A 71156-nucleotide genomic window follows, 5' to 3' on the forward strand; every position below is an offset into this window, starting at 1 on the left:
AGTTGGGTGTCCCAGGATGAACATTCTTGTAAATGTCTTCTGATGATCATGTGTATGTATTTCTGTTGGGTATGTTTAGCTTATGTTTAGCCTTTGCAGACATTGCCCAAAAGGTTTCCAAATGGCTGTAGCAATTTACATTCCCACCAGAAGTATGTGAATGTTTTAGTTGTCCCACAGCTCATCAGTGGTTGGTATTCTACCTCTTCATTTTAGCCATTCTGATGGATGTGAGAAGACCCATTCTTTTCAACCACACGTGAAATATTTACAAAAGTTGACCAACTGTTAGGTTTCACATATTTCACAGGATTGGTACCATACAGACCAGTCTCTCTGACCACACTACAATTAAGTTAGAAATCAGTGACAAAATATAGAAAGATAAACTGGAAAAAATGCATACACTTGGAAGTAATCAGAACTGAAAGCTGACACAAACTGACATCAGTATATAGAAACAATGTTTAATCTTTGCTATGTATGTTGGAAAAGAAGAAAATCTCAAAATAAATGAACCAAGCACTCAATTTCAGAATTTAAAAAGTTTGGAAAGGAAAGAATAAGAGTAGAAATTTCTGAAAAGCTAGGAAAACATAAAATAGAAAGTATTATCTGGGCGCTTGGGTGGCTCAGTCAGTTAAGCTTTTGACTTGGGTTCAGGTCATGATCTCAGGGTCCTGAGATCAAGCCCCGCATTGGGCTCCATCCATGCTGGGCAAGGAGCCTGCTTAAGACTCTCTCTCTCCTTTTCCTCTGCCCCTCCCCACCCCTCTATCCCTCCTAAAAAATATATATATATATATATTATTAAAGCTAATATCAACATTTATGCCAATACATTTGAAAACTTAGATAAAGTAGTAGATACCTTCCTGGAAAAAACACAATTACTGAAACCATCTCAGGAAGAAATAAAGAACTCGAATAATCCTGTTACCTGAAAAGAATTTTTTTTTTAAATATGGAATGCTTCAGGAATTTGTGTGTCATCCTTGTGCAGGGGCCCTGCTCATCTTCTCTGTATCATTCCAATTTTAGTACATGTTCTGCCAAAGCTACTTGAAAAGAATTTGAATGGTGGTGTCTCAAAAAGCTAAACAGAGAATTACCATAGGATCCAGCAATTCCCCTCTTAGGTGTGCATACAAAAGAAGTGAAAATAGGTACTCAAAACAAATGGTTGTACATGAATATTCACAGCAGCACTATTCACAACTGCCAGAAGGTGGAAACAACCCAAATGACTATCAATGGATGAATGGATGAACGAAATATGGCAGACCCATACAACAGGATCTCATTCAAGCTTAAAAATGAAATTCTGACACATGCTGCAATGTTGATGAACCTTGAAACATTCTGCTAAGTGAAAGAAGCCAGACTCAAAAGGTCACACACAGCATAATCCCATTTATGTCAAATATCCAGAATAGGTAAATCCATAGAGACAGAATGTGGAGGAGAGACTACCAGGGCCTTGGGGAGGGGAAGTAGTGACTGCTAATGGGGACAGTCTCCTTAGGGAACGCTGAAATGTTTTGGAATTGGATAGAGGTGATGGTTGCACAACACTGTGAATTTCTAAATGCCACTGAACTGTATGCTTTAAAGTGGATAATTTTATGTTCTATGAATTTTAGCTCAATTAAAACAAAAATCTCACCACAAAGAAAACACCAGACCCAGATAGATTCAGAGGCAAATTGCATTAAATATTCAAATAAATAAACATGCATATATTTATGAATGATTAAAATTATGTACATATATAATTTTAATCATTCACAAATGTTTCTGTAGAAAAGAAGAAGGACTCTTCCCACTCAAGGTATGACTTTAGCATAACCTTGACACGAAAAATCATACAAGAAAGGAAAATACCAGTTCAACCTCCACATGAGATGCAAAAAATCCTAGATTAAATACTTGCCTAACAGAATTTAGTAACATATAAAAAAGATAAAACATTATAAACCAAGTTGGTTTATCTCAGGCATGTAAGAGTAGTTCACTAGAAAATGTACTAACATAATTCATGACATTAATGGATTAAAGAAGAAAAACCGTATGATCTTAACTGAGAAACTTAGGACAGTCATTTAATAAATTTCAACATCTACTTATGACAACAACTTAGCAATCAAAGAATGGAAGTGCATTTCCCTAACCTAATAAATAATATTATGATAGTCGTGAGATGGGGAAACTAAAGGGACCCCATGAAAATGCTTTTTTTGCTCCTTTTCCTGCTTCTGTTCTTGCTAGGATCTGCCCCCACCTTACACAGGTCTTATAGAACAGTTAATGTATGTCCTCTTTTTGGAGGTCAAGGACTTAACAATTCTTTTCAGGCTTCCAGCACAATAGATAATATCCAAGGAGTGACTGGGAGGGGTTGTCATGAGCGTTTTCTAGACCACTGGCTCACCAAGACCCCTGGCTCCAGGGCATAAGTGAATTATGGAGAACACCTAAACACTCACCTTTGTTTTAACCAGTTCCTGGGTGGTGGAGAAAACACATCACCAGATTACAATCCTCAATAAAAACCCCAAAGCCCGAGCAAAGATAAGTTTCACTCTCCTTTCCTTCCCAAGTCTCCCGGATGCTGTGTCCTTATCTGCACACTCTGTCTTCAATAAACTCTGCTCTCACTTTGTCTCGGCTCACATTTGATTTCCATCCTGTGCAAGGCCAGGGACTCTCTTGGCTGGTCTTTGTGGGACTCCCTCTGGGTCCTCAGACCCAGCCAGCCTACATGGGTTGGAATAATGCCCCCTGCAACCCGCCCCCTCTAAAGATGGCCCATTCTTATCTCCAAAACCTATACATTACCATTCATGGCAAAAAGGACTCTGAAGACATGATTAGGGTTCAGGACCTTGAAATGGGAGATTATCTTGGATTATCCAGGTGGTCCAGTCTGATCACATGAATCCTTTAATGTGGAGCACCTTTTCTGGCTGCAGTAGGTCAGAGGGAGATGTGGCTATGGAAGGATCATTGATGCAACATCACTGACTTTGAAGTTGGAGGGCGGAGTCACAACCAAGGAATGTGGGTGCCTCTAGAAGCTGGAGAAGTCAAGGAAGTGAATACTTCTTTAGTGTCTCCAGAAGGAAGCACAATCCTGTCCACACCTTGATTTTTGCCCAGTGAGACCCTGTCAGATGTCTACCCTCCAGAACTGTAAAATAATATATTTGTGTTGTTAAACCACTAAAATCATAGTATTTTGTAACAATAACAATAAAGATGGAATACGAGTATATACCAAAAATGACAACTCTACAACAAATGTTATATTTAATTCCCTTTAAAATCCAATGCGACCTACGTTGCCCATTTTGATCACTTGAATTTAGCATTGCACTGAAGATCCTAACCAGGATAGAATGGCAAGAAAAATAAATAAAACATTTAAGGATTGGAAAGAGAGAAATAAATTGTCATTCTTTGCTGATGATATGAATAGATATATGAAAATTTTAAAAATAATTTATGGCTACATTATATTAGAATAAGAGAATTTGTAAAGGTTGGATACACGATCAATATATAAAAGTACATATCTGCATTTCTATATACCAGCAACAATCAGAAAACAATTTTTAAAAGGTCTTTATAATATCAGAAATAAAAAAAGAACTGAAAGGTGGGAAGGAAGGAAGAGCTAATAATAAATCTAACAAAAGATGTACAAGCCTTTGCTGGAGAAATTAACAAGATTTTATTGAAAAGACATTAGATGTTAAAGGACACCTAAATGAATGGAAAGCAGATTATATTCTTGGATAAGACTCAGTAACAGAAAGATGTCAACTTTCCACAAGTTGCTCTACAAATTCAATGCAATCCCAATTAAGAATTCCACGAGTTATTTTTTGTGAGATTTGGCAAGCCGATTCTAACATTTCTCTGGAAGAGCTGAGGCTGCCAATAGCCAGGGTACGCCTGAAGAAAATGAGAGACTTGCCTCCACCAGGTAAAGAAATTGGATAGAGCCCAGAAACAAAGCACTTATGGAAGTTTGCTTTCAGACAGAACTGGAACTGCAGATTAGTGGGGAATAAATGGATTCACCAATTGGTGCTGGGACAACTAATTAACCATGTGGGAAAATAATGAAATCAGATCCCTACCTCAACATACATAAAATTAATTCCAGGTAGATTGAAGACTTACATGTGAAATACAAATCTGTAAATAATTTAGAAAACAATAAAAGTGGAAGTCTTCATGATCTTTTTTTTATTAACATATAATGTAATGTATTATTTGTTTCAGGGGTACAGCTCTGTGATTCATCACCTTACACAATACACAGCACTTACCCCAACACATACCCTCCCCAATGTCCATCACCCAGCCACCCCATCCCTCCCACCCATTCATGATCTAGAAATAGAAAAGAATTTAGCACAAACTATAAAGACAAAAATTGATAGATTCTACTATATTAAAATTAAGAATTTCCGTTTTATCACGGATACCATGAAGAATAAAAAGGGCAAGCCACAATCCAGAAGAATATACTTGAAACATATATAAATAATAGGTTTTTTTGTTTTTCTTTATTATTTATTTAAACAAAAGCAAAAACACTTCATCCATTTCTCCGCCATTTCTTCTCATAGGGAGAATTCCTACAAATCAGAAAGAAAAAACCAAAAACCCAACAGAAAAATAAGCAAAAGACAGTCATTACAGAGAAGGAAAAAAACACATGGAAAGATGCTTCATGAATAATCAGGAAAATGCAAATTAAAGTCTCAAGTAGATACTATTTCACACCCACCATATTGGCACTAATTTGAAAGCCTGACTATAGCTAGTGCTGTCCGGAAGTGAGACAGGAATCATTCGCTGTGCTCGAAGTATAAAGCACCATAACCATGTGGGAGATGGGTTAGCATTTCTTAGTGTGGGGATTCTTAACCTGGGGTAGACAAATGGAACTTGGGGCTCTGTAAACTTCAATGAGGAAAAAAAAAGAAAAACTATGTATTTTTGCTAACTTTTAACTGAAACTTGGTATTTTCTTCTATTAGCAATCAAACCAAAGTAGTATTAGTCATGCCTATGACTTCCACCAAAAGAATATAGATTATCACATTACCACATTAAACTTGTTGCTGATATCTCAAACTATCATTTATGTTCATCACAACTTCAAAATTAGGGTATGTATGGGGCACCTGGGTGGCTCAGTCGGTTAAGTGTCTCAGTCTCAGCTCAGGTCTGGATCTCAGAGTTGTGACTTCAAGCCCTGCACTGCACTCCCTGCTGGGTGTGGAGCCTACTTAGAAAAAAAAAAATTAGGGTGGGTATGAGACTGATGACTAAATATTACCATTTAATGGTAGGAGGACATATATTTTATCATGAATTTGCTTTCTTAATATTTTGAAAACTATATTCCAATATAATTGGTTTTCTTTGTAATCCTATGTATTCTATTTTACATATTTTTAAATGTTATTCTAAGAAAGTGTCCAATGGTTTCACTAGTGTGCAAAAGGGGTCCATGAAACATAAGCAGTTAAGAACCCCTGTCAGGGGGCACCTGGGTGGCTCAGTCGTTAAGCATCTGCCTTCGGCTCAGGTCATGATCCCAGGGTCCTGGGATCGAGCCCCGCATCGGGCTCCCTGCTCGGCGGGAAGCCTGCTTCTCCCTCTCCCACTCCCCCTGCTTGTGTTCCCTCTCTCGCCGTGTCTCTCTCTGTCAAATAAATAAAATCTTTAAAAAAAAAAAAGAACCCGTCAGTCCTACAATAAAGCATGAGCAGTCCACAGCAAAGTGTTGCCCTGGAAAAGCTCCTGCACGTGGGTATCAGGAGACATGTGCACAGCATTGGAAGTGACCCAAATGTTCATCAGTGTACAATGGACAAATTGTGGGATATTCATGCAGTGAATTCATGAAAGTGGTTACCTTTGGGTCTTAGGTTGTGGGTTATGACTGGGAAGAATCATGCAGTAAAACACTGGTAAAGTTCCTTTTCTTAATTTGGGTGGTGAGTAAACAACCATTCATTTAAAACTGTACCTCTGCATTTTCCTTTTTTATTATTTTTAATTTTTAATTTTAATTTTAATTTTTTTGAGAGAGAGAGAGAGCATGTGCATGCGGTGGTGGGATTGGTGGGGGGAGAGGTAGAGAGAGAGAGAGAATCCCAAGCAGGCTCCATGCCCAAAGCAGAGCCCAATGCAGGGCTTGATCCCAAGACCCTGAGATCATGACCTGAGCCGAAATCAAGCCCAACTGACTGAGCCACCCAGGTGTCCCATGACATCTGCATTTTCATCCACTCTTTGTATGTAAGCTATTTCACAAAGAATATTTTTAAATAAAAAGATGGATATGGAAGCAACCCACATGCCCATCAACAGATGAATGGATAAAGAAGAGGTGGCATGTATACACAATGGAATATTACTCAGCCTTAAAAAAGAATGAAATCTTGCCATTTGCAACAACATGGATGGATCTAGAGTGTATGATGCTAAGTGAAGTAAGTCAATCAGAGAAAGACAAATACCATATGGTTTCACTGATATGAAGAATTTAAGAAACAAAACAAACAGAGGCACCTGGCTGGCTTAGTCAATAGACCATGTGACTCTTGATCTTGGGGCTGTGAGTTCAAGCCCCGTGTTGGGCATGGAGCCTACTTAATTAAAAAAAAAGAAAAGAAAAAAGAAAACAAACCAACAAAGAAAAAAAGAGATAAACCAAAAAACACACTCAACTATGGAGAACAAACTGATGGTCACCAGAGGGGAGGTAGGTGGGGGGAGGGTGGAAATACATAAAGGGGATTAAAGATTACACTTGTCATGATGAGCACTGAGTAATGTATAGAGTTGTTGACTTACTTTATTTGCACCCGGAAGTAATGTAACACTGTATGTAAATATATTGGAATTAAAATTTAGAAAAAAAGGGTGGATAATAACAAGCATTGTTGAGGACGGGGGAAGCAGGCAAATTGGAGAACAACTTGGCCATATCTATCAAAATTAATGTGCCTGCTTTTTGATCTTAAAAACTCTAATTTTTAGAGTTCACACTTGCACAAAGATGTACACACAAATTTGTCCCTAAAATGTTTTCTTAAATATTGAATAACTGTAAAAAAAAAACTTAAAAATCCTTTAATATCACCAACAAAAAAACTAAAGAACCTGATTCAAAAATGGGCAAGAGCCTAAACAGACATTTCTCCAAAGCAGACATACAGATGTCTAAGAAGCACATGAAAAGGCGCTCAGCATCACTAATCATTAGGGAAGTGTAAATCAAAACCACAGCGAGCTATCACCTCACACACATTAGGATGGCTACTATCATTTTTTCTAAAAGAAGAAAAGCATACATGTTGGGGAGGATGCAGAGACACTGGAACCCTTGTGCATTGTTGGTGGAAATGTAAAAATGGTGCAGCCGCTGTGGAAAACAACTTAGTGGCTTCTCAAAAAATTAGAAATGGAATTACCATTTCTAGAAGATCCAGAAGTCCACTTCTGGGTGTGTACCCAAAAGAATTGAAAGCAACCTCTCCAAGAGATATATGTACACCCGTGTTCCCAGCAGCATTATTCACAGTAGCTAAAATGTGGAAGCAGCCTGTCCATCAATAGATGCATGGATGAACAAAACACAGTCCGTCCACACAGTGGAATCTTACTCAACCTTAAAAAAGAAGGAAATTCTGACACGTGCTACAACATGGATGAACCTTGAGGACATTGAGCTAAATGACATAAGGCAGTCGCAAAAAGACAAATACTATATGATTTATAGTCATAATTCATAGATTTATTCATAGATTCAGAATATAGTCAAATTCATAGAAACAGAAAATAGAACGATGGTTTCCAGGGGCTGGGAGAGGGAGGGAATGGGGAGTTCATATTTAATGGGGACAGAGTTTCAGTGTGGCAAGATGAGAAAAGTTCTGGAGATGGAGTTTTGCACAATATGAATGTGCTTAATGCTACTCAACTGTATAGTTTTAAATGGCTAAGATGAGGGGTGCCTGGCTGGCTCAGTCAGTAGAACATGCAACTCTTAATCTTGGGGTTGTAGGTTTAAGCCCCATGTTGGGTGTAGAGATTACTTAAAAAAATAAAATCCCTTTTTAAATAGAAAGGGAAAAGGAAAAACAAGGTGTAGAACTTCCTTTGGTGTTTAAAAAATTATTTAAAAAATGGCTAAGATGACAAATTTTATGCGATGTGTATTTTACCACATTTTTAAAAATTGGAGGAAAAAGTCCATCAGTAGAGGATTGGTTACAATACATCTGTGCTGTTCAACTGTCACATAGACAACCCACCTGGTATGGGCAGATCTCTAAGACATTTTAAGTTTTTTTTTTTTAAATCGAATCTGCGGGTGCCTGGGTGGCTCAGTTGGTTAAGCGACTGCCTTCGGCTCAGGTCATGATCCTGGAGTCCCGGGATCGAGTCCCACATCGGGCTCCCTGCTCAGCGGGGGGTCTGCTTCTCCCTCTGCCCTCTTTCCTCTCAGACTCTCTGTCTCTCATTCTCTCTCTCTCAAATAAATAAATAAAATCTTTAAAAAAAAAAATCGAATCTGCAAAACAATGCACACAATAGGATCCTATTTTATTTATCCCAGAATAATTTTTAAAACTCTAATGTGCATATCTATGTGTATGTGCAACCTATTAGAATGTGTGTGGGTGTGGATGTGTATTATTAGACATTGGGAAGTTCACAGAAACTAGACTGGAAGAGAGACCCCAAAGTGGGACTTTGGGGCAAGACTGGGGCGAGCGAGGGCAGGAAGGTACACTTCTGAGTCCTGCATTGTGTATTCATGTATCATCTGAGTCTTTTCCAATGAGCAGGTATTGACGTATCCATTGCATAATTAAAATTTTTAAAAAGTGTTTTAAGACTCAGGTGGCACTGAGCTAGATGCCTCATGGAATAATGACATAGTATTATCCACAATCCAGAGATAATTTGCTCTGCCCTAAGTACACTGAGTGGCTGTCATTCTCGGATAAGGGACGGAGATGCATAACCAAGTATTAGAAAAGAAGGTGATCTCATTCTTGCTCGTGAACGTGCACGTTTTATTCCTGCATTGATTCACCATGTAAAACGAATGCGAAGGGACGGTCTCAGGCTCTAGGGTGCGGCTATCAGCTTATGTACCTTCTACCTGCCTCTCACCTGGTTAAGTCATCTTCACAGGGCTGGCACCTTACAACCCCCCATCCCCAGGGCCAGTCATTCAGCAACGGGAATGGAGAGAATTGGGCTTTTTGTGAAACTGACCACACACCGCACCATGTTGGGGCCCCGAGGCTCGGGGCAGGCAGGGCCCAAGGCCTCCACCCAATGGCCGGGCTGGAAGGACAGATCCTCGGAACACAGGAATTCAGGACTGACACTGGCTACATTCCATCTGGTTGTAAAAACAAAGCACCACTTTCTCTTCAGTAAACTTGGTGAAATTATTCTCCCTTTGAAAGAAGAAACCTCAGCCAAGCATACTTTTTATGGCTTTTTTTTTTTTTTTTTAATACTGAAACAGAGATGTGGATCCATCGAGGCCCAGCGCCCTGATCCTGGTTGCTCTCTTGTAAGGTAGCTCCCCAGATTCTATTGTCCCCAACCCAAGGGTTGCATCTGTAGATGGCTACTGCATTACCTAGTTTTGTTCTTGTCTTTGTTTTTTAAGACAACGAACTTATCATTCGAATGTTTCTTTTTTAAAGACTTTTGTCTTTTTATTATTATTTTTTAAAGATTTTATTTATTTATTTTGACAGAGAGACAGAGAGACAGCGAGAGAGGGAACACAAGCAGGGGGAGAGGGAGAGAGAAAAGCAGGCTTCCTGCCGGGCGGGGAGCCTGATGCGGGGCTTGATCCCAGGACCCTGGGATCATGACCTGAGCCAAAGGCAGACGCTTAACGACTGAGCCACCCAGGCACCCCTGTGGTTTTTTTTTTTTTTAAAGTAATCTCTACCCCCAACATAGGGCTCAAACGCACGACCTCAAGATCAAAAGTCGCATGCTCGGGGCCCCTGGGTGGCTCAGTCGTTAAGCGTCTGCCTTCGGCTCAGGTCATGATCCCAGAGTCCTGGGATCGAGCCCCACATCAGGCTCCCTGCTCGGCGGGAGGCCTGCTTTTCCCTCTCCCACTCCCCCTGCTTGTGTTCCCTCTCTCGCTGTGTCTCTCTCTGTCAAATAAATAAATAAAATCTTTAAAAAAAAAAAGTCGCATGCTCCACTGACTGAGCCAGCCAGGTGCCCCTCTCATGTTATTTTTAAGCCAAGTAAAAATTTCCAAGAGCAGGCTGAACTCAAAAACAGAGTACTTTTTAAAAAGAAAAGACCCTTGGGCGCCTGGGTGGCTCAGTCGTTGGGCATCTGCCTTCGGCTCAGGTCATGATCCCAGGGTCCTGGGATCGAGTTCCGCATCAGACTCCCTGCTCAGCGGGAGGCCTGCTTCTCCCTCTCCCACTCCCCCTGCTTGTGTTTCCTCTCGCTGTGTCTCTGTCAGATAAATAAATAAAATCTTAAAAATAAAAAGTGATGACATGGTCACACACAGAACTGAAAAAGCAAAAGAAAGCAGCAGAGCCATGAGGCCCGATGGGGAGACCTCATCTGGTTTGACAATTGTTGCGGCTGGCCCAGGACTGGTTTGGGAACCTGGAACAGCCCCTTCGGGTTGCAGGAAGCAGAGGATGGCGGTGATGAAGATGATAGTGATGGTGGAAATGGTGAGCAGGTGAAGCCTTCCTCCAGGCCCCATGGGAGCCCCCAGGCCTGGGGCCTCAGGTCAGAGCTGGGACAGGGCCAAGGGCCAGCTCCAGAAGGACCCCATGCTAGGAGCAAACAGGATGTGTCCCGGCCAGATGCAGACAGGATTTCCTGCAGCCCCTTCCTGCACACCTCACTGCTGATGACTTTGCAGGCAGGTGTGACTTAGGAAGGTCCCCTAACTAAGGGCAAAGATAGGGAATTTCCTTAAAAAAAAAAAAAAAAAAAAGCTGAGATTATTCTGCAGGAAAATTTAATGTTCTCCTCATTCCTTAGGGAACCAACACCCTAGAATAGAGAACACATAACCAGACTCTAAGATGAGACAGTTGGTCACACTAAAAATACATTTCATGTTTCACAGTTTAAGAAAAGGTACTTCCCTTTTACTGTGGTCTTCGATCCTTCCGGCAATCCTGTACAGCACAGGACAGACAAGTTCTCAACCTCTAAAGAGATGAGGTTTTTCTCCTTTTTGCAACGGATGGCAACTCCAGCCACGTTATAAGGCTGCCAGCATTGAAGATTGGGTTGAAAGGGGCAGCACGCGAATCTCTCCGTACACATTTTCTCTACGACAGAATCAGTGCCCGAACAGGGGGCAGAACGGGGTGACATGCGCTATGATCCCTCTTGTGTAGAGTGTGAAGGAAATGAGTCACCTAGCTCAGTGCTCGGTACCCAGTAGGTGCTCAACAAGCTGTCCTACTATTCAGCCCTGGGGACCCAATCAAAGCCTTTCACCTTAATATCCTACATCACACCGAAAGACAGTCACTGACTTCCCCTTCCGAAGAGCAGTCTGGCCGTCACTTCCCTGGACAGGCCCCAGGAATGGAGCCTGGCCGCCTCCTGCCCAGCGCTGGGCTGTGTCCCGCCAGGGCATGTTCTCCTTTCTCGGGAGGACTGAGCTCCGGGCTAGAGCTTGATTTCTGGACCCACTCTCCTCCATAACCATCCGGGCGATCTGGGCAGACTGAGGGAGCTCCCAAAGCTGTGGCTCGTGTCCCTAAGGTTGAGTGGACAAAGTGGGGGCCAAAGTCCCTCTAACTTTGACCTTCGGTGACCCCGGGCCTAGGAGGGGTCATCCAGTCAAGCTGGACGGGCCACACCCCTAAACTCCAACTCCAGGTACTTCCAAATGTTCCCAGGTTTTGTCTGCCTCCCCCTCTCCCCCTAGAAGGAGGGCAGCAGGTGTGTTTAGCACAGAAAAGCAGTAGCTGGAGAGAGGGTGGAGGCTCCTGCCTGTTATCAATGTGCCTAAAGCCAGTAATTCTTGACCTAGCCAGAAACGGCCCTAGGTTTAGATAAGGCAGTCCTGCGGCCCCTGCCCCAAAAACTGTCAGGAAAAAACCCTTCCCGACAACACCTGAGCTCTGATAAAGGATCCTCTCAGAAATGCTCTTTCATTGTCAGCCATTCTGGAACTACCTTTTCTGGCTGCCCCAAGGGCACAAAAATTCAAATTATCTACTTCGCTGGTTCCCTTCCTGTCGATCCCTCTAAAATTCCAGGGAGCTTATTCAGAGCTAGGGGCTGCTAGTAAAAAACCCTGGTTAACTTGGGAGAGTTTACAAATGCTCACTGTTCTCAGGTCAGTAATTTGTGACATTCTGGTTTCGCGTTCCATAGCGAAAGTCGATTTTATAGACACCTCAAATTTGTCCATCTGATCTCTACATTCGCCCCACCCACCCTCAACCACTTCCTCCAGCTCCAGACACAGAAGCTCCATTTGACCTTGTGTTCGAGTCGGAGATGCGGCAAAATGCCCTAGACGCCTCTTCTCCCACCCACGCACGGGCGCCCCACCACTGCCATCCCCCCCATGCCTCAAGCTTCCCACCCTGGGGCCTGCAGCAGCCCTTCTCAGCAGGGCCTTTGAGCCAAGTAGGACGGTCCCTCCTCGATGGTTCTCTAAGTTCCAAGCCTTGGCTCAGGCTGCCTCCCCAACTTCACCTCCCTGAGTTTCCCCTCAACTGGCCCCCTTGCTGTCCCTCCATACCTCAGGCCCTGCCTCAGGCCCTTTGCACTTCCGGCTTCTCCTTCCTGGAATGCTACCAGACCTGCCTCATTCACACCCAAGTGCCCAGTTTCCGAGGTCCCTTTCCAGAGAGGCCTTCTCTGACCAGCTGCAGTGACCCCATCACTGCCTCCTTACCCTACTTGCCTCTCAGAACACAGTCTCTCCTGTCCTCTCTCCCTTAGCAGTCTCTTTATAGCTTCATAGTTTATCAAAATGTGCAGTTAGATGCCTGCATTTAAAAAAAATTATCTGCCTTGCTTCCCAGTCCAGGGGTCAGCAAAGCGCAGCCTGAGGGCCAAAGCCCCACAGCTGCCTGGTTTTGTAAATTTTGTTGGAACACAACCATGATTATTGCCTAACGTGTGTCTTGTCTGCTGCTTTGGTGCTACAAGGCCCGTCGAGTAGGTATGACAGATACTTGATGGCCCACATGTTTAAAATAGTTACCGGCCCCCAGCCGGCCTTTCCACAGTTTGCTGACATTTGTTCTTTGCCAGAGGAGGGAAGGTGGAAAAGGAACAGGAGAAAGAAAGCAAAGAACATGCGATGAGGTTGTTCAGCTGAGAGCTTTACTTAGTAGCTCAGCTCCGTGTTCTGAAGCCTTAACCCTATTCCACCCCTTTGGAGATGTAGCAGTCACTCGTCAGGAGATAAAAAGAAGCCCAGGGACTCTGCTGGCTTCTGTGACCAACCAGGAGTCGTTCTTGCTCAGGTCCAGCTGGATCCCAGGTCAAGTACCGTTCTCAGCGTTCTTGGGCAGGCTCTCCTCAGTGACAGGTTGGCGGCCAGTGGCTCCAGGCTCCCTGCCATTCCTCTCAGCCACTCAGCAGACAGAACGCCCCCAGCAGGCACAGCAGAGGCTCCAGGATGGAGTCGCACGCGCTGGCAGGTCTCACCCAGGTCACGAGTTGCATGCGCTGGCAGGTCTCACCCAGGTCACGTGGGCAGGGACAGAGGGGGGCTCTGGCTGGTGGGTTCGGGCAGCGTGTGCGGCAGCCCCTAGTGTCTGTTACCCAAAGAAGGGGAAACAGAGGCTGGGCCAGCCTCGAAAGGCTTTCCCTTCCATCTGAGGACCCTTTCTGCAATGGGAAAAGGAACTGGTCTACAAAAATTCACTATGACAGCCAACTTCATTGGTATTTTATTTTAAAGATTTTATTTATTTGACAGAGAGACAGCGAGAGAGGAAACACAAGCGGGGGGAGTGGGAGAGGGAGAAGCAGGCCTCTCGTGGAGCAGGGAGCCTGACGTGGGGCTTGATCCCAGGACCCTGGGACCATGACCTGAGCCGAAGGCAGACGCTCAACGACTGAGCCACCCAGGCGCCCCTTCATCGGTATTTTTAATAGCACATTAACGATACACAGTTAACATGGGAGAAAATCACAAGCTGCTTAAATCTTTGCTTTTGCGCTTTTCCTCCTTGCTGTGTCAAATGTGTTCACTGCTTGTGTATCTCAGTAGCTCTATCAACAGTTAACAGATGCAAGTGAGGCTGATCATGAATTTGGTTTCACACACACCAATAAGGGGAAACCAGCAATAAACAAAGTAACAATTGGTAGTTTGCTAAATGCCATTTGCTCTGCCATCAAGGGTCAGGACCGTGGGGACCCGGGCGCAGGCGGGGAAACTCTGCACGGGAAGCGCGCGTTTTGCTTCAAGCGAACGCGGTGAGAATGATTACGAACGGCCTGTTTGTCTACTTCTGATCAAAGATGTCTGTTCTAATCTTTAAGAACGAGCGGGGCCTTCACTTGGTCAGCCACGTCCTTGCCGTTCAGTGCCTCGACGATCGCGAGCGCGAACTCAAAGCTGGTTCCAGGCCCGCGGCTCGTGAGGATCAGGCCGTCCCTCTCCACCCGGTTCTCGGAGTAGCTGTAATGACCTTCGAAGTCAGAACGAGAAAGGGTTACATCCCAGTGTGCTCTGCCGGACACCAGCGGGTACCACTCAGCCACTCCATGCCCTGATACAGCAGAGGACTGGTCTCACGTAAATTCAAACAAACCCAAACCCCAAACCGCCACACTATGGCTGGCCACCGGGAAACCACCAGGAGGCAGAGCGCGGGCAGCCTGGGGGCGAGGACGCCCAGCTGCTGACGTGACACACAGCAATACGCGCGGGGTAAATGCACCTGCGAAAGACCTCCTCCGTGTGAGGCTGAGTGGGAGGGAAGGCCGACCGGTCACATTTCTGTCTCCCACAAGGGCTCCAGAGGCCGCCCATACGCTGACACACGGACGGGTAAGCAGAACGTGCCCCCCAAAACGTGCCGCCTCGCTAGGGGGATTACTTTGAGCTGAAGACATCTGCGAAACAGCCAACGCTGGGAGAGGCTTTCTTTGAACCCCCTCTCCGGCCCGAACACAGGTCCTCCTTGGCTGCCGTGTGCCCTCGGGAGTCCATCAACCAGGGAGGACGGACTCGTGTCCCGGGAGAGGAGACCACAAGTGAACACCACACCCACTGTCACAAACGATCACACCTCCCATCTGTTCTCCCAAGGGCCCCTTCATCTTTCTTGAAAATCAGTTATTCTCTCCTGAGAGGCCTACCTTCCCTTCCCCTTCTCTACAGACTGCCTGTCATGCAGACTCCCTGTCACAGACCGCCTGTCACACAGACTCCCTCACAGACTACCTGTCACACAGACTCCTGTCACAGACTGCCTGTCACAGACCCCCCGTCACAGACCGCCTGTTATACAGACTCCTGTCACAGACTGCGGGTCATACAGACTCTTGTCATAGACTGCCTGTCATACAGACTACCTGTCACATAGACTCCGTCACAGGACCGCCTGTCACAGACTCCCTGTCACACAGATTCTATGTCATACAGACTACCTGTCACAGAGTCCCTATCACAGACTGCCCGTTATCTCTCTTTCTCTCTCTCTCTCACACACACACACACACACACACACACTCTGTTGTCTCAAAAACAAACAAGCAAAAATTACACAGGACACACAGGGAGGGGGAGAGGGAGATAGGTGGAGGGAGAAACCACATTCATTTCTTGGGGACCCCTTTCCTTCTGTGTTCCCCAACTGGCTTTTTGGAGACAAATACAATAAAACAAGAATGTGCTTCTCCTATATTCGAATTCAGTGAATGATATGACATCTGGGCAAATCACAGCCACAAAGCTGGGCTTCCTCGGCATCAGCTCCCCAAGGCCTCACCCTCCGCACAGTCATCAAACCCTGCCCGTGCACAGACCGACCAGGCCCGAACTCTTCAGGAGCAGCAGTGCCCCCACGACCTGGCCCCCCATCTTCCCCAACCTGTCCCCACCAGGCTCCCACCTGGCGCTCCCCAGCCCCCTGCTTCCACTGTGCAGAAAGCTCTTCTCACCTCCTCCCACCACCCCTCAGAGGAGGGGTATGGGATCCCTCCCCAGAGCAGGCCCCCTGAGTTGCTCCACCAGCGCCTCCCAGCACTGACACGATATGAAAACAGTCTTCTTGTTTACTGTCTGCTCTTTAAAAGACCGGGCCTCCGCCGGCCTCCTGTGGCCTAGAACACTAACAGTACAGTGGAGGTGCCCCCAAGTATCAGGTGAACCTATGAACAACACATCTGTTCTCTCCTCCCCGCACCTGCCCCTTCACGCAGGCTCTCCGCCTGCCAGCCCTCTGTCTGGCTGCTTCCCTCTACTCGCTGCTCAGCACCACAGAAAAGCTCACCCTTCCAAAGTGCACATCAGAGCATATCCTGTTCTGCCCCCAGGAGAAGGCTTTGCCAACTTCCTCCAGCACCTAAAGGTGACCCTGTACTCCACATCCTGGTGGGCATACCCTCTGAGTCAGACCTGCACAAAGACTTGCCTGGAAGGAACCAAACGGGAAGACAGAAAAGAACTGCCATCTGGTGGGAGCTTATGGTGACCTGGGTGCGGAGAGCGTTGACAGGGGAGAAACGATGGTTTGAGAAACCTCTTAAGAGCCAAAATGCAGGACTGAACGTGGGGAGGTGGTGACGATGACTCCCGGCTGCCTGTCCTGGGCAATGGAGTGGGTGCTGGGGCCACACTGATACCACTCTGCTTCTGCTGTATTCACGAGCTTTAGAAACCACGCATTGACGTTCACGTCCTTTCCAAGTGATCAAGAACCCCTAGAGTAGTTTATACTTTACTATCCTCATTAGAAATCAAGTCACCCACTAAAATAACGGAATACAGCACATCGCAAGTTTCCTAGTTACCCTACCATAGAAAAAAGAGGGTCTGGTTTGAAGGGAAAAGGTTTTCAGAATCTAACCCATTTACTGATGGTTAAACCGGGCCAAGGCAATTTTAGATGCTAAACCAGAAAAAACTGGCTGGGTCGAGTCTTCCAGAGCTAAGAGATGAACTGCCCAGACTGCAGCAGTGAGGCAATTTCTAAATGGCTCACCGAACAATCTCTTTGTGGGCAAAATACGACAAACACAGCTTAAACTGGTTAAAGACCTTTCAAGGTTCCACAGTTCTTTCCACAATTTCAACCAGGAAGAGCACAAAGACTACACTAACCAACCACCTCCACCTAGTGGCAGTGACGGACCAGGACAACGCGCATGCGCGGCGACCCGCGAGTGCTGATTTGATTTGGGAGCTCTGCAAATTTACACCCCACAGCCAACTGGCATAAAGCATTAATTATAAATTTCTTTTTAAAGATTTTTTTTTTAAAGATTTTATTTATTTATTTGACAGAGACAGAGATAGCGAGAGCAGGAACATAAGCAGCGGGAGTGGCAGAGGGAGAAGCAGGCTTCCCCCCGAGGAGGGAGCCCGATGTGGGACTCGATCCCAGGATCCTGGGATCATGACCTGAGCCGAAGGCAGACGCTTAATGACTGAGCCACCCAGGCGCCTATAAATTTCTTTTTAGCTTTAAGCAAGCACCCCAAATCCAGAAGTCTCTTCAGAGAAAAGGCAACTGGACCCAAGGGGTCAGCACCAAACAGTGGCTTTTACCGGGACACCTCTCACCCACTTGGTCAGTGGCTCTGCGACAGCAGAGTAGTTGCCGTCCAGACCCGAAGTCCCCGAAAGCCCAAAATATTTACTCTGGCCCTTTATGGAAAAGTCACTGACCGCTGAGCCCAGCAGCTCTGGGTTCAAATCCCAGGGCTGACATTAAGTAGCTGTCTGATGGCTCTGAGCCTCACTTTTCTGTAAAACGGGGAGGGCACAACCCTCCCAGGACTGCTGTGGGAGTCCAGTCCCGTGGAATAGCAGGGCCAAGGGGTGGTGCCATTACAACAGATGGCAGCCGGGTGAGGGCAGCCTGTTCACTGCCGGGCTCCCAGCACTTGGCCCAGAGCTGGGCACTTACCAGCTCTCCCTTCCCCCGCGTGGGCTCGTGACAGGCAACATTCTGTGGGCATCACACATAGTAAGTGACTCACGGGGCCTGTCAACAGCCCTGTGAAGCAGGGGCCACCGGTATCCTCAGAGGATAGGCGAGAAACTGAGGCTCGGCGGTGGGGGAAGGAGACCGCCCACAGCGGGAGCCACACCCACATTGCCAGGCCCCAGGGACGCAGCTCCTCCCAGCTCAGCCACTCGACGGGGCCTCCAGATGCTTACTAGCACAACGGGCAGGGAGGAACTGAAAAGGCTACTAAAGTCACAGTTTCTTCGTTTAAAAACTGAGAAGTAGAAAGACTGTGTCCTTCCAACTGGATTGCTTATCTGAGCAAAAATTTCACACTTATCTACTAGGTACGTGATGAGGACAAGGAGGACCAGACAAGCCACCCAGGAGGTGACGAGCTCCGCCTCTCGGAGCAATCTGAAGGGGCACATGTTTCAAGCATTTTTTCCCTCACAGTAGGACTTAATGGCTGAACTCAATACCTTGGAGCTTAAGCGGGTGTGGGAGCCTCCCTGAAGACAGAGGTGGGGCCTGAGTTCCAGCCTGACTCTGGGCAAGTCGCCTGGCCTCTCGAGCCAGAGCCGGTTTCCTCACTTGTGAAGTCAGTAACCTGCCTTGCTGGGCACCAGGGCCTGGGAGGCTCCAGGGAGATAATGCTTGTGAATGTACTTTATAAACCCTGAGAGTTAACAATCTAATCTGCTTCTATTCCTAATCAACCTCAGTGTTCTTGAGGCATTACAAGACAACAGACACAACAGATCTACCTTCAGATAAAGGAGGAACGTAGCCTACTACTTGACCCTTCCCCCAATATGTCGTAATGACTAAAGGAAGCCTGATTCCGATCTTTCCAACTCTCCAAAACCTCTCCGTTAGCTCCAAGTAAATTCTATTACTTTTTTTTTTTTTTAAGATTTTAGATGTAAAGATTTTATTTATGTATTTGACAGAAAAAGATATATAGAGAGTGAGAGAGTGAGCGAGCAAGCGCGGGCGCACGCACAAGCAGGGAGCTGGGGTAGAGGGAGAGGGAGAAGCAGACTCCCTGTTGACCAGGGAGCCCGATGTGGAACTCGATCCCTGGACCCTGGGATCACGACCCGAGCCGAAGGCAGGTACTTAACTGACTGAGCCACCCAGGAGCCCCAAGTAAATTCTATTTCTACATTAAAAAATGCCCAGTAGCCAGAGCCTTTAAAAAAAAAAAAAAATCACTTTTCACACAGATGGTTTTATTGACAACTTAGTATCTTTCTAGCAACTAAAATAAAGTTATAGGTTTTCAAGAAAATACTACTTTGGACCAAATTTAAGAATATTCAGAATGTCCAACAGCAAGAGCGAACCCTAATATCAACGGCGGATCTGGGGCGACGATGCCGTGTCAGGGCAGGTTCACGGACTGTAACACGGGTACTGCTGAGGCGCAGGAGAGGAAAATGAGGAAGACGGTGGTGCGCACCCGGGCAGGGCATGTGTGCGAACTCTGCACTCTCTGCGTCCTTTTGTTGTGCACCTAACACTGCTCTAAAAAGCAAGGTCTGTTACTTAGAAGGAAAAACACAGTGAAAATGCACAACTCGACTTGGCTGTAAAGCCAGCGTAAGCGATGCTACCCTGCCCTCCTTTTTGTTTGAGTTCAGTATCAGCCTCTAGCAGGACTGAGGCAGGGAAGAAAATGCAGCCCCAGCAGAGCGGTTCCCAAATCAGCTGCTGATGTTACTGTGTTGTCTTTTTGTTTGTTCACTGAAATTAGGCTGATGTTTTACCCAGAGCCAGCCACTTCGTCTCTTTGCTGGCTGAATGCCAACCGAACCACTTCTGGCTTCTAACTGGAAATTTCAGATGCTCACACTAGTGTGAGCTTTCTTTCTCTTTACAAGTTCCTGGGTCTCCGCCTCTCTGTTACGGGCACTCCAGGGAGAGATGGCAAAGGAAGACGCCACCTGACAAAAGACACTACCTGGTTGGTGTTCTGAATCTCATGCTGAGAAGTGGTAGCTCTTATGAGGAAGGATCAGTCAGTACGTAGTTGTACATTCAGATGCTTGGTTATACAGCTTTGGGTGAATTATACATTGCCTTCTATTTAAAGATATGCTTGATAAATGACCCCCCCACACACACCAGAGGATACAATCTTAGGTTTAAAAAGCAAGCTGCAGAACAATATATTTAGCAGATCTCATTTGAGTAAAAACATTAAAATACAAAGGATAATGAGTATGTGCAGAGAAAACTCTAGAATTACACAGGGAACTTTCTAACAGAAGTTACCTCTGAAAAGCAGAAAGGGGGTGAGGAAGTGAGAAAAGGCATATTTATGTTTTGACTTCATCCTCCTTTTGTACTGTTTGCACTCTGTACCACAAATAGAAATTGTTTTTATAAAATTAAAGTTAGCGGTCTAGCTGGTATTTATAAAAGAAACATGCCACCTAAGGGAGCAGGTGGGTGGCTCAATCGGCTGAGTGACTGACTCTTGGTTTTGGCTCAGGTCATGACCTCAGGGTCCTGGGATCAAGCCTGGCATTGGGCTCCCTGCTCAGCGGGGAGTCTGCTTGTTCCCCTCCTTCTGCTCCTCCTCCCTCCCCTTGTGCTCTCTCTAAAAATAAATAAATAAATCTAAAACAAAACAAAACAAGACCATGTCACCCAAGGAAACAGACCCGCCACCCAGGAAGAGAGCAATATTCACTTTACTTTGGACTGCGGGCAAAAGGGCACTTTCTGAAATTGCTGTTGAGGTTTAAAGTTTACCCTCAGGCCACTGGCAAAGTGTTTAGTAAAATATCCTAGTTAACCTGGCATTTCATAATCACTCCCATCTAGGACAACTGGGCCCCTGGCTGGCCTTTGCTTAGCCCCTGAGCCCCCGTCAGGGCGCACACAGAGACAGGTACGCACCACCTCTGCCCCACTGCTCGCTCCCCCTCTCTGCCCTCTGTCTAGCTGGAACACTTGAGAAGAAAGCAAGGAACAGCCTGCATCTCAACCCAGAGTCTCTCTGCAAAGGGTTATCCTGGGTGGGAAACAATGCTAAATAGCAGCTTTCTGAGGAGATCTTTCTGTACATTAAAATAGAAGCATATACTTACTTCCATTCATCATTTTGTCTTTAGCAAGTGGGTGTGTTGTAACTTTGCTTCCAAAACCTATTTCATGAGCCAAAAGAGCCGTCGGACCTATAAAGAAGATTAATAAAAAGACTTAAGGATGGATACAGAAAAACCAATGGTTTAAAAATTGCAACAGCAGAAGTATTCTTCAAAACCAGGAGGCTCTTACCTAAAATATACTTATGATTCTGAAATTAAACACTTTTTCATATGAGAGGTAAAGTATGTTTGTAATAAACCATCTGCTGAGCACATCAGGCAAAAGTGTACAAACTCAAAATACTTCAACGCCCATCTAATCAAATCACACTGAGGAGCATCTAGATAAACAGTGTGTGACCCCCCGCTCAAGGAACGGTAAGCAAGGGTCCCAGGGGTCCAAGGAGGGGAGACCACCAATGCCTTCCTCTTAGCACGTGAAAGGCAGCTGGTGCTCTCCCAACTTCTGGACTTGACTACTACCTCACAGACTAATTTTTTCTATTTGAAAATGAAAGATGAGCACACATTCCACCATCTACCCACCCAAACATCCCAGGTGGTAGGATTAGTACAATCAACAGGACATTGTCCAGCCCTGCGAAATGCCCAGAAGTGTGAGATATAAGAACACTAATATTTCTTTATTAAAAATCACTTAAGACTATGCACAAATGTCAGTTTCTGATCCTCTAAAATATGCAGTTGCTAACTTGAGACTTTTATCCAAATGTATTCACTGAAAATGACCAATTTCATTGATAATCACAAGCATATTTCATATGTAATGGTCCTCAAATAAGGTCTAAGACAAAAAATATCTTATAAACTTTGTTACCTTAAAACTTTAAAAAGGTAGTTACTCTAACTTTTTTCCTCCAAGCCTCACACCACACGTAGAAAAACATGCTTTGGAACAGCAATGTAACCTTCAGAATGGGTTGGGGTGCCGTGGCTAAGACCTGAGGACAGAGCCTGTGCTTCAGCCAACGCATGCACCTGCTCTCACTGACCTTTCATTTATCAACACAGTTCCAAGGAAAAGGGAGTTATAGACTATACCTACCGACTAGATCACAGCTGCTATTCACAGGAAGATCAACAAATAATACTTAATTATGTAAGCCTTCCGCCTGACATCAAGCCAAGTCCCAATTTATAGCTCCTAAATCAAAAGCCTTAAATAGATTTGATGTCTCTCACTACCTTACTTTCATGCTACACACCAGACAGCCATGTATAGTGGCAAATTTTAAGTCTGTAAAGTCTGAATAATTACCACTCAAGTTTTATTTGAATTGACTCATCAGTTACCCTGAATTCTTACTTTGTAAGATTTTTAAGAGATAAGAAATAATTCCCTACATGATCTTGTAGTTGAAAGCAAACCTCAAGAGGTGATCGTACAGTGAGTTAGGAATTTTTAGGCTGCTCCCTTGAGCTGATAAAATTGCTACCTACAATAACATTAATAAATCTGTTTCGGTTGAATGCAGGAATTCCATGATGCCTTACTCGTCATGGTAAGCCCATAATTACTGCTTTCTGGGGCTTAAGAATCCTATTTGGAGAATTCGAGAAGAGATATTTATCTGCCATCACTTGAAATTCTGGTGGATGAAAATGTTGCGGAGTCTGCAACAGGGACCCAGCGAGCTGAGAGCAGAGGGCACCGCAGGCGGGAGCCCCCTGGGCCGCCACAACACGGAAGCCAACAGCGCCACCGTGTGGTGATGTGCAGAGAGAACATCACAGTCATCCACCCCGCCCCACAACCATGTCCTGGAGCTGGTACCCAGAGCCAGGCATCTGACAACTCCTGGACCTTTCACCTCCAGGCTCCTTTTCCTCTCCCACCCAGAGTGAATGTCATTTTATTTTATCAAGATAGTCTCCCTTCCAGTTTCTGTCCCAGTGACTCCATACCATCCCTCAATACGAGGGGCTAAGAATAAGAAGTCTTTCAGTCTAGTACGCAGTTCCCAGTTCCTAACTGCAACACTTAGGAAGCATCTTATTTTTCATTACACTTCCTATTTTTGGCCGCACACAGAGGAGCAGTACAGGATGTTCCACAACACAAACACAAGGCGAGAGTGCTGTTTACGGCTAACATCGATTTAAGGGATTACGAGGTCTGAGCTCCTTAGCATGACATTCAAGCTGCCTGAGCTCGCAACAGTGAACCAGATGTGGCTAATTCTGCCACCTTAGTGACACAGAAGGACAAACTGACACGTGGTTTTTTCCTTTCAGCAGAGTCTTAAGGGAACAAATCCACCCCAAACCCTTCCTTTCTTCCTTTGGTTAGAGAACCTAAGAATGAGGCTGTGGCCACAGTGACTGCAGTATTCTTCAGCGAGGAGAAAGCCCTGTGCTCAGAGGGCAGGTCAAGAGGCTACTGCTGACTGGAACCTGAGGACAGGGCCCGCCAGGGTGGCCACCTCTGAGGTCCTCAAACGTCCGGGTCTTAGGACCCCTGAGCTTTTACGTGGGTTACATCAATCAATAACTGCTGTGTTAGAAATTAAAACTGGGAAATTTTTACAACAAACAATACTTGAGCATACGTGTCACGCCCAAATGATGGCATTGTCCCACTCTCATGTCACTCCTGTGAGAATGCGACGGAAAAGGGCAAATAATGTCTTAGTATCTGCTTTCACCTTATGACCCCCTTGAAAGAACTCTTGAGAATCTCTGCTGTAATTATGCAAAGTCCCCAGGCTCCCTGGCTTATAACTTCTTAAATAAATCCATCGTACTGAACAAAACATCATGTCATTTTATCTAACCATCCATCTATTCATTTATTTATTTGCTCTTTTGACAAAGATTTCTTAAAGACCAATAACAAAGAAGGCACTGGCCAAAATTATACTATGGAAAAAATGCAAGACGCCAGAATATCATGACACTGGAGCATGAAGACTGGATTTTACAATGGTATCAGAAAACAAAATATTAAGTTTCAAAGATGTGGGGACATCTATGAAGTACCGACGACCTTCTTCTAAGTTACGTGACAGATAACACAGTGCCTAAGATCTAAATTTTAACACTGAGGGTCAGGCAGAAAACACCCCGAGGCCTCTGAATCCGCAGGGCAAGCACAGGACAGAGCTGTTATGTTTATGTCTGACCAATTCTTGCTGACTGGGTGCTGGCAGATACACTTTCTGGCACAGAGATTTGCTGTAACAAGCTGTTTACTGAATTCCAGAGGGCCTTATTTTCCTCAGAGGTCAACCAAACACGGAAACCATTAAGTTTCACAGAACACAGACCAAAAGCACAGAGAGGTAGAAAATAGAACAACTGTACTCATTTCTGAAATGACACCAACTTCATGCCACCCAAACTAAATATGCCAATATGGATGCCCTTCATGCTTTGTGAAGGTAAAGAAGTATTTGGAACAAAATCTTCTAATTTTTGAAGAAAACCCAACAACACATTTTAACACAGGATGGGTCTGCACGTTACCTGCACAGATGGCAGCTATGAGGCCCTTCCTTCTTTCTTGTTCCTTCAGTATCTCCTTCACAGCAGCAGACTATTCAAAGAAAGCCCAAACATATCAAGTTATCATGAAACCACAAGTTCAATCTCCAGCTGGAAACTCTGGGTGAAGATCTCGCAGTTAAACTAAAAGCAGATTCTACCTATTTTATAACAATATTTCTAAATCATAATTAGAAAGATTATCAAATTCATACTGTTTCTACATTGTTAGACCTAAGCAAAGCATTTATTTTAAGAGAAAGGCATCCTTTTTTAAAAGATATTTAAAGATGAGATGAGAAAAGCAACTGCCCCTGGGCAAATTGACCCTTGCCATTTTGTGCTTCTGGGAGAAAGAAGGAGGAAGGAAGGGTATGTGGTGTTTTGGGTGTTTTCAGATGGCAGAGTAAGGAACAGTCCAGCAGAGTCCCATACATCAGATTCGACCTGCTTTGTAAGCTTCTGTCTGCCGTGCCCCTCCCTCCTCTCCCGCTATTCCTGCAGGCTGACTCCTCACAGAGGACTTCAGTGAAGAAGCAGTGGCCTCTTCCGATGCCATTTTTCACCCCCACTGTCAGCTCCCGGCCACCAGCCCCATGGTCTCTTAGCTTTTTACACTTAAACCTTCATGAAACGCAAAATTAGATTCATTCTTCTCCCGCGGACTGCAGACACAGAATCTGTTCACGAGTAATTGTTCCACCAATGCCACTTACTCACGTGGTAAATGTCACTAGAGATGTTTTTCTTAATTAAGCCAGAACACCATTTTGTTCATTTCACCTGCTCCTAGTTTATTCCCAGCCTCCTTCCTGAAATATTTTAGTAACAAAACCAACACAACACAGGCAGATGCTGAAATACTTCCTCTATACGGTTTTTACCTCAGATAAATTCTGCGCACCCAGATTGCCTCCTGGCAGAACCACTACGTCATAAGGTCCCTGTAGTTAAGAAAAAAAAAAAGGTAAAAACATTTCACTGGAAATGTGCACTACAGTGATAGTCCAACAACACTTTCCTATTTTAAATGTGGGTCAGAGCAAAAAACTGTTCACAGAAGAGCAGTTAAATAAAGGAACGTATATCTCTATGATGCAATGTTGTTGTAACTAGCAAAAAATCTGAATATAGTAACACGAAAGGACATCCATGTTGCAGAATTACAGGTGTAGCATGATCTCATTCTTAAAAAAAAAAAAAATGGGGCATCTGGCTGGCTCAGTCGCTGGAGCATGTGACTCAATCTCAGGGGCTGTGAGTTGAGGCCCCATGTTGGGTACAGAGCTTACTTAAAAAATTTTTTTAAAAAGGTATGTAGTTGTGTGTATATGTCCCCAACATACATGTGACACACATGTATGGTCTGCAGGTAATCACGGACAAAAGAGGCAGCCCAGCTGCTTCTGGAGTGTGGTATGGGACGGTGGCGAGGAGACAATGAGAAAGGGACATTTCACATTTGGACTTGGTCTACACTGTATAGGAGTTATTTTTTTCAACAAGAATGTACACGGTCATAAAAATAATTAAAAGAAAAACAAATTTTAAGTGAAAGGCACAGAAAAAAGTTTTTACCTCTATGAAAAGTAGAACTTAGGGGAGAAAAACAATGGCAGTATTTTAGTGTCCCAAACACCCAACATCCCAAAAACCTACTGAGTCCAAACTTGCTGAAATTATGAAATGGAAATTGGTTTAACAATACTTTAAGATGTGAAAAAAGATTTTTTAAAAATGTAGTCACTCAGCAGATCACGAAGTGACAATCTGGTACATAGGGCAACACATACTGCTTAGAATTACTCTTAAAGACAATGAACATTCTACTGCTGTTTTAAAACCAAGCAGAACTACAGACTAAATAGAAAGTGTGTGTAGTACAGAATTTCTTTCACTCCTTTTAGAATCTGAATAAACAGACACAAAAGGTGACCACTGTTCTAAAATACCCAGACACCACAAGATGAAACAGAACAGAGAAGAGGGACTATTTACCTCTACTCAGCCACTGTGAGGCTATTTATAACATTTCAACAATTCCTACATAAATACCAATACTCCTATACTCCACAATCTGGCACTGAAATACGTGAGCTTATCAGATAGAAATAAACTGTTCTCTGTGTGAGGACCGCCGAGCATGGGAATCACACTCTGGGCTCCTTGGCAGGGGACAAACGGCCGTCCACAAGCTGCCTCTGCTCATTTTCCTGCCCCACTGACACTCCAAGAGCATACAGCCCACAGCCCTATCACACTGGCCATTAAGCAGTGAACTCCACGGAAGGGTAGGCAAAAGCGCCTGCGCACTTTGGGGTGGGCTTACTTCCGAGGAAAGGGACCTCAGCTCTTGACAGATTCCCAAGTGTCAGGTGCCATCAAAGATGACGGTCAAGAAAAAGTGGCACAATTTAACTAGAATTCTTACTCCCCCCCTAATCCCACCACTGATCAATTACGAGCTGTTCCACATAAAATGAATCACACAACTACGTCTGTGTCACTGAAAACGAAAGACAAAAAGCAGCTTTCGAATAAAGAATAAGAAATGAACGGGAAATGTGGCAGTTGATTCCTTGTATCAGGTGATGAAGTTGATGTAACGGGAGGCAAAGTGGCCTTTGAGGCCAGAGGAACACTGATGAAAGTGTCCTACCCACCCACTGAGCACAGGCAGCAGGGAACTGCCAGTTTCCATGGAAACAGAGTGGAAAACGGCAGAGTCCTCGACTTCCCAGGGCTTATTATAGTGGGGAAGACATCCCAGCAAAGTTGACTTTCTTAAAATAAGTCTGTGCTAACAGCCTGAAATGTAATCAAAAGACATTTGAAGAACCTGATAAAGAAGTCATAGGAAGGAATAATTCCAGGTCTGGAGAACAAACCTCTTTTTTTGCATCTTCCAGACTGGCATCAGGACAAATGACGACGTCTCGGCTACACTGTACCGGGTCTTTCCCAGCCAGACCCGCGATGGTGACTTTAATCTAAGAGAAAGATGTCATCACATTTAACATTGAAACATAAATTTAGAGTAACATTTTCACAGCTGCTGTTTTAAAATAACTTGGCAGGAAATACTGCAACAAAACCATGCTGACTTTAAGCTAGTAAGTTAGCTAAATATAATTAATAACTAGGTCTATCCCAGTTCGCCTGGGACAGTCCTGATTTATAGATGCTGTCTTGGTACCCTGCCTGGTCAGTGTCCTTTCTCCCACAAGTGTTCTGCTTTGGGCGATCATCCTGTTAATAATCCATCTTGCAAAGTTACTGTCGCTATTTAGATCTCATGGCATTTCCTTAAGATAGAAAGACAAGTTAAAACAACAAAATACTACTTTAGCTTGCAAAAATTTACAAAGTTAATAAAACCAAGAGCTGGTACTGGGAAAATGGGAATTTTCCTATACTGCTGGTGGGCCCACATTGGTACTTTGGGGAGCCATTTGCCAAAATCTGGTAATGCTGTCCTTTGGCCAAGCAATTCCACTTTCAGGCATAAAATCAGGAAAAACTTCCACACGTTTGCATAAGGAAACCTGTACAAGAATATTCGAGTATTATAATGTCCTGAAACAGCGGAACAGAAGCATGGATAGACTGCAGCACATTCATATAACATAATAATAGGCAGCAATTTTAAATAAACAAACCGGATCTAGATGTGTCTTCATTCACGAGAACCAGAGAAATGAAGGGTTAAAAGACTTTGGGGTCAGACTGCCAGGGTCGATGTACTGACTCTTTTCCTTACTAAGTTTACAAACTTAGCTAGTGTCTCTGTGCCTCAGTTTCTTCAACTGTACAATGAGGACGGCAATAACTCATAGGGTTGTTATAGGATTTAAGCAAGTTTATGTAAATGCTTAGAATGACACCTAACATCAGTAAACGCTATTTAAGTGTTCACTACGGATATATATACATAGAGAGAAAGAGACACATGCAAAATACAACTGCAGTCTAATGCTATTTTGAAGACATGCATGGGATGGATACACATCAATGAGAGGACAGTTATCTCTGGGGCCAGAAGGGGAATAGTACTGGGGAAATTTACAAAGAGTGCTCTGCAATGCTTTATTTCTTTAAAGCACCTGTTCCTCAAGAAGTGGGTCTACAAGAAATATGGCAAAATGTTAACAAGTATTAAATGTGGACAGTGAATAAACAGGTAATTATTATACACTGTGTTTTTGTGTGTTTGAAATATTTTATAAAGTACACTGAATATTATTTTATTAAGAATGACTGCAAAACCGTGGCACGGGTGGCCCAGTCGTTAAGCATCTGCCTTCGGCTCAGGTCATGATCCCAGGGTCCTGGGATCGAGCCCCGCATCGGGCTCCCCGCTCGGTGGGAAGCTCGCTTCTCCCTCTCCCACTCCCCCTGCTTGTGTTCCCTCTCTCGCTGTCTCTCTGTGTCAAATAAATAAATAAAATCTTAAAAAAAAAAAGACTTCAAAACCCAAAAATGTTTGAAAAAGGGGAGGGCTAGAAAACGTTGGGGGACTTACTCCAGCTCGCCTCATGACATCTACAGGGATGACTGTCTCCATCTCCTCTGCTCCTTTGGCCAGGATGACCAGAGCTCTTTTCGAAGCCATTTTTATGTTGTATTTTTTAAAGACTTACTTAAAAAAAGAAGAAGAAGAAGAATTTCAAAGAACTTTGCATTGCAACCTTAAAATAGCCCAAAACTTCAAGTTTAGGAACATTTTTAAGCAAAGTAAGTAAGTGCCTCCTACGGAAAACGTTCTGATAAACAGAACGCGAAAAAAGCACTTTAGGGTAATACTGGTTTACACATTCAACTGCTGTTATTTTGAGATGCGAACACAGTAAGGTTGCTAACACGTGTTAGCACTGTTTGGATTTTCTTTTACCATGTCTGTTCGTTTGTTTGTTTTTTAAACAAACCCAATATACAATAACTTATTGCAACCAAAATTTCCTACAACACAAATACACGGGTCTTGCATTTCACAGAATGCGGGGAGAGTCTTATTTTGGAAATACTGTTTCAGAGAAACGACTAAACTTAATTTCATGGGCAAAAAGCTACAGACACAGTCTTTAGCAATGAGCCGGTGAGATTTTTGGAGGGGATTTTCTTTTAAGTTCCAATAACTGCACTAAAAATTCTGGAACGTTAACAGTGCTAAATAGTTCACCTTTTTTTTTAATGATGTAGAAAGATGGGAATTCCCCCACTAAACTCAACCCAACTGGACCCGCTCTTTACACTTCGCTCTCTCGTTGTAGAGGGCAGCTGCCAAGCGGGGGTCCGAACAGTTTTTAGCCCGTTCTTTTTGTGGAGTTTGCTGTCCATGCAAAACATACGCTAATGAAACCACTTCAGCAAACACAGCACTGACCAGTTTGCCAGTTGCAAACTGGTGGGATGCCATGCACACAACCCCGGGGAATACGAGGCCGTTCCGTTTGTTCCTGCCGGAAGGCCGCACACCCCGCAGCCGCGGCGGGACCCCGTCTCCGGCGCCCCCTTCCAAGCCCGCCCCGGGCTGCCCGTGGCCCCCTCACCACCCGCAGCGCTCCCCATACCGCGACCCGAACCTCGACTCTGTGCCCACAGACAAGGAACCTCGGCCCCTTCGGCAGCAATTCCGCGCCGGGGACGACCGAATCACAACCGGACTGAACGGGGACGCACACGAGCACGCACGCACGTCGCCCGCGCTCGGGCCCTCAGAAGCGCACTGCGCAGACGCACGCCGCTAGGCTTCTCGTTCTGCCCCACCCGTCGGTACTACGCAGACGCCCGCCGCGCAGGCCCCTCCATGTTCTCCCCCCTCGCCCCGCCCCCGGCCCTGCACTGCGCAGACGCACGCCGCCTGGCTTCTCATTCGGCCCGCCCCCCCGGTATTACGCAGACGCCCGCCGCGCAGGCCCCTCCATGTTCTCCTCCTCGCCCCGCCCCCGGCCCTGCACTGCGCAGACGCACGCCGCCTGGCTTCTCATTCGGCCCGCCCCCCCGGTACTGCGCAGACGCACGCCGCCCAGGCCCCACCTCCTCCTGCACTGCACTGCAGACTGGCGCCGCTCGCTCGCTTACGTTACATCCGGCTGAACCCACCTAGGACAGCCGCGGGGGACGGCCGGCCTTTCCGAGCCCTCACTGTGAGCCCCGGGATGTTTCCATTTGGAACACCCAGCACCACGAGAATCCCGCTGGCTCACGCACCCCCCCGAAATCTCCCCCGCCCCGAATGGCGCGGTCCGGCCCGCTGCCGGCGCCCGCTGGAGTTAACCCGCTTGTCGCCGCAGCCTGGAGGCGCGCAGTGCCCTCGGGAGCTGCGGCGTTTTGCTGTGAAGGGGCGTTTTCATGGAGTGGCCTTGTGCCTTCACGCTTCTTCCGCGCACTCGGTTCCCCTTCCCTGGAGCACTTTCCCGTGTCCCCTCCGACCTGTTATGACTTAAAGGTGTTCCCGATCTTGTGTCCCCCCACGGTGGGTCACCGGTCCCCCGAGCCTGTGCGACTCTTAGCATTTGTGTGCGTGCGTTAATTTCACGTGTGTTAGTTTCTCAAGGGTGTTTTATCCCAAAGATCCCAGTGCTGCTTCTGCACCCACAGGATTAGAGCACTGCTGAGCACATGGACCTGATAGTTACATTGAACAGTCACCTTGTCCCCATCCAGTTCCATCCCTGCCCCCAGGCTCCTTGCGGGTAACGTTATCTTAGTTTCCTGAGCATCTTTCCAGGATTTCCTTACGCAAGCACAAGAAAATACATTGTTTTACTTCTTTCTCATAGAAATGTAGCAGACTATATACATTGTACTGTCCTTCTCTCCCTGCCACCACCTTATTAAGTGAATATGTTGGAGATCTTTCCTTATCAAAAGGAACTTCCTTTTTTACAGATAGTATGCCATTGTGACATGTCTCATAGTTTATTTATCGGTGCCCTACTGATAACAGTTATTTCCAGCTGTTTTTTTTTTTTTTAAGTAGGTTGTCCGCCCAGCATGGAGCCCAACCTACAGCTTGAACTCTCAACCCTGAGATGAGGAAGACCTGAGCTGAGATCAACAGTCAGATGCTTAACCAACTCAGCCACCCAGGCGCCCCTGCAGTCATTTTATTGTACAGACAGCATTGCATTGAATCACCTTATTCACATGTCCTGCTTGTGTAGGTAAAACTGGAGGGCAAATTCCCAGAAGTGGTAAATACATTGGAGCAACTCCATACAAGTTGAGTCACTTATCACTCTTGCCAGTAATGTGAGGTCAAACAGTATTTTAAATATGTCGGTGTTTTTGAAATTTCAGTTTAGCTATTAAAAACATTTATTTTCAGGGAATAACTTACATTCCTTTGTTAGTTTACAGAGCGCTTTAATATATTTCATGAGATCCTTACAATGACGGTTAGAGTGGTTTTTAATAATTTTAAGAATTGTAAATGTATAAATTGCAACACTGCATTGTGCAAAATTTTTAAGTGTCTTTAATCATTTGGCATTTTAAGGAAACATTTTGGGAGTTCTGGAATAACTTCATCTTCGGTTATTTGCAAAGGAAGCAGGCAAAAGCCACCCCCTTTCAGTTTTGAAGTATGGTGGGAAGTAGGCAAGTGGTCAGACATGTGTTTCAAAGACCAAGGAGGGATTTAGGTAGATGAAGGAAAACCAAGCGAAGATGGGCTGTTGTGTTCCAGGGCCCGGAGTAAACTCTTGTAAGGAGACAAGCATGCTGGTGGCCTGCTGCAGCATGAGATAGCCAGCACAAAACAAAAATGGCAAGACCGTCTTAGTGGTGAAAGGGAGAGAGAGAATGAACCTGACGTAACACGCCTGAGACATCTGGATCACCATCAAGATCTGAAATGGACCTGGGTCAGCATCGATTTTATCAAAGAATACATTGCATGCGGTGTTTACAACTCAAGTATTGCTTGTGGTGGATTATCTTTTAGAAATATTCACCCTTTCCTCTTTCACCTTCTGAGTGGAGGATATTCCCTGCCCTTTGACTTTGGGTTTGGCCTTGTTTTATTTATTGTCTAAGGTTTTTACTTTATTTATTTGAGAGAGAGAGAGAGCAGGGGGAGGGGGCAGAGGGAGAAGCAGACTCCCTGCCAAGCAGGGAGCCCGATGTGGGGCTCGATCCCAGGACTCCGGGATCATGATCTCCGCTGAAGGCAGACGCTTAACCAACTGAGCCACCCAGGCATCCTAGATTTGGCCTTGTTTTAGCTAGTAGAATATTAACAGATGAGGCCTGAGCAAAGCCTTGAAAAGCAGTGACCTGGTGACCAGGCTTGCTCTCTTGTACTTTCGCACTGTTATATGAAGAGCTTTCCCCCAGGGCTGCTGCTGCTGCCCATTCCGCCTGGGTTTCAGAATGAACACCTGTGGAGCCTGTACCTGTGCCCGAGGCACGCACCACAGCCAAATGGCAGACCGTAGTACTCAGATTTTGTTATGCCACGATAGCTCAGTGATAAGGCTTTAAAAGGCTCATAATGAAAAACAGCAGTCTTCTGACTCAGTCCTTTCTACCCCTCAACCCTGCTTTCCAGAGGCAAATATTTTCAACTCTTTAAATTATTTCTTGTAATTGTCTCAATACAGTTGACCCTTGAACAGCATAGGCTTGAACTACATGGGTCTGCACAGACATTTTTCGATGAACACAGTTCAGTACTCTAAATGTATTTCCTGTTACGATTTTTCTTTTATTTGAGAGAAAGAACGAGCACAAGTAGGCGGAGGAGCAGAGGGAGAAGCAGACTCCACGCTGAGCAGGGAGTCCGACAAGGGGCTCAATCCTGGGACTCCGGGATCATGACCTGAGCCAACGGCAGACACCCAACCAACTGAGCCACCCAGGTGTCCCTCTTACGATTTTCTTAACATTTTCTATTTTCTGGCTTACTTTATTATAATAATACAGTATATATAAAATATAATGAACAAAAAATGTGTTAATTGACTGTTTATGTTATTGGTATGGTGTCCAGTCAGCAGTGGACTATTAATAGTTAAGTTTTGGGGGAGTCAAAAGTTATATGCAAATTTCTGACTGCACAGGCTTGGGGGATAGGGGGTGTTTGGTAGCCCTAACCCTTACATTGTTCAAGAGTCAACTGTATTTTTAAACAATATGCTAGTACTGTTATTTTTCCTTATTGGTTTAGACATTATATATTAACTTCCTGGAAAACATACTTTTCATCTCAGCTGCAGAGGTTGGAGTTTGGAAGGGTGAAATGACTATAAAAGGTCCTGCAGAGTCTTGGTCAAATGCAGATATTCTGATACCAAAGTTCACACTCTACCCACCATAAACTCTATCAGTATTACTTAATAAGTCCACAACACCCATGACACTCTCTTAACTTTCTAGTTCATACCTATTTCTCATCACACATTTGCAGAATAAAACAAAACGTTAAACCATCCACCAAAAAATGTTGCTCTATTACTGGCGGTGAAGACACCTCCTAATTCAGTCCCTGATTTCCAGGCAGAAAAACCTCATCCTATTCACTATTTTTTTTATTCAACATTTGACAAGTCTTTATGCATTGTAAGAAGTGCAAACTAAAAGTCTCTGGCTGTTTTCAGGGAGCCTAAAATCTCCTTTTTCTTGCAGCACTTGCAACATTTAATTAAAAGATCCTGTTCTGCCTTGGTGAGCTCCTAATCCAGCAATGGAGAAATGATATTGATAATGTGAGTGAAGGAGTTTGGGACATGCTACCTCCAAACATGTCACCTTGGCATATTGATTATTTTGAGCTAAAGGCATTTTTTTAAACAACAGGTGCAAGAAAGGCACTCAGATTCCCATTTTTTCATCCTGAAAGCAGAAGATGAAACTCTCAGGTGAGAACTGCGCTTCCAGTGCCGAGAGGAAAGAAACAGCACCAGAGAAGCACTTGAGTCTGGAAGAATTTGCACATGGAGACCTTGTTAAAGTAACTCATATTCCTTTAGTCTCCCTGTTTTACTTTACTTTTCCACGGTTGCCACTCTTTGTTCAACCCAGTATGTAAACATTAGCTTTGCCACCTCTTTGGGTCTTCATCTTCTTATGAAGGCTCCTGGGTCTCGTAAAATTTGCGTTAAATAAATTTGTATGCTTTTGTTCTGTTAACCTTTTATGTCCATTTAATTCTCAGGCCCTGCCCACCAGAGACCCTAAGGAGGTAGAGGTGAAATTTTTGCCTGCCCTACGTTAACAACAGCCACCAGTGGCCATTCTGATCCTGGTTCCAAAAAACAACCCTCCCCCAAAGTAGACTGGTCACAATAAATATTAAAGAAACTGCTGCTGGGTTACTTATCTTTCCACGCATCCCTTACATTTCGCATCTCATCTCACTACTCATTTTCTATGAATGCGGATGTGTCTTTTATCTTTTATCTAAGTACTTAGCATCTTGTCTTTTGTTTACTCCTGTTTCCCTCTAATCCTGTGAACTCAGTAGGACCTTCCTGTCTTCGTCACTACTGAATCCCTACCATCTACTACAGTCCCTGGCACATAGCAGGTCCTCAATAAATACTTGCTAAGCATTATCTTAGTTTCACCCTAAAGATGTTCCCTCCTTTGACTATCGCTGTAGAGTAATAGTTTATATTTGTAGAACACTAGAGTTTACAATGGGGCTCCAACCAATTTCTTATTCCTGTTTTAATCTTTTCCACAACAAATTCATTTCGCCAGACAGCGAATGGGAAATTTTGTGTGCAGCGGATAGGGTCACTTTATTTTCACCCTTTCCTGGGTTCGCTAAAAAGGGCGAGGGGCTAAACTGCAGTTACTGGGTATAAGGAAGGCATTTGCGGCATTGAGTAAAGTATTTTTCAACATCCTCTAAAGGCTGGTTCGGGGCAAGCTCCAGAGAGGTCCGGCAGAAACGGCGAATTTCCCCTCCGAGCCCCCGAAAGGTTAGGTCTGCGAGACAGGAGAAGAGTGGGCGAGCCCTGACATTTGAGGCAGCGCTGGCGCAAGGGGGAAATTCTGACACCGAGGTCTGTGAGGGGCCCTGGGGGGGCGGCTTCGCCTCTGCTCCCAGCGGTGTGAAAGCCCACCGAGCGTGGGCCCCCCGGCACCACTCCTACCCCCGGACGGGCGGCCAGAGGCCGGCTGCCGACCCGCAGTGACGTCAGGCCCGCGCCGCGCCGCAGGGGGCGGGGCGGCGCGCGTTCCCAGCAGCCCGTGCGGCGCGCTCGAGCCTGCGGCTGCCGGCCGGAAGTATCCAAACGACTTCCGGACCGCGGTGGGGGCGCCGTCGCACCTCAGCGACCCCGCGAACTTCCGGGGGAGGTTGCGGCCGGCGTAGGCGAGGCCGGAAGTCGACCCTTCCCACCTCCGCATCCCAGATTGGTTCCGGTGGCGGACGCCTAAGGGCGCGCGGGCTCTGGCGCCCGGGAGCGCCGCTACGTGCAGGCTGCTGATCGCCCAGCGGTGGTTTTCTGGAGAAGCCGCAGAGCCCTGCGTCGGAACAGGGCGGTGCCGTGGGCCCCGTCCGTTCCCGTTTCTCCCTGGCCCTTTGTGGACGACACCGTCCTGCTCTGCTGTTACTGCGCTCTTCTCGGATCAGGATCTGGTTAGGGTTTCGATGTAGGAGTATCAAGAGCGTTAAAGACACCTTTCATTTGTGAAATGGGAATAGTAACGCCTGCCCATAGTTTGGTGAGGACCTAGTGAGAGCCCACGTAAAACAAGAGCTCAGAGGAACTGAAATGTGGGGTCCCACCTGGCTCTGTCCTGTGGTGGTCCTTTATTCCAAATCTGCTGCAGTGTTTCCAGGTTCCAGGGGTCTTGGGAACACGGTGATCCACGAGCCACAGCGACATTTCTCTCAGTGGTCGAAGTGATCAGTATTCCACCCAGCAGCACACGTTGGAATCTGGCAGAACTTTCTGGGTCCTTGCTTCTGCCCCTTGATTGTGTCCTGTGTCCCTTTCTTTTCTCAAGCCAACTTACTGCACGTGGTGTCAAGCCGGGGCTGCACCCACGGTGAAAACAGAGTATTCTGGCAACCTCTGGCATGCCTGCATGGTGCTGTGGATCTGCTGGCTTGGGCAGTGCACACCTACGCAGGGGGTCACAATCAAAAGAAGGTATGTGACGGTGTTCAAATCCCTCCACACTGTGGTTCCTTATCTTCCACATTCTTATTTTTTTTATTTTTTTTTAAGATTTTATTTTATTTATTCATGAGAGACAGAGAGAGAAGCAGAGGGAGAAGCAGGCTCCCAAGGAGCAGGGAGCCCGATGTGGGACTCGATCCCAGGACCCTGGGATCATGACCTGAGCCGAAGGCAGACGCTTAACCATCTGAGCCACCCAGGCGCCCTATCTTCCACATTCTTAACCTCTTACTCTCCCTCACTCATTTTTTCTGTTCCTTGAACACACCCTGTACTTTGCCTCCTCCATGCTTTGGCACAAAGCAGTTCCCTCCACCTGGAATGCCATCTACTTCCCTACCGGCCTTTCAAGGTATTTTCCATTTTGCAAAACCCAGTTGCAGTGCAAAGACCATATATTCCCATAGCACTTTGTTCTCCTATTACAGAATCTGTAAGGCTGGGTGGCCTTATCATAGTTATTTGGGTAAACTTCCTTCCTCTCTAGGGTGTGAAGGCTGTTGGCATGGTGTCTTACCTAGATATGCCTCACAAGACAGCAAAACTCATTCAAGAAGCTTTGAGTGCCTGTCATGTGCCCAGCGCTGCTCTGGGTGCTGGGGATACAGCAGTGAAAAAAACGCTCCCCTCCGATGGCGCTCACGTCCCTGAGAGTGGGAGAAGACAAACAGTAAACAAATGCACGAAAAGCACTACGTGCCAGGTGGTAGTATGTACAGTCGAGGAAAGTAGAGGGGGAAAGGAGATGGAAAACAACAGGGAGAGGAGGAAACCTTGGTGAGACGAGGACACAGTCATCTAGAAAGTGAGAGGACGAGATTTTAGATGAGAGAGCAGCAAAGAAGGGCCCTGAAGCGGATGTGTGTTCCCTCCGCCCAAGAACAGCAGGGCAGGCCGGCTTGAGGGGCGTGGAAGGACTTAAAGTGGGTGAAGTGGCGGGTCAGATCATGTGCACGCTTGCATCAGACATTCAGTAAATGCTCGTGAATCAGATTTATTGAATTGATCAGGGATTAGAGAATAATGACAGTCACAATGAAACTTAGAAATTGTTAGAATGGGATAGACCTCGTGGGCATATATTAGGTGTTCGCAACTTACATGTGTGTCCATTGGAACTCTATTTAGTGCGGCAGCATTTAATTGAAAAAAATCTCAATGAATACCGATGGTTTATGCAGTGGTCTTCCATTAAAATGGAAATCTGGAAGAAAAGGACACAGATTCTGTAGAGGACGAAATGGACTGACATGTGACTGGAGTTATTTGGTAGATAATACAGATCACCATTAAAAAGTTCAGAAGGAGGGGACACCAGTAGGTTGAGTGTCTGCCTTTGGCTCAGGTCATGATCCCAGGGTCCTGGAGTCTGGATCCCTGCTCTGCAGGGAGCCTGCCTCTCCTTCTCCCTCTCCCTCTGCCTGCTGCTCCCCCTTTGTGCTCTCTTTCTGTCAAATAAATAAAATCTTTTAAAAAAGAGTTCAGAAGGAAACAAAATCTATCTTCTGATGTCTTGCTTTTGATTTGGAGGAAAAAAAAAAACCTTGTATGTTGACAAAAGTTGAGTTTGTGAAATAATTGGATATATTTGTGTATTTGTTCGTTATAAAAGCACTTTCCTTCCCCAGGGCTAAGGTGAATGCTAGGGAGAGGGGCCACAGGCAGAAGGTGGCTTTCAGCAGAAAGTCATAAGCTTCAGGACAACTTTGCTTGTTGGAGTGATCTTTCTTTGATCACAGTTGTCACTTGCAGCCCAAAGAACATTTCCCCTTAAGTGACCTGTGGCAACTATCTTCAGTGGAATTTTAAAATATAGAACACTTGGGGGTGCCTGGGTGGCTCAGTTGGTTAAGCGACTGCCTTCGGCTCAGGTCATGATCCTGGAGTCCCGGGATCGAGTCCCGCATCGGGCTCCCTGCTCGGCAGGGAGTCTGCTTCTCCCTCTCATGCTCTCTGTCTCTCATTCTCTCTGTCTCAAATAAATAAATAAAATCTTTAAAAAAATAAAAATAAAATAAAATATAGAACACTTGTTTACTTAATAGTTTTTGGTTACGTGCTCTTAAATTCTTAAAAGTCAATCTAACTTCCTTCAGAAAGTGGCTACTATTGATTGCACTCTTCATCACATTTCTCAAAGTTGAAATCGGCTGTCAGTTAATTGGCAATCATTCACATAGATGAGCTCAAATGTGGTTTCCGATTCAGCTCAAACCACTGCATCGGCAGTCTCAGGCTCCGCTGCTGAGTCAACAGATCTTTTTATTCATTCACAGGAATGAGTAGCTCCTGAGTTAGTCATAACTAATGTTAAGGTAGCCTTGGAGTGAGAACAGCAGGGCTCCGGCCCTGGCTTCTTTCCCTAACTGTGGCTGTCCGGTGTGCCGAGAAAATACGCTGTCCTGGTTCCAGCCTGTCAGTGTTTAAGCCCACCTCTGCCACGTGATAGCTGGATGATCCTGAGCAAATTAGCTGACCCTCATGCCTTGGCCCCCGTCTATACAACAGGGATAACTTCACAGGATTATTCTGAGGATTAAAGGAGTTAACAGAGATGAAGCTAGAACAGTGGCCTGTAGTAGACACTCTAATACTGTCATTAACACTTGGCTTGGTCACTTGAATTCTTTCAGCTTCTGTTTCTTAAACACTAGAAGAGTAACAATAGTTCTTGCCTCGTAGAATTGCTAAGAGGCTAAATAGTATGCTGAGTACAACATCTGCAATGCAGGAAGCAACCAGTAAGTGTTAGCTATTATTAAGTATTAGGAAACATTCATCAATAGTTGCAATCTGTTTAAATTCATTAGTGAAGGGCCCATAGGAGAGGAACATAGAAAGTGATAGACCATAAAAACATGCCATCTTGATGGGGGTGGGGAGGGATACAAATTACGCAGACAGAGCTTTTGCCTGAAGGTGCGGTGACAGGATCCACATAAAGATTCAAAAGAAGAACGAATCAAAGACTAAGCAAGTTCCCGGAGCTAAAACTAAGTATTGAGTATATCTGTCTCAACACAAGACCTGAAAGGTAGCAAGGAGGCTAGGTACAGGGCTTGTGATCCTGGGGTCGGCAGAAGACCAAGGGGCACGGATAAAATTCAGGAGTCTGTGAATGTGGATGGGGAAGATTGCATCTTTTATTTTCACTAACCTCTGGCAGAAATCTAGTATTTCCTTCTATCTTGAATTTAAAAATCGACAGAGCATAGCCAGAAGCACAGTACCTATGATATCACACCAGTGGAGATCAGTTATTTTCTTTTTTTTTTAAGATTTATTTATTTATTTGTCAGAGACAGAGTGAGAGAGCACAAGCAAGGGGAGCGGCAGGCAGAGAAGCAGTTTCCCCACTGAGCAAGGAGCCCGACTAGGGACTCGATCCCAGGACTCTGGGATCACAGCTCGAGCTGAAGGCAGACGCTTAACTCACTGAGCCACGCAAGTGTCCCGGAAATCAGTTATTTTCATATCATGTTACAGTTATTGCAGATATCTCCAAATACCATTTACACTCATGATTAATTTGAAATTATGACTCATGGTTAATTTGAAATTATGACAGGTATCTGTTAATGACAAAGTCCATATAGTACCACATTGCAAGCTGGCCTTTTAAATATTTGGTGAGTATATTTCAAAACAATTAGTTTCCTCTGTAATCCTTTGTATTTTATTTTACAAACTTAAGAATATTATTCTGTGAGGGGTAAGCATAGAGATCACAGGATGAAAGGGCCCTGTGCACAGAAAGGTTAGGAGTCCTTGTCAAGTGCATAGGGTCTGGAGCCAGCCAGCCAGGCGAACCCTTTCTCTGCTCCTTACCTTGACACTGGACAGGCTACCCAGGTTCTCTGCGCTCCAGTTTTCTCATCTGTAAAGTAAGGACAAAGGCTGTTGGAAGGTATACTTGGGGAAACCATGTAAACACGTAGAACAGTGCCTTGCAGGGAGTAAGCCCTCAGTAAATGTTAGCCATCAGCAGGAAAGCATCTTACGTGAGACCCAAGGAAGGGAAGGGTAAACCGTAGGCGGGGATACACACACCAGAATGATTTCCCAAGGGAGAGAGAGAAAGCAAAGGTTAGGGCATGAGGAGGTAGGCAGGCTATGAGACTGGAGTTAGCAAACTCATCCATTCATTTACTCATTCATTCATTCAATAAAGGTTTCTTGAATGCCTGCTACGTGCCTCTCAACACTTTCACTAACACTTGTGGGGTCTGGAGCAGGTGTAGAAATGGAACTCACATACCGTATGTCTGAATATTTAAAAGTGGCAAATCAAGCTAACGATGTGTTCTGTTTTTCTACTCCCAACAGAGATGTCTTCAAAATAACACTAGTAATTGTTTTTATGCCACAAAGGTGGGAAAATATCAACGGTAACCAAATTTAATTATTGCAGGTATCTGAATGTACTTGGATGGTCTGGGAATGTTTAAATGGGTGGTAAAGACACACAATTCATAAATTATTATGTATTTGCTCCATAAAATTTCTTTTTCCCTGCCTTTATTTCATTTGTCATAACTGAGAACTTCACATAAATTGTGTTTTGTTGACAGTGCTGACAAAGGAGTAAAAAAACATATGTAATTGTACTCAAAGCATACAGAATTTATATGCATTTAATGTAAAATGTAAATAGAATTTTTTTCAATTAAAATTATTTTTGTGTTTGTTTTTAAAAAGTTACTCTACCAAAAGCTTTAAAACTATCTATTAAAATAAAAAATGATAATTGATAAATATCAAATATCTAAAATTATTTCAATATATCTGAGACTTTTTATTTTTGAAATGTAATTAAATTTCATTAATTTTTTTTTTTTTTGAGAGAAAACATGCGAGTGGGGTGGGGGTCGGTAGGGAGCAGAGGGAGAGAGAATCTCAAGCAGGCTCCACACTCAGCGTGGATCCCAATGCGGGGCTCATTCTCACGACCCTGAGATCATGACCTGAGCCGAAATCAAGAGTCAGACGCTCAACTGACTGAGCAACCTAGGTGCCCCTGTTTGTTTATTTATTTAAGTCATCTCTACACCCAACGTGGGGCTTGAACTCACGACCCCAAGATCAAGAGTCACATGCTCTCCTGACCGAGCCAGCCAGGTGCCCCCAACCTTGCAGTTTTCATGTTATTTACTATGCATATGCATATTTAAAAGTAATGTAAATTAATATTGCAAAGAGTTCCTCAGACTTCATTTGCAACTGTTATGAATTCCATGCTAATTCACAAGGACTCCCAGAACCACAAACAGGAACATTAATAGGATCAAGAAGATGGACACTTGGGACTTCTGGAAACTATACTTGCCATAATATTCTTGCAAAATAATAGATTATATGAGAATCTGTTACATCTCAGGTATTGCCAAATAATAGACTATACAAGAATCTATTACATTCCAAGGATTTGGCTAATTAATTTGCCTTTCCCAGCCGCAGTACTCTGGGGCTCACGCTGTGCCTGCCACTCAGTACAGAGAGGCTGTCACCATGTATTTCCAGGTCATAGACCAAGAGCTGTGGGGTAGTGTTTTCCTTTGGTTAGCCTGGATGGTACGTGCATCAGGTTAACTACAGAATTTGCCTTAGCTTCCTGTGATGGTTTTATCAAACAAGAATGTGTTAAATGAACCGTATACAACTCCTTAAACACTCGAATCGAGCTGTGCATAGCCTTCAGTAGACTAATTGTGAAGTGGTTGATTTTGGGTAACACAGGCTGGTGAAGCTAATCTTGAGAATCTTTCCTCTCAGTAGAGACTTCTATGTCACTCGCCCAGCCTGAAAAAGTGAGCTAATTATTGTGCTGGGAAATGACAGACATCACTTTCAGAGGAGGTAATATCTCCGCCCACAGACTATCCAAAACGTAGATTAGTAAGTAACATTTAGTTAAATGAAAATAGAGTCCAGTTAAATGTCACGCAGCAATGTTAAACAGCGGACCATATGTAAATGAGGAGGCAACTTGGTTAGATCGTGACTTTGAAAGTGTTAGGTGATCAGCAATGCCATTTTTATATGGTATGAAACTCCTCCATTGGGGCCAACTCTGCTGAAGCCCGTGGAGGGAATCCCATAATCATCACAGGTAAAGTGACTCTCAGAGGATACTTAGAACTTGAGAATAAGTTCTATGGACAACCCATGCATTTTCCTTCTCTTTTGCTACTTGCCCTCATTACTTTACTGATGACCAGCATGGGAAGCTAGGGAAGGCAAATTTTAAAGCAGTAAGTCTTGTAATAACAGTTACTGTTTTCTTGAGACCTATGTGCCAGGCATGGAGCTAGGTAGTTCATATTCATTGTTTCATTTAGTCCTCACTAAATGAGGATGAAGCACAGTGTTACTGTTTCTGTAAGACATGGTTGGAAAAATTGACTCAGGGAGGTTAAGAAGTTTGTCCAAGGTCATATAGCAGAGCCTGGATTCAATCCAAGTCAGTCTGACAGCAAAGCTTGGGCTCTTGCTCATGTGCCCTACTCCACTGCTCCCATTATGTGTGTGTGTGTGGGCAGGGGCGGGGGCATAATAAAATTGGGCTAAGGTAGCAAATGAAAACCAGAATGAAGTACCACCTACCAGGATGACTATAGTAAAAAAAAAAATTAATTAAAAACAAAATGAAAACATAACTCATCCCAGCCAGGATGTGGAGACATTGGAATCCTTATCCATTCCTGGTGGGGATGTACAATGGTGCAGCTGCCGTGGAAAACAGTCTGGCAATTCCTCAAAAAGTGAAACAGAATTACCATATACAGCAATTCTACTTCTAGGTATACACCCAAGAGAACTGAAAAAAATGTCCATTCAAAAGCGTACACACACATATTCAGAGCAGCATTATTCATAGTAATCAAGAAGGGGAATAATTCAAATGTCCATCACCTGATGAATGGAGAGACAACATGTGGACATCCATCCAGTGGAATATTATTCTGCTAAGTGAAAGAAGCCAAGACGCTGTATCAGTCTATGGATATGGAATGTCCAGAACAGGCAAATTCATAGAGACAGAAAGCAGACCAGTGGTTACCAGGGTCAAGGTCGGCCTGCCCTGGGGAGTGACTGCTCATAGGGATATTTTGGGAGTGACGAAAATGTTCTGGAATGATATAAAGATGAGAGTTGCACAACATAGGGAATATCAGTGAATTCCATGAAATAAACACTTTAAAATAGTGACATTTATGTTATATGAGGTATATCTTAATTTTTTTAGAGACATCTTCAGGTCAGGTCCCAGAAGTCCTTGAATAGTGGGCTATAGGATCCGGGTTTCCTTTGGTGGCCAACAGGGAGCCACAGAAACTTTCTAATGAGGATGGTGGTATGATAGGAGTCATGGGAACATGTAAACTGCATAGCATATAGCAAGTGTGTAATAAACATTGGCTCCCTTCTCCCTTCCTCCCCCAATTCGACACTAAGCCCCCATGGCTCCTGGGGGAAAATAGTTCTTTTCTGTTTGGGTCCTAACAGAAAGCCATCTGTTTCAGTTGAAACCACTGTTGCTATAGGTTCCCCTGGTCATCTTCCTGAGGGTCCCTAGCCTCCCAATGCTGGGCAGGTTCATTTTAGTGTCCCTAGAACATCTTCCTCCTCTTCCTCCCTCCTCCTCACCACCCCTTCCTCATCTCTTTCTCCTGTACTCCTCTTCCTCTCCTTCTTTTTCAATTTTTTAAGTTTTTATTTATTTATTTAAGTAATTTCTACACCCCAAATGGGGCTTGAACTCAGGACCCCGAGATCAAGAGTTGCATGCTCTTCTGACTGAGCCAGCCAGGAGCCCCCTTCTTCTTCCTTTTTTTTTTTTAATTAAAATAATGGTTTTCTAAAAAACCCTCATAGATCTCAACTTTACCTAAAGTTATCCACCATATAAGTTCTATGCCTTCCTTGTCTCCACTTCATTTCTCCCTCCTTCTTCCCCCATCTCACCCACATAGCAAGGAGCTCAGTAGAAAGGAATCAGGTTGCCCTGGGTTCCAGTCCTGGCTCCCCATCCTGCTGATTATCTGGCTAGATTCATAGGCTCAATGTTCTCATTTGCATAATGTCACTCTAATAATAATGATAATGTCAACTCCTGGGGTTCTTTTGAGGATAGTATTCATTAAAGCGCTTATTAGAGTGATGCCTGGTACATCAGCGCCCTCAGTGAATTATGGCTAGAGCATCACTATTATTATACCAGTAGGGGGTAGGGTATGGCAAAAGTGCTGATATTTCTTTAGAAGTGGATTTCATCCCTCAAATCTCAAACATGTGTAGGACGCATTAAAGGTTTTGACAAGGAGGGCTACTTTAAGTGACAACACCCTTTCCCAAAGTCATCTGAGAGATGTCCTAACAGTACATAGCTGCTTCCAAGAAATGATTTGAAGTGCCATTATCAAGGGAGGACGGGGGCTCTAGGGGATTTTGGGGTCAACAAACATCAAATGCGCGACCTCACAGAGTCGTGGCAGGAATTTCCCATGAGGCCCCGCCCCCGGCTGAGTCACCAAGCCCCTGTGTTTGACTTGCAGCGAGGGAGAGGCAGAACCTCACTGCTCTGAAGATCAAGGAGTGGAAAGTTCTTCACCAGCCCTGAGAATCTCAAGGTTTGTCTGTCTGGAACAGTCGGGGGAATGGAGTTGGGGTAAGGTTAGAAGCTTTATTCCTTTCCTCCATGTCTAGACTTTTTGCCCTTCTAATTTCTAATAACTTTTATTCCATAGCCTATTAAATAAAGATCAAGCACCTGACCCTAAAGAGATTTCTTACTTCTTAGTTTTGTTACTATAGGAGCTTCCAACCTCAAAATGGGCAAATATATATCTATTAAGAAAATGTGATCATGAGTTGAGCAGAGCGGTGTTTCAACATTTTAGCAACTGGGTGTTGAACTGTTCACATATTGTTCTGACAAAGGGGAAAGAGTAATGAGATATCTCCCCACTGAGCTGAGCTGTTAGGTAAGACTGACAGATTGTCATTTTAAGAACTCTATCTCAGAGCCAGCAAAGAGCTGGCATTGTTGAAATCTGGATGCTAATGCTAAGTGTCTATGAAAGTCCCCCAAAATTCTTGTTATTGTTATTTCTGCTTTTTGGCAGAACATGGAGAGTGCACGGTTAGACTTTGGCAAACCTGCACGAAGCTATGTGTGTATTCATGTTTGTCTTATCATATCAAATGTCTATGCATTTGCACCTTTTCCATAATATTCCATCATTCATTGTTTCTGAGAAGCCCCGAGTTATGGTCTTGTGGATTGCATAGGTAATGGTTGAAATGTAGATAATCCTAAAAGGAGAAACCACCTCATTCTTGGAAATTTTTACCTTTTGCAGAGTGGTATTTGTGAAACCAGCTACTTTGATTAAAACCCTTTGGAATCTGCTTTGCTTATATCCTATCGATGCAAGATTTCACCATGGGCAGTAGCTATTACAACATAGTGGCTGCCGTGTTGTTGGTCATGAATTTTGAGAGGACAAGATCAATGCAGGATTCCTGCAGTAAATGCCCAGCTGGTAAGAACCAAATTAACATGTGTGTTTGATCTGTTCTGTTGAACTCATGGTTCAGTTAGTCTAGTAGTCAGGGTTAATGAGTTCTGTTTCAGTGACTTTTTAAAAATTCATTCATTTACAAATATTTCTTGGGTGCTACAACTTAGCTGTGAATATAGCCATGTCACTTAATCCCTTGTGCCCCAGCTTTGGCATCTGGGGATAATGAAAGAACCTATCTCGTTGCTCTGCTGGGAGGATCCTATGATAGGTTCTGAACAGTGCATGGCACATGGCAAGACCTCAGTAAATGTCAGCCTTATCTGTGAGGACCTGTGCTCAGACTGGGGGGCACAGCAAGGAATAAGAAGTGGCAGGGGGCTCCACAGAGTGGGGAAGAAGCAGACACATGTATTGTTAGTATACTGATGAAGGATGCTGATCTCCTGAATCCAGTCATATTGATCTCCTGGATCAATCAAGAGAAATCATTTTTTTTGTTCAATAGATAAAGGAAACTGTTTTCTTTTTGTTGGATTGTGTGATGCAGTATCTATACTTTCTTATTTGTAATTCTGCTGCTATGCTAAAGGCAACCTTGCAAATGTATAATTATAAAAGTCAATCAAAATAAGATCACTGTGACATCTAGAAACTAATCATGTTTCTTACTCTAGTTTTCTTGTGAACTTCATAATGCTTTGGGCGATTACTATGCATTGTCCAACAGTACACCTATTATCTATCTTCTTAGGTACTTTCTGTGGGAAAAACAAGGGTCAGATCTGCCTTCCTTGTCCTCCAAACAGTTTCTCCAGCACCAGTGGACAAACGGCCTGTGACATATGCAGGCAGTGTGAAGGTATGATTTAAAAGATGTATGTTGATCCGGACATGTGTTGGGACAACAGGTTTTTATTCCCTAGTATGTTGATCTCGGTGGAAAGTGTTAAGTGTTAACTATGCTGGTTCCTCTGTCAAAAGGCAGGTCCAGTAAAATAATTTGCTGTAAAAGCAATAATTTGTAGATTGAGGTTTTAAATGTTAGGAGCAACACTCATTGACCAGAGAGAAGTGTTTAATTAGGAAAATGTAAAAATGTCTTCTATAGAGATTTAAACAATGAACTTTATACTTTAAGGTCATTAGGAACATTATAAGAGTGAGCATGGTTTTTGTGGGTTTGTTTAGGATGATTTTTATTGCAGAACATAAATTTGCTTCCTGGATTCAAAGATCAAGTGTAATGTAACTTGGGAAACTTTGTAGGTGTTTTCAGGACCAAGAAGGTGTGTTCCCCCATCAGCAATGCAGAGTGTGAGTGCATCTCAGGATTCCACTGCTTGGGGGCAGGATGCACCATGTGTGAACCGGATTGTAAACAAGGTCAAGAATTAACCAAAGAGGGTAGGTTTGCTCTTCTTCAATCTAGTGCAAGTCTGTTTATCTAGACATATGTCATTAATTTAGGTCTTGGTCCTTTTTATATAAAGTAAAACAGATTAGTAGAACCTTAAAGTAACATGCAATGAAGCACTGAGTCAAGTATATGATATTTACAAAATTATTTTTCAATCAATGGAAATAATTTGAAATCACAACATTTTTATTCACCAGGATTATGCCTTTGCATACATTCTATACATATATATACAATACTCTATGTACAATTAGAATAAAAACTTTAGTCATCTTGGGGTTTCGTTTCAAGAAGCATTGTTGAACAGCCTGTGTAGATTGTATTAAGTTAATGACTTTATTATTATGTAAGTATGTTCATCACAGGAAAAGTTATGAAATCATAAAAAACTCCCTTTTTTATTGTTGCTTTAATTTTTATGCAGGTTGTAAAGACTGTCGCTTTGGGACATTTAATGATCAGAAACATGGCTCCTGTCAACCCTGGACAAAGTACATATAATTTCCTTTTGCTTTCAAAATAGAGAATCTGGATTAACATTTTTGGGTTTTTTATTTATTTATTTTTTATAAAGGTTTGGTTGTTGTTGTTGTTTTTAATATTTTATTTATTTATTTGTTAGAGAGAGAGAGCACAAGCAGGGGGAATGGCAGGCAGAGGAAGAAGCAGTCTCCCCATCAAGCAAGGAGACCGACTAGGGACTCGATCCCAGGACATTGGGATCCTGACCTGAGCTGAAGGCAGACGCTTAACCGACTGAGCCACCCAGGCATCCCTGGGTTAACATTTTTAAAGACAAAGAATGTTATCACTGAAGTTTTAAAAAATCCCTCTGGGGCGCCTGGCTGGCTCAGTCAGTGGAGCATGTGAGTCTTGATCTCAGGGTCATGAGTTAAGCCCCACGTGGGCCTATCAAATATAAGCATAGAAGAGCATATGAACAGGCAGTGTGTGAACAGTATGAGGTAGGAGTGATTTGATACAAAGTGGGCATTTTCTCCAGAAATACTGCCCAGAGCATTTAGCTCAGATTTACTAGAACTTTGTTACTGTTTGCCCCAGCTGTTCTGTTCTGTTTCCTTCCAATCTCTTTGCTGCCTCTTACCTTTCCTCACTGATCACTCAGCCCATCTTCAAGGGTGCAAGGCCAGCATTGAGGATGATACAAGAAGGGTAAATTATGTTTCCTAAAACACAACACCTACTTGGGCAAACAAGACCATCACAGAAGTAAAACAGCCAACAGCACACATGGGAATATGCCTGTTGACCTGTGTGATCAGGACCAGAGCTACTCAGAGTGTGGTCTGTGGACAGTTGCTGGTCCACGGACAGTCTGTGGTGTCTGGCAATTGGCGGAGTCATATGTGTCCATCAACTCTAATAAAAATTGAGGTCTTGTATGCCTTTGTTCTTTTTTTCATTTGATTTTCTTACTAGAAAATCATTTTGATTATTATTTTCCATTTACATTCTTAGGTGTTACAAAAATATTGGTTCGTACAGATTGGGGAAGTTTTTTTTTTTAAGGTCTTTCAACACAAATAGTTCAGAGAAGTCAATGAGTCTGCATGGAAAGTGGGATTGAACTGCTTTTGGAGGAAGAGTCAGTTTGCATTAGGTAAAGGGATGAGGGAAAAGACAGGACAATGGTGATGGTGATGATGGTATGTTGATGGGGATGATGATGGTGGTGATGATAGCTACCATTTATTGGGATGTGTGGGTCTGGGTTCATAACATCCAGCCCTACAAGTGTGTCCCTGGGGTCATTCATTTGCTCTTCACGATAGTCCTCGGTGCATGTATTCCTTATTTTACAGATGAGAAAACAAGCTTAGAGAGATTTTCTTAACTTGTCCATGGTCATTCTGCACAGAGACAGACCCTGGGCTCAAACCCTTGTCTGTCTGATGCCAACACATCATAAGGTTAGGAACTCCTAACCCTTATGCTAGGTTGTCTGTCCTTCATATATGCCAGAGATGGTCAAATATGCTTAAGAAATTGAGGGTGAGAGACTAACCAGGCAAAACAGTCTGGGGACAGTTGTGGGACAGGGCTCCCCAGCCTGGGAAGAAAGAAGAATCCAGTTAGGTGGGTAGAATAGGGTGCATTATGGAGAACTGTGAAAGTTAGAGGAAGCCAGTCAGTCAAGTGTATGTTTTCCATAGTATCTCTATGAACCCAGACCCACACATCTTTGTCACTAGGCTGCTTTATTGGATGGAAAATGTCAATATTTTTAATTAGAATGACCTGTACCTAAATTAATTATTTGAACTCTTTTCATTGGATGGTCTAAGCTGTTCTTTGGGTGGCAAGTCTGTACTTGTGAATGGGACGAAGGAAAGTGACGCAGTATGTGGACCAGCTTCGGCTGACTTCTCTCCAGGTACAGCCTCTGCCCCCACGCCTGCCCCTGCAAGAGATCCAGGTAGCTGGTTCATTGCTGTTGAATCAGAGTGGATGTAGTATGGCTATTCTGATTGGAATCTAAATCACCCCAATACTGTGATGCCTCACGTCTCTGCCTACGATGGCACCTCCTGCATGCCTTCCTTGTTTTATCCTGGCATCAAGAAACCCATCAACTTTTTTCAAGTGTTTGTCATGCAATCTGAGACATACATTAGTAAGCAGAACAAGGTGAAACTACCCAGACAAATACTACACCTTTGATAATGTCAAATTAAGGGGATGATGGAGTCCCATATTTTCTATATTCTAGAGAGGCCAAGCCATTTAATTTTTGTGGGCCTCTGGAAAAATTATTTAGGTTTTTAAGAAAAGTTTTCTTATGTGCAAGCAAGTTTATTAGGTTAGCTGGTTAGAGATGTCCAAGGCACCACTTCTCCTTGTGATTAGGGGTTTACCAATGTAACTATAAATATATGTATATTTGCAAAACTGTATATCTGCATGTATTTCTCCTTTTGCTTTTTTTTAAAGGTCACACCCCCCAGATCATCATCTTTCTTGCACTGACTTCGGCTGCCGTGCTGTTGCTGGTGTTCTTTCTCGTGCTCTGTTTCTCTGTTCTTAAACATGGCAGAAAGAAGCTCCTGTATTTATTCAAACAACGTAAGACCAATATAAACATATTCGATATGAGCTCTTCTGAGGCAAGCTTTTTTACAGTAGAAAGGAACAGATTATTTTTTTGGTTAGCATAGCACAGAGGTTATCAAGCAGGGGCAATTTTGCCCCCGAGGGGACATTTGGTAATGTCTGGAGACAGTTTTGATGATCACAACCTTGGGGGTGTGGAGAGCATCTAGTGAAAGGAGTCAGAGATGCTGCTGAAATTCTACAATGCACAGGAAAACAGTTACCCACCCCCCCCAAGCTCTCACCAAAATCTCTGATTTAAAGAATTATCCTTCCCGCCTTCACCCCCACCTATAATACAAATGCTTTGCCAAGAGTAGTGATGAGTAATTAGTGAGTTGCAATGAAACTGTAATCCATTTTTTAAATTTTTAGGCCATTTAAAAAAACTTTATATTTTGAAATAATTATAGGTTTGCCGGAAGTTGTAAAAGACAGTACAGAAAAGTCTCGTGTCGTTCATGGGGTTACATCTCCTGTAACTAGAGCACAATATGAAAACCAGACAGTTGACTTTGGCACATTGTGTGTGTCTAGCTGTGTGTCGTTTGGTCACATGTGTAGATTGGCGTAACCTCCAGCACAATCAATACAGAAGTATTCTCTCACCACCAGGATCCCCTCCTGCTGGTCCTCTGTGGTCACATACACTCCCTCCCCACTCCCTCCTGGCAGCACAATTCTGTTTTCCATCTCTACACTTTTTTTTTCAAAGATTTTATTTATTTATTTGTCAGAGACAGAGAGAGAGGGAGTACAAGCAGGGGGAGCGGCAGGCAGAGGGAGAAGCAGGCTCCCTGCTGAGCAGGGAGCCCGATGCAGGACTTGATCCCAGGACCCTGGGATCATGACCTGAGCAGAAGGCAGATGATTAACCGACTGAGCCACCCAGGTGTCCCCCATCTCTACACTTTTGTCACTTAGAGAATGTTATATAAATAGAAGCATGCAATATATAAGTGGATTGTAAGCATGTGACCTTTTCGGATTAGCTTTTTTCACTCAGCTTAATGTCACTGAGACCCACCCAAGGCGTGATATGCTTCAACTGTGGGCTCTTTTTTTTGTTTTGTTTTAACCGCTGACCAGTGTTCCGTGGCATGGTTGAACCTCAGTTTGTTTGACCATTCACCAACTGAGGGACATTTTGAGAGTTTCCAGTTTTTGACTATTGCATGTAAAGCCTTTGTGAATAATCGAGTACAGGTTATGTGTAGACGTAAGTTTTCACATTGCTAACATAAAAGCCCGGGAGTGCAATTTCTGGGCCATATGGTTTGTTGTTTTAAGAAACTGCCGAACTGCTTTCTGGAGGAGTTGTACCATTAACATTCCACCAGTGGCGTATGAGCTATCCTTTCTCCTCCCTCTTGCCAGCATTTTGTACTGCCACAGTTTCTTACCCAGCTGTGCAAAGACGAATACAGTGATAGCCCACTGTGATCATTTGCCTTCCCCTAAGGGTCAAACATCTTTTCACATACTTCTTTTTTTTTTTTTTTTAAAGGTTTTATTTATTTGAGAGAGAGAGAGAGAGAGAGCACAAGCAGGGGCAGGGGGAGAGAATGAGGGAGAAGCAGGCTCCCCATCTAGCAAGGAGCCCGACCCTGGGATCATGACCTGAGCCAAAGGCAGACGCTTAACCGACTGAGCCACCCAGGCGCCCCTCACGTACTTATTTTACAACTGTGTATTTTCCTCAGTGAAAGGTTCTTTCATGTCTTTGGTCTATTTTCTAATTGGATTTTTGTCTGTCTTACTGTTGACATTGGAGAGTCCTCAATACCTTCTAGATGAGTCCTTCGGCAGGTGTGTGGTTTGTGTTTCTGCCCACTCTGTAGCTCGCCTTTCCCTCCTCTTCATGGAGTCTTCTGCAGAGAAAAAAATTTTAATTTTGATAAAGTACAATTTGCCAGTTTTTTTCATTTATGGAGTCATGTCTGAGAACTCTTCAAGTCCTGGATCGCAAAGATTTTTGTTTTCTCCTTTCTCAATGTTTTACATTTAAATCGTGGTTTATTTTTAGTTAGGTGTTGTATAAGGTGTGAAAGGTTTAGGTCAAGAATTTTTTTTTTTTGCTTTCGATGTCCAATTGCTCCAGCGTCACTTGTTGAAAACATTATCCTTCCTCTACTGAATTGCTTTGGTGACTTTCTCGAAAATCAGTTAATTATACTTGTGCGGGGGCTATTTCTGGTTTTTCCCTTTTGTTCCACTGTTCTGTGTGTTTATTCTCTGCCAGGACCACACTGTCTTGATTACTGTGGCTATAAAACAGTTCTTGAAAGTAGGTAGAGGGTAGATGGATTTTTCCCACTTTATTCTTCTTTTTCAACATTGTTTTAGTTATTCTACTTCCTTTGCATTTCCATATAAATTTTTAGGACAATCTTATCTGTATCTACAAGAAGTCAGCTGGGATTCTGATAGCAACTGTAGTAAACCTGTATATTAATTTAGTGAGAATTGATGTCTTTACTATGTTAAGTATTTATGTCTTAACATAGTAAAGACATTTCTTTTATTTCTTTTTCTTTTATTTCTTTCATCAGCATTTTGTGGTTTTCAGCATACCAATCCTTAGCATGTAAATTTTTTTAAGAATTGCAAATGGTATTTTATATTAAATTTTGTTTTCCAGCTGTTCACTGTTATTCTATAAGAGTATAGTTGATTTTCATAGATTGATCTTGTATTCTGTGATCTTGCTGAACTCACTTATTAGTTCTAGGAGCATGCTGTAAATTCCTTGGGATTTTACGTGGACTGTAATGTCATCTGTAAATAGAGACAGTTTCATTTTTTCCTTTCCAATCTGCATTTCTTTTTTTTCTTTTTCTTGACTTTATGTTAGCTAGAACTTCCAGCACTATGTCAAAGTATGGTCAGGGTGAATATCCTTGCCTCACTTCTAATCTTAGGGAAAAAACATTCAGTCTCTCACCAGTAAGTATGATGTAAACAATAGGTTTTTAGTAGATCTTTTTTATCAAGTTGAGGAAGTCCCTCCTCTATTTCTAGTTTTCTGGTGTTTAATTTTGTCAAATGCTTTTTCTGCATCAATTGATATGATCATGTGACTTTTCTTCATCAGCCTAAAATGGTGGATTACATAGATTCGTGTTTGAATATTGAACCAGCCTTGCATCCCTAGACTAAATTTCACTTGGTCATGGTATATAATCCTTTTTATATATTGCTTAATTCTATTTGTTAATATTTTGTTAAGAATTTTTGTAGCTACATTCACATGAGGGATAGTGGTCCATTTTTTTTTTTTTTCCTAGAATTGTCTTTGTCTGGTTTCGGTATCAGAGTAATACTGGCTTCCTCAAATAAGTTGGGATGTGTTCCTTCTTTATTTGCTGGAAGAGATTGTGTAGAGTGATGTTAATTCTTCTTTGGATAGTTGGTAGAATTCTCTAGTGAAACTATCTGGACTTGAAGATTTTCTTTTTGAAGAGTTTTAATTACAAAATCAATTTCCTTTTTTTTTTTTTTAGAAAGATGAGATGAATCTTTCTTTCTTTTTTTTTTTTAATTTATTTATATGAGAGAGAGAATGAGAGAGAGAGAGCACATGAGAGGGGGGAGGGTCAGAGGGAGAAGCAGACTCCCTGCCGAGCAGGGAGCCCGATGCGGGACTCCATCCAGGGACTCCAGGATCATGACCTGAGCCGAAGGCAGTCGCCCAACCAACTGAGCCACCCAGGCGCCCCAAAATCAATTTCCTTAATAATTGTAGGACTATTCAGGTTATTTACTTCATAGAGAGCGAGTTGTGATCGTGTTTTTTGAGGAATTGGTCCATTTCCTTGAAGTTGTGAAATGTATGTGTTTAAGTTATTCATAGTATTCCCTTATTATCCACTTAATTCTCCAAATATATTTGTGAGCTTGTGTATTTCCCCTTTCAGTTTTGTCAGATTCAGCTTCACTATTTTTTTTTAAGATTTATCTATCTATCTATTTATTTATTTATTTATTTGACAGAGAGAGACACAGCAAGAGAGGGAACATAAGCAGGGGGTGTGGGAGAGGGAGAAGCAGGCTTCCCGCTGAGCAGAGCCCGATGTGGGGTTGGATCCCAGGACCTTGGGATCATGACCTGAGCCAAAGGCAGACGCTCAATGACTGAGCCACCCAGGCACCCCCAGCTTCACCTATTTTGCAGCTTGATTGATGTACACATATTTAGTATTGCTAAATACTGGGTAAATACTGGTCTTCTGGGTAAATTGACTTTTTTAAAATTGTGAAAGTTCCCTCTCTGTGCTGATAATTCTCCACAGCAGCTGGAGCTGTGATTCAGCTCCTTGCCTGGGCAAACCAGGCTCTATAGTGGGCAAAACTCCTTGTTTGAGGGTCTGAATCAGGCAGATTTGCACCCCATCAACTTCCCTAGTCAGGGTGAACCCTCAACTTGGCTCTGCAGATAAACAAAGCTACTGGTTGGGATTGCTACTTGGACTCTGCAAATATGTACTCAGTCTGCCAAGATCTGTGTGCTGGTTGCTGCGAGCTCCTCTCCCTTCTGCAACACAGTCAGATTCCCAGTGGTTGGATGCTGCATGTTCCCCTGCCTTTCCTGGGGTGCGAGATCAGACTAGGAGCTCCCAAAAAGGGACCCCAATGCTGGGAGAAGCTGGAGGTTCCCTTTGGGTCCTCTTTTCCCACTGGAGGAGCCAGAAGCTTGGGGAGACCTGTCTGTGTGGTGCTGTCCTGGCCTGCCAGAGGGGCAATGTGGTCAATGGTAACTGCTTCTCTTACCCTCCTAAAACAGTCTGTTTTGGTCTTTGTGATGCAGAGGTGGGTGCTCCAGCCTCATTCCCATGTTCTAGGATTCTGTCAGTGGTGTCTTGTTCTTGAATAGTTGTTAGCTGTTCTTATAAAGGAGACCAAAGTTGGGAACAAACTATGTTGCCCTCTTGTGATATCACTCCCCTTGGTTATTTTTTTTTTTTTTTACAGCAAAAAGCATGTAATATTAAGGCAGGCACTTTTGCTTTGTCGGGCTATAAAAAAAGATCTGTTTAAGATGAAAAGTTGCTCAGGGCTGGATGGCTCAGTCAGTTAAGGGTCCAACTCTTGATTTTGGCTCAGGTCATGATCTCAGGGTCCTGAGATTGAGCCCACATTGGGCTCCACATTCAGCACAGAGTCTTTTTGTCCCTCTCCCTCTGCTCCTCGCCCTCCACCCCCGACTTGCACACACACACTCTCTCTCTCTCAAATAAATAAATAAAATCTTTTTTAGAAAGATGAAAAGTTGCTCAGCAGTAACACAAATACTTCACCCTAATATGTAAAAGGAAACCAGGAAATTAATGTACAAATCAATTCTTTAATTGCCGATAGATAGAAGTAGTGGGAGTATCTTTAATATCTTGGTGCCATAAGTATTTCATTCAAAAGAAACTGTCTAGTGTGTAATCTGAGTAACCCTCAAGACTAAAATCCATACTGCTTAATTGAAACTATGGTTACGTTTGGGATATGACTAATTTTGTGCTATAGTGATTCATGCTCAAGTTTTTAGCCATCGTAGAAAATAAAGAAAATAGTTTTTCAGGACCAATAAGAGTAATTGGTAAGGTGAAATTGTAAATAATCCTGAGAAAAAGCTCCTACTTGCTATTATCTCTCTTATTGGTAAACTTGTTCAAATTAGAGTTGAGCATGGTTGTGACTTAGAGATGTCCTGTGACTGTGATTTACAGAAACTGGATGTTAAATGGCTAAAACAAACAGCAAAAGATAAGTTGTTTTTAAATCACTTTTCAGCATTTATGAGACCAGTACAAACTGCTCAAGAGGAAGATGCCTGTAGTTGCCGATTTCCAGAAGAAGAAGAAGGAGAATGTGAGCTGTAAAGCAGAAACCCAAAATTCCACTGGGACTGTCTTGAGAAGAATCACAGGGGAAACATGAATGATCCCACCATCATATCTTTTTAAATTGAAGACACTGGTCCTAGATAAGACTCAGGATTACCCCCAAGTTTTCTCAAAATACTGACAGGTTAGCCTTTAAAAAATGTACCCCTTTTAGCGCATGTATGGGACAGAGCTTGTGGGAAAGGGGCATTTTCTAGATAATGCTTAATAGGCTTCAGCTAGTTTGTTTTTGAAATCCAAAGAGAATTATACTTAAAATTACATCACGTAGGCTAATGGCCCAGCTAAAATGATAGTTAAAAATCAATTCCATTTTGTGTGTGTGTGCGCTAATATATGACAAAAAGCCATAAGATGCAGGAAATACCCCCAACCAAATTTTCCATTGGTTCAGATATTCAAGACAATGAGCTCTACTGATATGAGGGGGGAAATTATGACAGTGCCCAGATTTGAGGTCAAGGGAAAAATATCTCAGACCTGAGGGAGAGTTTTGGAAAGAGTTCCAATGTCTTTGCAAACTCTGTGGTCCCCTCCATCTTCGTATCTTCTGCTTCCTGCTGCTCCTCTCTGAACCAGGGCTTACATTTTGGTTCTTTGTTGTTGTTTAAAATTTTTTATTTATTATTGAAGTATAATTGACAATGTTATATTAGTTTCAGGTGTACAACATAGAGACTCCACAATTCTGTACATTATTCAGTGCTCACCATGATAAGTATTGTCCCCATCTGTCACCATACAATGTTATTACAGTATTATTGACCGTATTCCCGACGCTGTACTTTTCATCTCTGTGACTTGTTTATTTTATAATTAGAAGTTTGTGTCTCTTAATCCCCTTCATCTGTTTTGCCCATTTAAAAAAATTAGCTTATGTGTTTTTAATTCTTAAGAACATTAAAAATAATATCTGGCACATACCCTAGATAAATGGAACAGGTGGGAATGAATAATGGTAGAATGAAGTCCCATGAACCCATAGCCCAAACAGAGGACTAGAGCGGAGTTGTCAAACTCCCACAGGCCAGATATGAGGGGTCACGTGTCTCTGGATGGCTTATGAGCTAAAAATGATTTTTACATGTTTAAATAGTTAAAAACAAATCAAAAGAAGACTAATATCTAATGACATGAAAAAGTATGTAAAATTCAAATTTCAGAGTCCATAAATAAAGTTTTATTGGAACAAACAACCACACTCAGGTGGCTTTTGCATTACAACAGCAGATTTGAGTAGAGACAAGACACTGTAAGGCCCACAAAGCCTACAATATTGACCATCTGACCCTTCATAGGGTCAGAGTCAAGGTCAACCACCATCTGTGTTGCTTCCCTCCCTCATCTGCCTACCTCCCCACCTTGTTCCCAGGCACACTCTCTCGGAACTCAATTTGATCCATTCCCTTGCTTAAAAAAAGAATCATTGCTCATATATTTATGTACCCCAAAACTATGTTATTTAATTTTGCTTGTTTTTGAGCTTTATGAAAATGGTATTATGCTGTATGTGACTTGCTTTAATCACTCAAAATTCTATTTATAAAGACTCATTCATGTTATTGTGTATAACTAGAATGCATTCTTCTGATGATTGTATCATTTTACAAATATACCGTAATTTATCGATCCATTCTGAACCAAAGGACGTTTGAGTTGTTTCCAGGTTTTTTTGCAATTATAGACAATGTTGATATGAATGTTCTTTTCTGTGTGTCTTGTGGAAGTGTCTCTAGGGAAACTTCCTTAGAGTGAAATTTCTGGGTCTTAGGGCACATGAATGTTCAACCTTATGAGCTCAGTTATGCAGAAATAAAAAACGACCCTCCTTACCACCCCCCCCCCCCCGCCAATCTTAATGGACTACAGCAAAACAACAGAGATGCAGAGATGCATTTCTTGCTGTCATCACATGCTGGCCGTGGCTCCATCCCACATTATGTCACTCGGGTTTAGGTGGAAGGAGCAGCTTCCACTTGGAATGTTGGGTGTCTCATGACAAAGGGGTACTGGCCACTTTGTTCACAGCTGGTTGGCTAGATTCTAACCTTTAGAGCAAATCACACAGTGAAGCTGTGCACCAACGGGGTGGAAGGCATAATCTTCACCCAGGGAGGACCAGAAAATATGCCTGAACAATAAGAAGTCCGCTGTGGTGCTGAACTGCTTTTCAGAACAGTGGTTCTAAGTCATGCACCTGTCAGCCTCACTGAATCCCATCCTTGCTACCCTCCTGGATCGTCAAACTCTTAACTTTGCCCATCTAGTGGGTTTAAGAGGGCATCTCACTGTGGTCTAATTTGCATTTCCCAAATTACTAATGAGCATCTTGTCACATGTTCTTACATCATTTGTGTTTCTTTTTGTGAAACACTTGCTCATGTTTTTTGCTCATTTTTTAAAAAGATTTATTTATTTGAGAGAAAGAGAGCATCCGTGGAGGGGCAGAGGGGGAGGAAGAGGAGAGAGAATCCTCAAGCAGGTTCCCTGCTGAGCACGGAGCCGGCTCATCCCATGACCTTGAGATCATGACCTGAGCTGAAATCAAGAGTCAGAGGCTTAACCCACTGTGCCACCCAGGTGCCCCATTTTCCACTTGTTTTTAAAAACTTGGTTGTCTTTTTCTTATTGGTTCATAGTTCTTCATATATTCTAGATAATAATCTTTGGTCACTTGTATATGTTATAAATATCTGCCTTGTTTGTAATCTTTTTCTTTTTTACATTATGGCTTTTTCAGTCTTTCCAGTAATAAGCAAAAAAATTCTTACCTTAATTTGGTTAAATGTACAGCTCATTTCTTATATAGTTAACACATTTTTTCTTTCCCGATTAAAGAAGCCCCTCCCTGCCCCAGTATCATAAAGATACTTTCTCACCTTTTATTCTGAAAGTTTTAAGTGTCTACTTAAGTCTAAACTATCAAGAACTGCCTATTGCATGTGTTGTGAGGTCGTGGTCCAACTGCGAGTTCTGTGTGCAGATAACCATTAGACCCAATGCCATTTATTCCATGGTCCTTTTCCCTGCGGATCTACACCACCACCTCTGTCCTTCACCGAGTTTCCACATGTCCGTGCATCCATTCCTACACTCTCTGTTCTGTTCCATTTGTCAAGAAGACTGTCCCCATGCAAATACCACGCTGTCTTTGTTACAGCAGCTTTATAAAAGCTCTTGATACCTGGTAGGACAAATATTTAATTTAATGTCCCACAAAATTTTATAAAGTTTCTCCAGAAACTTTGTACATCATTTATTAGATTTATTTCTAGGTACCTTGCTTTGTGTTTGCTTCTTATTTTATAATTTTTATTTTTTTTATTATTATTTTTTAAGTGGGCCCCGTGCCCAACGTGGGGCTTGAACTCACAACCCTGAGATCAAGAGTTGCACACTCTACTGACTGAGCCAACACAGGCACCGCTGTGTTTGCTTTTTAAGTGGTTTTGTTTGTTGTCAGAGTATAAAGATGTAGGTGATTTGCTTATATTAGTTTATAGCCAGTCTCCTTGCTAAACTTCTTTATTATTTTTGATAGTACGTATGTAGATTCTTTTGGGTTTTCTGTTCAATCATGTTATTTGTTATAATAATAGTTTCTTCCTTTTCTAATCCTTTGTTTTTTATGTCTTTTCTGCTTGACTTAGTGCTGGGTCTTGCAGTGCAATGTAATAGTCTTTTCCATCTTATTTATAGGGGATATTTTCAGGAAAATTTTTTTAAAATATACTTCATCAGGTTAAGTTCCCTTCTGCTCCTGGCTTGTGAAGAGGGTTAGTTTTTATTTTTAAATCATGAATGCATATTGAATTTTACCAAATGATTTTTCTGGGGAAGGAAAGAATAATTTGCTGATGAGTCAGCCAGTGGTTCTATCATCTTTGACTTGGATCTGAACTTCAGCCACATTCCAAGAAAATTACTGCCTGAAAGAAATATAATGTAATAATAGGTATTTCCGTTTTCCTCCCTTCTTTAAAGGATGCATTTTTTTTAACGTTTTGGTGTATGATGTAATTATATGTGCTCAGAAAAAATTTGTTGTTTTAATTTAAATAGATCAAGTAGCTTCATTTGTCTTTGAATCTTGTGGATTACCAGTGCCACTTCAAGACCAAGGCTGGGGTATAAATTCTAATGTGGCTTTCCCTCTCAGCTTTGGGCACCTGGTGTATAATTCTCTGTAGTCCATTATCCATATACACAAAAGGATCGGTCATGCTCTACCGTCTTGGGTCACCTTCACTAACTCAACTAAACTCATCTGTCCCAGATTAGAAACACAGAAAGTCCAGTTTATTCTGTGTTTATTACTCAGATTGTATGATACTTTTATCATGCTATATTTTGGTATAATGTATAAAACTTATAAATGAAAAACAAAGGAACTTGGGGTAGGAGTCATTTTCCCCCTAAGTAACAGTTAACAAAGAAAGAAAACCAAGACAGAATAATATGATCCCCTTTGGGTATTAATTTAGGAATCTGATAGTTTGATAGAAATGAGTGTGCATTTTTGCAAAAATAAATGAGCATATTTAGGGATGTACAAATTGGAAACAGTTTTCTAAATGCTTAAAAGCAAGCTTAGGTTACTTCTGAAACAAATTTTTATTTTCTTTTCTGGAGGAAGGTATCATTCTGATGGAAACTTTTGATATGAGGAGCACATGGCTGCTAAAGTGGGTGTCTTTCTTCTGTGCAGAGCAGACCTTTCCATTTGTGGGTGAGAGGTACCCATGGACCTCAGCTTGGGTGCGTTATATGTGGTCTGTGTGTGATGGGGTGGGGAGGCTGGTCATTACTGATGTTTTTTTAAAAAAAAGGGCTCTGTAATAAAAACACAAAGCTATCATTTTCACAGAAAAAAGAATATCTAAGAAAAGAGCTTATTTAAAAAAAACCCTTCATATTACTATGGCAACATCAATCGTAAATGCTAATCATGGAATAACATGCCGTTCTTTGTAAACCATGGAAGCAGACTTTAGTGCCAGGGTATGTGAAAGATTTAGAGGTTGGGATTTCTTGCTCCCAACATTTTAGATACATAAAAATGAACGTTACTTTTTTTTTATCAATATAGATTCTGATAGCTGTACTTCAAATTAATTGTCATTGAAACCTTTCAAATATGTCTCTTACAAATTCATTGAAGAAGCTGATGCTGACTCTGAAATACAGATCACCACTCCACTGAACTAGCATCCCTCCAGTGCTCTGCACCAGGCACCGTGGGAGGGCACAGAGATAAAGGACCCACTGCCCACCTGAGGGCTTTGAGTCCAGGGGACTATCGGTACAACCTGAGAAGAGACGTAGTGTCACCAAGACCTACTGTGTGCCAGGAATACCATTGTGAAAGTAGTTGGAAGGGTTCTCTCAGCCTGGTAGGGAGACAGCTGTTGTTATGGGGTGGAAGTGGGGCTCTGTGTGGTGGAAAGCCCGCTCAAGAAGGGGTGAAGGAAGGAGGGAAGGCTTGGGGGCAGGGTGAGGAGGAGTTGTCTACTCCCAGTGTGTGTTTCCTAGAAGGAGCAAAGGGCCCAGGCAAAGGGGAGGGAAGGCAGGGGCTGGGGACTGAGGGCAGATGAGGGAAGCTGCAGGGCCAGCAGGGAACACATACCCAGATTTTATAGGCTATGTTGGGAAGCTTGGATTTTAAACTGTGGACACTGACTTCGGAACCAGGGAAGGGATTTGATTAGATTTGCACTTGGGAAAGAGCTCCCTGATTACAGTCAGGAAAATGGATTAATGAGAGACAAGACTGGACTCCAAGCCAGATGAAGGGGCTCCTGCAGGAGTCAGGGTGAGCCTTTTGGAGTGCGGCTCCTGGTTTCTGACCTGGGCAGCTGGGGGTAATGGTGTGTAGGCAGAGCCCAGGTCCTGCAGGAGATGCTGGGGCCGGAAGGAGCTGGTTCAGTGTCAGCACGGACCCTAGGGGCGCCCGGCAGAGGGCCAAGTTGGTGGTGGGAGAGAGGGACAGGGGAAAGTGGTCTCGCAGAGGCCAGGGCAGGGTCTCCAGAATCCAGTAGATGAGAGAAGAGTCAGGATGGCCAAAGGTCAACAAGAGGCCAGGAAGTGACAACAAAACATACCTTAGGTTTAGCAACAAGACAGTCACCTTACTGGAAGGCTTTGCGAGGGAGTGTTAACTGTGAAAGCCAAGTGCTGAGACCGAGCAAGGCATGGAGAGTGACAGCAAATGCACTCACACTTTTCAAGAGTCAGACGGGGAAAGAAAGGAGATGGTGTGGGACCTAGGCGCTGCCTGTGGTCTTGGGTAGAGCATCACATAAAACATGGGATGCCCAGTTAAATCCAATCTTCAGAGAAACAATAATTTCTCAGTATAAATATGCCCCAGGCAGCATTTGGGACATGCTTTTACTAAAAATTATCTGTTGTTTATCTGAAATTCAAATTTACCTGGGAGTTCTGTTTATTTATTTATTTATTTATTTTTTAAAGATTTTATGTATTTATTTGACAGAGACACAGTAAGAGAGGGATCACAAGCAGGGGGAGAGGGAGAGGGAGAAGCAGGCTTCGCGCCGAGCAGGGAGCCAGATGCGGGGCTCGATCCCAGGACCCCGGGACCATGACCCGAGCCGAAGGCAGATACTTAACGACTGAGCCACCCAGGTGCCCTGAGTTCTGTATATTTATTTGCTGAATTTGGCAAACCTAGTGATGGGGGAGTACAGTTGATTCCTGAAAAATACAGGAGTTTAGGGGCACCCAACTCTCTGTGCCCCCAGTCAAAAACCTGCCTATAATTTTGGACTCCCCCAGAACTTAACTACTAACAACCTACTATTGTCCAGAAGCTTTAAGGATAACAACACAGTCAATTAACACATATAGTAAATGTGATATGTATTATATGCTGTATTCCTACAATAAAGTAAGCCAGAGAAAATAAAAAGTCAAGAAAATTACAAGGAACAGAAAATACATTTATAGAACTGTATTTATGGGGGAAAAAATCCGTATATAAGTGGACCCACACAGCTAACCCGTGTTCTCTCTTTTTTTTTTTTTTTAAAGATTTTATTTATTTATTTGAGACAGAGAGAATGAGAGAGACAGAGAGCACGAGAGGGGGGAGGGTCAGAGTGAGAAGCAGGCTCCCCGCCGAGCAGGGAGCCCGATGCGGGACTCGATCCCGGGACTCCAGGATCATGACCTGAGCCGAAGGCAGTCGCCCAACCAACTGAGCCACCCAGGTGCCCCCGTGTTCTCTTTATTACTATATGTTGCCAGCTTACTTACAATATGTCTTGGTGCCAGTCTGCTTTTGTTGATTTTGATGGGCCTTCTCTGTGCCTCCTGGATCTGGATGTCTGTTTCTTTTCCCCAATTAGGGAAGTTTTCATCTATAATTCCTTCAAATAAATTCTCTGCCCCCTTTTCCTCTTTTCTTCTTCTGGGACTCCTATGACATGAATGTTATTACATTTGATGGAGTCACTAAGTTCCCTAAGTCTATTCTCATGATCCATAATTCTTCTCTCTCTGTTCTTGAACTTCATTATTTTCCATTACTTTATCTTCTGTGTCACAAATTCACTCCTCTCCTTCTTCCAGCTTGCTGTTCATTACATCAAGCCTGTTTCCAATCTTGTTTATTGGGCTCTTCATCTCTGATTCTTTTTTTTTTAACTCTTTTATCTGTGCAGAAGGGTCTCCCTGATGTCTTCTTTTCTTCTCTCAAGCCCAGCGAGCATCCTTATGATTGTTGCTTTAAATTCTCCATCAGGTATGTTACATATATTTGTTTCACTCAGATCTCTGGCGGTGGTCTTATCTTGCTCTTTCATCTGGGATGAATTCCTCCATCTTGGCATTTTGTCCAAGTCTCTGCCTTCTTCCCTATGTTAGAAAAGCCAGTTATGTGTCCTGCTCCTGAGAGTAATGGTTTTTTGAAGAAGAGGTCATGTACTGTCCAGGGAGTGTCTCTGGTGGGTGTTGCGTGTACTCTGCTGTTGTGTTCTGACTGCTCTATCCTTCAGGTGAGTCATCTGCAAAGGCTCTGAGCCCTTGCCTGCTGTGGGCAGTGTTTGATCCCTGACCTGAGTGTGGTGAGTTTTAACTGGGTGTGCTCTGGTCTCCTTGTGAAGTGAGACCTGACACCACCTCCACCAGAACTGAGGCCCTGTAGAACTCTCTGGTCAGGAGATGTGGTGTGGGCAGGAGCTTGTGCTGGTCTTTTGGAGAAGGGGCTTTCCTTGCTAGGACTGAGGCAAGTGTGACTGAAAAGCACAATCCCACCAGAGTGGGGATGGGGTGGCACCTGGTGTAAGCAAGTTAGGCAGCCTGTGCCCATGCTGCCTGCTTCCTGAAGGTGACTCTGTGTTTAGGCTGAGGGGTGGGGGGAAGGAAACAGTGCCTTGTGCATTCCCCTGCGTGTTACTTTCTCACACCCTTTTCCATGACCAGGGCTCCGTCCTCTTCACAGCAGCCACGATCTGTTTCACCCCCAAACCACGTCTCTGCACTTCCTGCCTTCTTCGATGTGGCCTCTTCTCTCCCCTTAGTTGTGGAGTTCATTCTGCCAGTCTTCAGGTTGATTTCTGGGATACTTCGGAAGATTTGATAGTTATCTAGTTGTGTCTGTGGGATGAGACAAGCTTAGGGTCTTCCTACTCTGCTGCCATCTTCCGCCCTCCTTCTAATCTGTATTCTCTTTCTCTCTCTCTTTAAGTAGGCTCCACACCCAGCATAGAACCCAATGCAGGGCTTGAACTCACAACCCTAAAATCAAGACCTGACCTCAGATCAAGAGTCTGATGCTTAACTGACTGAGCCACCCATGCGCCCTCTTGTGTTCTCTTTTAATTGGAGAGAATCAAACAAGGTGAGATGCGGATGTTTGAGAGTCTATAATGGGGGTCGCAGCAGCTGGTGCCTGGTGACCCAGAGGACGGGCCAGAACATAGGGAACAGGGAGGATGGAAGATACCGATTTCATAGGAGGATGGGGCCAGATGAATGCAAAGCCTCGTAGTCTCCTGATCTTGATGGAAGAGAACAGAAGGGGTACTTGCTAGAAGGTTCTCTGGGATCCTCTGCAGGTATGGGGGGGCGCAGGGGAGGCTGGAGGATGGGAGAGTGGGACCTGTTTTATTGGAGGCTTGGATTGTTGCCAAGACCCAGGAGAGCCCTCTCCCTTCAGGGATGTGGGCAGATACACTACAGGCAGATGGAGGTTCCTGCCATGGCTCAGGAGAGGTGGGGCAAACTGCTCCAGGGCTGAGGTTTTCCAGGAGGGAGCGACAGAAGGTCAAAGGGACCAGGAGGTTGAAGATACTGGCTGAGTAGCAAAAGGACTCCACATTTAGATTTTACACAGTAATTGGGTACTTGTTATAAGGGCCGTTTTAATCCCTTATTCAATCTTTCTGAAGACAGGTTAATGAATACGCTGAAACCCACAGGATGATAACAGAAGCGGTGCCCTACACAGCAGCCTCCTCCGGGAAAGGGGGCCTTCGTGTTTCACGGGGACAGATTTCAGGTTTTTGTTTTGTTTTTAAGATTTTATTTATTTATTTGACAGAGAGAGACACAGTGAGAGAGGGAACACAAGCAGGGGGAGTGGAGGAGGGAGAAGCAGGCTTCCCGCCGAGCAGGGAGCCCGATGTGGGGCTCGATCCCAGGACCCCGGGATCATGACCTGAGCCGAAGGCAAACGCCTAACCGACTGAGCCACCCAGATGCCCCCAGAGTTCAGTTTTGCAAGATGAGAAAACTCACGGGGGCTGATGGTGGTGGGGGCTGCACAGAGTGAATGTGCTTCGTGCCTGTAACCTGTGCACTTAAAAATATCTACAATGGGGCGCCTGGGTGGCTCAGTTGGTTAAGCATCTGCCTTCGGCTCAGGTCATGGTCCCAGGGTCCTGGGATCGAGCCTCGCATTGGGCTCCCTGCTCAGCGGGGAGACTGCTTCTCCCTCTCCCTCTGCCTGCCGCTCCCCCCTGCTTGTGCTCTCCTTCTCTCTGTCAAATAAATAAATAAAATCTTTTTAAAAAATGGTTACAATGGGGCGCCTGGGTGGCTCAGTTGGTTAAGCGACTGCCTTCGGCTCAGGTCATGATCCCAGGGTCCTGGGATCGAGTCCCACATCGGGCTCCCTGCTTGGCGGGGAGTCTGCTTCTCCCTCTGACCCTCCCCCCTCTCATGCTCTATCTCATTCTCTCTCAAATAAATAAATAAAATCTTTAAAAAAATGGTTATAATGGTAAATTTTATGTTATGTATATTTTACCTCAATTTGAAAAAAATAAATAATTCTTTAAAAACCACGATGTGGGCAGAGACAGGCTGTTCTGGTGACTGTTGTGTCCCCCGCACCCCGCCCAGTGCCTGGCACGTAGTAGGTCTTCAGTAAAAGTACAGTGAACGCGTGAATGAGCAAATGACTGCGTTCAGACAAGAGTCAGAGATGGCCAGAGGGTAAAGCAAGTGAACTGGCCACATAGGCACTCATACTCTTGTATTCTTAGGTTTCTTTCTCTCCTCCTTATGTGCTCAGGAGAGGTTTCTAAAAATTATCCAGCTTGGCAGAATACACCTTTTTTTCCTGACATATTACATAGAATAAAAACTCAAGAAAAACACATGCCAGCTAAGAGTTTGTCTGCTCTCACTTCAGGGACCTCCTCCTCCTGCTGCCCTCCTCCCCTGCCAGACATTTCCCTTTCTTTCTGCACCTGCTCCCTTGAAAGCTCCAGCTCAGCCCTCTGCCCATCCAGGTCTTGGGACCACATTTCCAGGGACTGGCATCCAAACAAATCCCCAGGATCATAAGTGGCATGTAATTGTGCTTAGATATGCCGCATCTTAAGGCCATAGCTTTATTTTTATAATTTTTTTATTAGACGAATAATTTTATCGACAATTAGGAAATACTTATACATTTAAAAAATAATAAAGGCACCATCTGCTCACTTGGCTTTTGTAATAGAGGAAGTGTCTATTGAAGATCTGCATATTTTGCTGGGATGTGGATTAGGGCATCTTCCCGTCAGTGTTAACAAGAGAAGAAAAAATACCTTTTCATCTTTTCTAAGTTTTTTCTAGGATAATCTAAGTGTTGAATTAAAAATTTCTGGTCCCAAAAAAAAGAAGAAGAAGAAGGTAGCGGGAGGGGAAGAATGAAGCGGGGGAAATCGGAGGGGTAGACGAACCATGAGAGACGATGGACTCTGAAAAACAAACTGAGGGTTCTAGAGGGGAGGGGGGTGGGAGGATGGGTTAGCCTGGTGGTGGGTATTGAGGAGGGCACATTCTGCATGGAGCACTGGGTGTTATGCACAAACAATGAATCATGGAACACTTCATCTAAAACTAATGATGTAATGTATGGGGATTAACATAAGAATAAAAAAAAAGAAAAAAAATAGACTAAAGTCTTAATAATGGTATAAAAAAAAAAAATTTCTGGTCCCGATCAAAAGAAGGGAATCAAACACTTACCGGGCCTGTCCCATATATACCATATTTCAGAGCAACCAAATACCAGGAGGGAGGGAAATTGTGATATCAGAAAACAACAGCAACACCACCATTTTACAGCCCATAATGAAATAATAAATTCAGACAAAGATCATCAAAACCATCAGATAAAACTGGAGACTGAAAACTAGACAGACAGACAGATGGAAACATATGTACGTATGTAGATACATACGGACACACAGAAGAGGGCTGGCTGGACCGACGGAGTAGATAAAACTTCTAATCCACACAAAAGCTAGATTTCAAAGCTGAATTCACTATGTAATCCCCTCGAAACTGCCCCTCCTCCAGCATTCTCTCTCTCTTGCTCCAGGAGGCCTCCCACCAAACACTCCCAGGCAAGGAACCTGGGGGTCACCAGGGCCCTGTCCCTCACCCTCACCCTCACCATCAAACCAATTTACACCCTCAGGCATGTCTCCAACCACACAGATGTGACCCCATCACTGTGCTGCCTACCCTTGATCAGGGGCTTCCCAGCATCCCCAGGGTGAAGTTCAAAATCCCAGGTCACTATCCCAGCCAGCACCGAGCCAGTCTTCCATTGAATCACCAGTTCTCTGCACATACCATGCTGTTCAATGATTCTGGGTTTGACCACAGGCTTTTCCCTCTGCATGAAATGCTCTTATCTGCCTGACAAAAATCCTGCTCTTCCTTCAACATTCGCCAAAGCAGCCTCCGTCTGTGAGTCTGACCTCCCTTCATACAGCCCTCTCTCCCTCCGGGGTTCTTTCCTGGGCCTCCTATGTCACCTCATCCCTGTGCCTCCCACGGTCTGCATACTGCCCTGCGTCTGTCCGTCCGTCTGTCTTCCTCTTACCTGGCTGTAAACCTCTTGAGAGCAGGAACTGTGGCTTACTCATCCCTGAATCCTCAATTCCTATGTAGTATACTGCATGTGCTTAATAAGTGCTTCCTAAATATATTGAATGTCTCCTTTAAAACTGTGGGGGAGGGGCGCTTCAGTGGCTCAGCCAGTTAAGCATCTTGGACTCTTGATTTCGGCTCAGATCATGATCTCAGGGTCACGGGATCAAGCCCTGCATAGGGCTCTTCAAGCTTAGCATGGAGTCTGCTTGAGATTCTCGCTCTCCCTCTGCCCCTCCCCCTGCTCATTCTTTTTCTCTAAATAAATAAATGAAATCTTAAAAAAAAAAAAAAAAACAGAAGTGGGGGGAAACCTTACATTTCACCTTAAGGAACACCACAAGAAAAAAAGAGGTTTATCTGCCCTATTAAACTTTTGGTGATTCTAGACAATTACCAGCAGTTTTCGCCTATGGAGTTAGTAAATTCTTGACTACCTGCACTAAAGAAAGAAGCAGTGGTGTGAGAATCAGTAATTTATATTTGAATTGTAACTGACCTAGGAAGGTGTTTTAAACAGATTTACTTTTGCATTTATACTCTTTTATCGTATTACATTCTCCATGGATATCCTCATGCAAGAAAGGGAGGAAGGAGCAAGGCTCATCGACCTGGGATTTTCAATTTGTCCCATATAATCCGTGTATGGATTAGTTAGAGTTGATACACAGTTAAAGTTTAAAAACCTTCCAGATTTAAACAGTATGGAGGTTCCTCAAAAAGTTAAAAATAGAACTACCCTACAATTGAGTAATTGTGCTACTGGGTATTCAGCTAAAGAATACAAAAAACACTCATTCAAAGGGATACAGGCAGCCCTATGTTTATAGCAGCTTTATTTACAATAGCCAGACTATGGAAGCAGCCCAAGTGTCCATCTACATGAATGAATAAAGAAGATGTGATACACACACACACACACACACACACGGAATATTACTCAGGCATAAAAAAGAATGAAATCTTGCCATTTGCGGCAACATGGATGAAGCTAGAGAGTATGATGCTAAGTGAAATAAGTCAGTCAGAGAAAGACAAATACCATATGATCTCACTTTATGTGGGATTTAAGAAACCAAACAAATGAGCAAAGGGAAAAAGAGAGAGACAAACCAAGAAGACAGACTCTTAACTATAGAGAACACACTGATGGTCACCAGAGGGGAGGAGGGTGGGGGGATGGTGAGATAGGGGATGGGGATTAAAGAGTGCACTTGTTCTGATGAGCACTGAGTGAGGTATAGACTTGTTGACTCACTATATGTATGGTATACTTGAACCTAATATAATGCTGGAATACATAACTATATATAACTAACATAACTATACTGAAATTAAAATTAACACTTAATAAAAAATTAAAATAGAAAACCCTTCCAGATTTTACAAATATCTCAATCACAACATTTCCAGCATAATTTGTAGAAGCTGATTTCAGAGGATTGCTTCCCTGCCCAAGGTCTGACTTGAATGAGGCCGCCATGTAGACAGGGCCGAACTGGCTCCAGATTCCGCCTGGGATGCTGTTCTGGGCTGACCTCAGGCTCAGTCTTCTTGGCTGAGTCCTACATGAACTTTTCTTCTGGGCAACCTGCTTTCTCGACAACTCAGAACGGTCAGGGCTCTGCTTGCTTTCACAGACTTTCCAATTTTAGTATATGTGCTGCCGAAGCGAGCACACTTTCACAGACTTTCATTCGTGTTTCAGCTTCATCCAAAAAAGCTAACACTGGCTAACATATATATTTACTTGACACATTCCTTAAAAACCCACTGTAAAAAACAAATTTCTATTAGAACCATAAAAATTAAAATATACTGAAATGGATAATAAATAGATTCTAG

At 43.7% G+C, this 71156-nt stretch overlaps 2 protein-coding genes and 1 non-coding gene across 16 annotated transcripts; 1 reads left to right on the forward strand and 2 right to left on the reverse strand.

Annotated features, from left to right (window-relative positions):
* Positions 1-958: 958 nt before the first annotated feature.
* Positions 959-1062, reverse strand: LOC123860617 (U6 spliceosomal RNA). Its single transcript, XR_006794745.1, has one exon. It is a non-coding gene; the product is annotated as a U6 spliceosomal RNA (small nuclear RNA).
* Positions 1063-13393: 12331 nt separating this feature from the next.
* On the reverse strand, positions 13394-30606 carry PARK7 (Parkinsonism associated deglycase). Of its 3 annotated transcripts, none has more exons than XM_064590005.1 (7): positions 30406-30606; positions 29346-29462; positions 27712-27813; positions 25708-25767; positions 24806-24875; positions 21320-21406; positions 13394-13920 (listed from the first exon to the last, which is right to left on the reverse strand). In XM_064590005.1, exons 2-7 carry the CDS (start codon positions 29433-29435, stop codon positions 13841-13843), a joined length of 489 nt encoding a protein of 162 aa, XP_064446075.1. In that variant the 5' UTR covers positions 29436-29462; positions 30406-30606; the 3' UTR covers positions 13394-13840. The 3 variants fall into 3 exon arrangements, with proteins under 3 accessions (XP_064446075.1, XP_045754737.1, XP_045754736.1); XM_045898781.3 differs by lacking the exon at positions 13394-13920 and adding an exon at positions 13981-14729 and having other exon boundaries at positions 29346-29458; positions 30406-30599; XM_045898780.3 differs by lacking the exon at positions 13394-13920 and adding an exon at positions 13981-14729 and having other exon boundaries at positions 30406-30597.
* Positions 30607-30835: 229 nt separating this feature from the next.
* TNFRSF9 (TNF receptor superfamily member 9) lies at positions 30836-57932 on the forward strand. 12 transcript variants are annotated; one of them, XM_064590001.1, is made up of 14 exons: positions 30860-31518; positions 31806-31989; positions 32514-32691; positions 33543-33687; positions 34454-34533; positions 34625-34778; positions 45519-45631; positions 46326-46508; positions 47242-47349; positions 47757-47894; positions 48332-48398; positions 50214-50302; positions 50860-50991; positions 56803-57932. In XM_064590001.1, the coding sequence occupies exons 8-14, from the start codon at positions 46394-46396 to the stop codon at positions 56889-56891; spliced, it is 738 nt and encodes a 245-aa protein (XP_064446071.1). In that variant the 5' UTR covers positions 30860-31518; positions 31806-31989; positions 32514-32691; positions 33543-33687; positions 34454-34533; positions 34625-34778; positions 45519-45631; positions 46326-46393; the 3' UTR covers positions 56892-57932. The 12 variants fall into 12 exon arrangements, with proteins under 12 accessions (XP_064446067.1, XP_064446069.1, XP_064446071.1 ...); XM_064590000.1 differs by having other exon boundaries at positions 33549-33687; XM_064589997.1 differs by having other exon boundaries at positions 30836-30969; positions 32514-33687.
* Positions 57933-71156: the final 13224 nt, after the last annotated feature.

The sequence above is a fragment of the Mirounga angustirostris genome, unplaced genomic scaffold (genome assembly GCF_029215605.1).
Source record: "Mirounga angustirostris isolate CCGP_5_RB_7025 unplaced genomic scaffold, mMirAng1.0.hap1 SCAF_4, whole genome shotgun sequence".
Lineage (NCBI taxonomy): Eukaryota > Metazoa > Chordata > Mammalia > Carnivora > Phocidae > Mirounga > Mirounga angustirostris.

Bases quoted from the DNA above. Each gene is read 5' to 3' on its own strand.
- TNFRSF9 (XM_064589997.1), top strand. From the start codon at position 46,394: ATGCAAGATTTCACCATGGGCAGTAGCTATTACAACATAGTGGCTGCC. The intron at 48,399-50,213 runs GTACATATAATT...GGATGGTCTAAG, and splicing joins TCCTGTCAACCCTGGACAAA to CTGTTCTTTGGGTGGCAAGT. The intron at 50,303-50,859 runs GTACAGCCTCTG...TTTTTTTTAAAG, and splicing joins TTCGGCTGACTTCTCTCCAG to GTCACACCCCCCAGATCATC.
- PARK7 (XM_045898781.3), bottom strand. From the start codon at position 29,435: ATGGCTTCGAAAAGAGCTCTGGTCATCCTGGCCAAAGGAGCAGAGGAG. The intron at 25,768-27,711 runs GTTTGTTCTCCA...TCTTAACTACAG, and splicing joins TGGAAGATGCAAAAAAAGAG to GGACCTTATGACGTAGTGGT. The intron at 21,407-24,805 runs GTAACGTGCAGA...TCTTCTTTATAG, and splicing joins CATAGCTGCCATCTGTGCAG to GTCCGACGGCTCTTTTGGCT.